The sequence below is a fragment of the Parasteatoda tepidariorum genome, chromosome 3 (genome assembly GCF_982258835.1).
Source record: "Parasteatoda tepidariorum strain Cologne lab strain chromosome 3, Ptep-v5.0, whole genome shotgun sequence".
Taxonomy (NCBI): Eukaryota; Metazoa; Arthropoda; class Arachnida; order Araneae; family Theridiidae; genus Parasteatoda; species Parasteatoda tepidariorum.
This window is the reverse complement of record NC_141757.1, coordinates 10589224-10650171: the sequence shown is the minus strand read 5'-3', so window position 1 is coordinate 10650171 and position 60948 is coordinate 10589224. Positions and strand designations below refer to the sequence as shown.

The window sequence follows — 60948 nt, the reverse complement described above, 5'->3', positions numbered from 1 at the left end:
AGTTAATTAGGCAATATTCATTTTCACCTTTCTATAAATAAGTTTTCAAGAGTGTCAATATGCAGAGAAACCTCATTGCTCTCCTAAGATGATGCTTTTTAAAATTTGCCATTAAAATAATTTACAATCCACTCTCATGATATATTACCATACCCATCGGAAACATCGAGCGTATATGTAATAATAAGCTGCCTTATTCGATAATAATCAGTTACTGTAATAATCTACATTGTTATAAGTTGATTATAGAGACTGTCATGCCACCAATCTTTTAAAACCAAAACTAATTACCAATCCTTTATATATTTTTTTCCTTATATTTAACTGTTCTGAAACCGAAATTAATTATGGTGCTACTGCATCACATATATCATTTTCTATCCAAACCATTTACTTGATTTGTTTGAAAAAAGTATTTAGTCATGAAAATATTTAGAGAAACATATAAGGGTTCAGTTAAGGGTTCAGTTCAAGGCAACGTTTTCACTCTTGAGATAAAGGGAGGATAATCGCAACGTCATTGCTTGCGTCATAACTTACCCTGTCTATTCCATCATTTTAATCTATGAAAGCTACAAGCGCATTTATGAAGCATGGATCTGCAAAACGGATCGTCAAAATAGTACTCCTTTCCTTAAATGAAAACAAATGATTAAATTTCTTTAATTAAAGACTCTTTTTAATAGTTAGTGCTAGTCATTTATGTTTTGTCATTTTATTTATGCGTATGATGAATCTATTAAAAGGAATCGCTCATGTTATACCTTTTAGAACAATATGTAAGTTTCAAAAGTAATCAAATAGATTTTGAACTCCAAACACTTATATGTTTTGTACTAAGGTTAAAATATTTGATGTACCATTTTGTTACTTACAAATGGGAATTTAGAGGTTAAGAATTTTTTTTAAAAAATATTCTTTCTAGAGATTAACCTCTCACCCCTCATATAAACATATTGTTCAAGAAGACAGAATAAAATTTTGTATAAAGATATTATAAATAAGGTTACAAATTTCTCGCAACGTCAATTTGCGCGCAACGATAATTTCCTCGAATTTTCATTTTTTCCCGAAAATTGGGATATTTTCGTTTTGTGATCTGTTGCTCCAACTACAATCGCCAAGGTGCCAAATAGATTTTAAACTTGCAAATTTACAAAAAGCATACATGTTTGCCCGGGGATGGGTACGAGTTATACCTTTTGAGTTGATCCCTTTCTGTGATATTTTATCTAAAATTTTCTTCCGAGCCACTGCCCGGAAGTTTCTGAGACTTGCTGATCATTCTGCCACAGATCACAATACGGAAATCTCCCCTCAAATTCACAAATATTTCAAATGCAAGAGAATCGTTAACAATTTAAGATTTATTTTATTATATAAAACGTGTTTTAGAAGAGTTAGTACTAAAAATGTGCTGTCAATTTACACTTAAGTTTCAAAATTGACTATATATGTTCAACGTATTTCTTAAACTTGTTGTTTCCTTTTCTGAATAATGAGTTGAACATTAATATTGATTTAAAATAGTGATTAAAAAAAACTGTCACACTATTAAGTTTGATCAATGACCATTGATGCAAGCAGTTGTATATTCCGATCATTTTATTTAAAAAGCCAACCTAATTTTATGTAAAATGCCAGAAATATCATTGAGATCAAAGATAATGAACGACGAATACATTTTATCATATGCATTATTAGTTGCATTGATTCTATATGTATGTTTGGGGTTGGCAAGTTTTTGACACATGATGGTTTATACCATGGTTTTTACCGTCATGTCAAAAACCCCTCTATCAAAAACCCATAGTTTTGGTAAAACTGTATTTTTATTTGAGTTTAACTGCTTATAATTTAAAATTAATTCATTTTTGGGCAATGAAATTAGAAAAAAAGTTGTTAAAAGATATTTAAGAACAGATTCTTGCATTTTCCCCACATGATTATATCAAAACATACTATTTGATGTAAAATATTAGGATACTAAACAAAATTTTCAACATTTCCAAGCATCATTTTGTTTGGCATATTACATTACTGAAGAATGTCAAGTCATTCTTGACTTAGAGTTTGTTAGTAGTTACAAGTTTTGAAAGTTTTGTTTAGCTTATTTCTAATATTTAAGAAATGCCAAATTTTAAATTCTTCTTTTTAGTTCTTGAATTTATTAATAGTTCCAAGCTTTTTTGCTTGCTTATTTCTAACAATTAAGAAGCGCAAAATTTTGAATCCTTTGCAAATCAAGCTATAATGATAAAAGTAAGTATTGCTATTTTTAAGAAGTATATTACAATATTTCTTTATGAATGTATATCCTTCTATAAGAATGCATGTATATAATTGCAAAATCAATAGCAATCATTTACAACATTCATTTATCAAGGCAATTATGTGAAAATAATATATTGTCCGTTATATGCCATAAATTAAAGAAAACAGTAGGTTTTTGACGGTTTTTGCCAGTAAAAACAATGTTTTTATCACTGTCATGTCAAAAACCCAACCCTTTCTATCTATGTATGTTTATACATATGCATGTATATCTCATTCTCAGATATCTGTACTGTGTCAAAAGGACGCCCTTCTGCAGAAGAGAATTGCTTAATCCTAAGTTATCTCATAATTTATTTTCATTTGTATATTTTAAAATTTTCTTTCAGTGTTTAAAATCTTATAGCTTCCTCTAGGTTTGTCTGAACTCATTTTTTCTACACTTTAAAATTTAAATTAGTAATAAAGGAGAAAGAAAAAAAATTTCTTCAGTGGTGAAGTGTTTCTACCACTATAAAAATACAATGCTAATTCACTGCCAATTCGTAGGACATGTTAACTCGATTTTTATGGTGGGGCAGAGCTCATTCTAGGCAGGAAGAAAAAAATGGGCATTATTATTCTAAAAAGGCAATAATTTCTTTCTATGGGCTTTACATGTTCTATTAAAAAAACATTGTAAATTAGTAAAAGAATTTTTTTTTTTACTTTACTAAAAATAGCAGAGCAATCATATTAATTACTAATTTTTATTAATAAATTAGCATATATATATATCGAGTTAATGAGCTAATTAGCTTATTAATTTATTTAAAATGCATGCATATATTAATAAAATAATAAATGTATGTTTTCAATTGTCTGTAGTCAGGGTTGGCAGGTTTTTGACATGTGACAGTTTTTGACAGTTTAAACCATGGTTTAAACCGTCACGTCAAAAACCTCACTGTCAAAAATGTCGAAAATGTCAAAAACCTATATTCATATGTGAAATTTAATTAATACATAAAATTTATATATTTTTTATAAAGGATAGTGTTTCTAAATATGTTCTAGAAAAAATAAATTTAAAATTTTGAAGAAACACTTATATTTTGAATAGTAACCAAAATCTTGTACTTTTGAAAGCTCACATCTTTTGTAATATTATGCATTCATTTTCATGTGTTATTGAAAATCTGCAGTGATATTATTAAGAAATTTATTTATAACCAAATTTAAGTGTATAGTATAGATTATACTAAAAATTAGACATTTTTAAAGATAAACATTAGCAGTTTTGTACATTAGACATCTTTTAAAGAAAAATCTTTTTAATATTCTTTTAAATCTTCTTAATAATCTTTTTAACATAAGGCAATACAAATTTAAGTGCTTTCTGTTAAATACACAGAGTAGTTAGTGTCGATTTACAGTATATTCAGCCTATTCATTTAGTATGCTGAAAATTTAGTTTATCCAAATACTTGTGAATTTCATTTTGCTGAATACTATATACATAGTTTTGTTGAATTTCTAAATATTCAGCTGTTGAATAATTACTTCTTGCTTTCAAGATATGCATTATTTGTATTCTTAATACAAGTGGGGGGAAAAATTAAGTGGTAAAAATTGTTTTAAAATGATAAGTGTAATAATTATAAATAAATATAATAAACAATATGAATTATATTTATCATTATTCACAAATATAACTACTTTTAAATTCAAATTAACATACTGGATAATAAAGATATTCGGTATAACATTAAAAATTTTTTTCATACACTTGTATCAAGTTTGTATTTATACAACATAACTTGTAAGTTCCTTATAAATATTAGTTATATGTTCCTTATATGTCAAAAATGCATAGTAATAAACTTTTAATTTTCTTAAGTATCAAAAAAAAAATTTTTTTTTCTTTCAAAATATAAATATTTAAAAAAATTTTGTGCAAAATTTTTCTGCACATGCATTTGAATATAAATTTCTGAGATTTTAAATCTGTTATTTTACCTTAATTTTAATTAAAAAATATTTTAAAACCTGCTGATTACCTATAGTATAATTAAATTTCAATATAATGCATGGCAACTGTTGGTAGTTTTGAAGTTTATATATTTTTTTGGCAAACTTTAGTTTTTGACATTTTTGACGGGTTTTTGACGGTTTAAACCAGTATTATACCCTTGTCATGTCAAAAACCACTTTTTGACGTCAAAAACCCAACCCTGTCTGTAGTTATGATTTAATAATTAAAATGATTAATAATAATTATGATTTAATGATAGTGGAAGTAACTGCAAACTTTCAAAGACAAGTGCAACAAGGGGGTTGGATGGTAATTTTTCCTTTCCCATATAAATCTATGTATTGACAGCAATGACAAACTAAATAAAAAGAGTTGAAAATAACAAAAGTTTAAGAAATCCACTGTAGAGTTTAGGGGAAAATAAAGAAGGGTTGAGGAAAGAAAGGGCAAAAAGGGTATGGAGTCTATTACATCAGGGCACTAATTTGCTTCAGGGGCAACAGGGTGGATTCTTTTGACTAAAAGGGCAACAGGGTGCTGCACCCTGTTTACCCTGCCTAGAATGAGCTCTGTGGGGAGGGGGGGGTACCTTTTCATAGATGAAGGTTGATATTGTCAGTAACTTCTCACCATTGGTGACCCGGATGTGATGTTGACACACCTACTTTGACAAAAATTCCCGCTTTGATTTGAATATGCCTACTTCGATGAATGGTCTACATTGAAAAGTTGACTTGCTATTTGTGACTGCAACATTATCCACCTCCTCGCACTGTTGCTACTCGGTCTCGATCACACACAATGTTGGTCTGCTCATACTCGACTACCGATGGCAACACAGGAGCAATCACGATACTGAACTTGATACAGCTCTCGCGATCAGCAAAAGTGGTTCAATGATCTTAATACAGCTCTCCCGGCTTTTCACAAAACAGCAATGAATCAACTAGTGGTATCCGTTCATCGAATTCTATCACAGATACAATTCTGGTGGGGGTGATTCTACCACTATTAGAATACAATGCCAATTCACTAGTATATAAGACACGCTAACTCGATTCTATTTTGGGGTACCTTTTCATAGATGAAAGTTGAGATTGCCTATAACTTCTCTTCCACACGTGGTATGGCGTCCTCTAAATCAGATTAGTACGCCCCCTGCTAGGAATGGAATAATTCCCAATAACTTTATCCGATTCTATCTGACAAATTTCATATATGAATATTGTTATCTGATTTAAGTCACTTTCTATGCTTGTAGGTTTATTGTTTATGATTTGGAACAACTCTAGTTATGCAATTCAAGGTAATGAGAAGAATGTAGGGTTCTATTGTGATGATGAAAGTATAAAGAAATCTTACCATGGGGACTCTATTAATATATACATGCTACTTTTTGTCCTCTTAGGAGTTTTTGGTTTCATTGTAAGTATAATTCAGTTAATCTGTTTTCTTCTCAAAGGCTATTTTATTTTTACCAACTTGCTTTGCTTATGAGAAATTATATATTAATCACCTTCTCAAGTTTCCTATTTAAAGTATGTCCTATTTAATCATAATTTAATACAATCAAATGTGTTTTATGTAACCAAATTTGTCTGTGACTCATACTTTAATAAGATTCCAAAGAATGACGTTTGAAGTTCTTGGATTTGCTTAATTTATGAAAATATGTATCTTAATGGCCATTTCAAATTTACTATTCAAAATATGTCACATTTATTTAATATTTAATACACTAAAATTTGCTTTATATAACGAAATTTGTCTGTGAGCCATATTTTGATAAGATTCCAAGAAAGTGAATGTTTAAAAAAAAGTAATTAAAAAATCATTTTCATTGTAAGATGTCTACCTTATTAAGATCTTCAAAAAATGCATTATACATCTGGAGTGTCATCTGTTGGACAATTTGTGTTCTTTATTTAATAAAATGAATTAGATTTTTTTTTTCACTTTTTATAAGTGCTATTAAGATTAAGTTTCTCCAGAATTTTATTTATTCGAGTAAAAAAAAAATTTTTTTTTTAATATGAGCTATGCAAGCATTTTGAAAACCAAGGGAGAAATAAAAATGGTTATTAATAATGTATACATAAAAAATTAAGATAAAGCTGACATATCTAAATTTTTTATCATTATCAAAACCTAAAACCAGATCACTGACAATATATCAATATAAATTTGCTTTATAATGTCTAAAAGTTAATTAAATATTTCTTAATATATTAAATATTTCTTGATATATTAAATGTTTCTAAAAATTAATTATATATTTCTTTTCTCAAAACGTTAACTTTTAAGTAAATTTGGGAAAATTCACCTCATAATTAACCTAATGTTTACAGTTTTTACATTAAAACTGTACATTTAAGCACGCAAATCATTAAAAGCATATATATATATATATATATATATATATATATATATATATATATATATATATATATATATATATATATATATATATATATAATCCAATCTGTCCAATATATATATGTCCAAAGGATAATAAAAATATCCTTTGTTGCGATTTTGATTATTGGGAAATTCTGATTAATTTTTGTCTTTTTAGTAATTATCTTTACAATGGAAGGGATATCTTTCTTCAAATTAATGGAATACCACAGGGTTCTAATTATTCATCTCTCTTAGCTAACTTATTTTTGCATTATTATGAAAAAAATTTTACTCTGAGTATTAAATTTGTTTTTAGATATATTGATGACTTAATTATCTTTAATTTCCAAGATTTTACTGTTTTATTGAGTGATATATACCCTGAGGAATTAATCTTACTTCGTAATCATGATGATAATATTAATTTCAATTTTTTGGATTTGGGTATTATGAAAGTTGAAAATATCTGCTTTGTTGATTTATACGATAAAAGAAATGATTTTAATTTTAATATTACTAAACTAGTTACTTGGAATTCTAATGTTTCTAGGAGCATCTATTTAAATACTACTTTTAATGAAATGAACAGAATTAAAAGAATATGTAGTAATATTTATTTATCCAAAATACAAATCGATAAACTCTTTCAAAATCTGATAAAAAACAATGAATACCCAACTAATGTAATAAAATTTTATATAAAATCATTGAATTAATCGTATATTTTGGTGGATATATTTTCTAAACATTTTTTTTTTTTTTTTTGTTAATTTTTATGATTTTCCCATGTGCAAATCCATTTCAGGCCAAAATTATTTACTAAATAATTTCTTTGTTAATTTATGTAATTTTTCCATGTGCAAATCCATTTCGGGCAAATCCGTGGCTAAAATTATGTACTAAAATTTTTTCTTTGTTAATCTTTCCATGTGCAAATCCATTTCGGGCAAATCCGTGGTTAGAATTATTTACTAAAAATTCCTTTGCTAAATAATTTCCCTTGTTAATCTATACAGTTTTTCCATGTGCAAATCCATTCCGGGCAAATCCGTGGATAAACTGTTTGTTAAAAATTTCTTTATTAATTTATACAATTTTCCATGTGCAAATCCATTTCGGGCAAATCCGTGGTTAAAATTATCTGCTAAAATTTTTTCTTTGTTAATTTTTTCATGTGCAAATCCATTTCGGGCAAATCCGTGTTAAAAGTTATCTATTAAAATTTTTTCTTTGATAATTTAAATAATTTTTCTATGTGCTAATCCATATCGTGCGAATCCGCGGCTAAAATTATTTGCAAAGCAGGCAATTTATGTTTCTCTTTTCTATTTTATATTTTTTCTTAAATAAACATCTATCTTCTAAAACTATTTATGATCAATTTTAAAATTATCCAGTATAATATTACCTTGTGCACATCCATTTCGGGCCCATCCTTGGTAACTAACAAATCAAAACTCAGAATAACAAATCACTTCAGCAGTGCAGTAAGAACGACACTTAGAAACCCTTTCGTTACACTCAATTTGCGCTTTTGTTTTCATCTTTTGTTTTCATATTTTGTAATCTGGCAATCTTTCTGCGAAAACATTTTTAAATCATTCTTGAAAAATAACCGTCCGTGTAAGTTGTTATGATTTTGCTACTCGCTTTATAGTCCCCCCTTTTTAATGTTTTTTCTTTTTATTTTATTTTATTATCTGTTTTTACATGTTATATTTACTTTTTATGATCTATTTTTATGTTGTTATTTTATAAAATTTTTTTTTTTTTTTTTTTTGAGTGCTCCTCACACTATTGTATTAATATATTTTGCTTTGGCTTTATTGATACAATATCAGAAAGCACTCTGTTTTGCGGATATAATCGTGTGGGCTGAAGAAAAGATTATATCTTTTTTTTCCCGGTTTTTTAATTAACATTTCACTTTTTTTTTTTTTTTGTTTTTTTTTTTTTAATAAAATGTTGTTTGTTATTTTTTTTACTTTTTATTTCCCACCCCCTTTTTTTTTTTTTTTTTCATATGTCTATTATTTTTCTTTGTTTTATTCTTCATTTTGAACTTATATATATATATATATATATATTATGAAATGTTCATTTATTTATTGCCAAAAACATGAAGAAAAAAATTTTTTAAACAGATTACTTTTTAAAAATATACACAAATTGACTTGAAAAAAAAATTTATTTTTTATTTTTAATTATTTTCCTTCTCAGAAGATGAAAAACTATTTTCATCAGTATTCCATCATGTATTGAAGTTCTGCATCAGAAACAGATGTACTTATAAGCTCAGCCATTCCATTTTTGTTTCATGACTTTAATAGTTCAATATTGCTAACTTCATAGCTGCCAACTCTACTGGATTTTCCAGTAGACTGCTGGATTTTGCCAGTATCTCTTGGTCTACTGGTTTAATTCTCCTGGTTTTTGTACATTTTTGAAAATTCCCTAAAATTGAGTAAGTTTCTTAAAGAAGTCCCTATTGAAATAGAATTTTTGTATAGATTATTGTTTGCTTGCTTGAATATTTAAATAAGTATTATGCTAATACATAATGAAGTGAATCTAATTTATAGAAATCCGTTCAAGGCTTTTCTTTTTCTAAAAAAAAATTTTTTTTTTCAGAACTCTTTTTAAATTAATTAAAAAAAATCTTTTAACTGTCTTTTTGATAAATTAAATGCCTATTAATATTCGAAATTATAAGTAAACATAATACATAACATTTCAAGTATGTTTAATGTCAATCATAACTGGAAAATATGGCATTTTTTCTATTTTGATGACTATAAAAATTCCTAAAATTCCCTATGTGTAAAATATTTAGTACATCATGCAACAATTATCATGAAATTTATATTTTTTAAGATCTGCTGGATATTTTCCGATCAATGTTGGCAGCTATGTAACTTTTCACTTTAATCTGTTTCTTTGTGTTGAATGTATTAAACCATAAGTACTAAAAATTTGTTCTGTTGCTCTCGTCATCTTGTCAGATATCTCGTCATCAGCTCACATGATTATATCTGCAAAAAAGAGTGCTTTCTAACATTGTATTAATATAGCCAAAGCAGAATGTATATCAAAACGAGGAGTGTTGTGAGGAGCACCCAAGAAAATTGTACCAAAAAAAAGTACATATTAAATAAAAAAATATGCAAATTTTTGTTATATTTTATTTAAAATTTAATTTAAAATATTTTATTTTTCTTCTCTTTTCGCAAATCTTTATTATATTTTTTCTGTGTTTCCTTTATATTTTTAACTTATTTTATGTGTTTTATATACTTGCTGCTTATGTGCTGTAAGTAAAACTTATTATTTTTCTTCATTTTTCTCTCTTTTCTTTTTGTCTTTTTTGTACTACATATATATAAAAGCCAAAACATTTTAGTGCATTAGTTCTTAAAATGTACTTCTAACTTTTGTATAAATAATATTATAACTATGTTCAAATTCTAATTTACACTTTTTTAAAACGCTCACAGAAATGGCAATTTTACAATTGTTCTATCTATTGACAAACAAAACAAAGAATTTCAAAACAATGAAAAACTTTTACTTGAACACTTAAGGATTTTATTTAGAAGATTTTATTTAGAGGTTTCATGAATGATGTCACACTTTTTTTTCTGAACACTTTGGCACTAAATCTCATGGCGTTCTCCTCCCAGTAAAGGGATCTAGATTAGAATCCCAGCAATGGCGTGTTGATATGAATTCTTCTCCCGACTTATAGCAACCACAGTGCTGGCGTAAAATATTCTCAGTGGTAGACGTATCGTGGCGTAAAATCCCCTTGTCCTAATACTTGATTCAGGAGTTTCCTTGTTTTCTGGGTTAAATTCAAAATTGCAAGTTGAACATTTATAGTTGTAAATACAGAATTTGGTTGGCTCTTCAACGTTGGTTGTAAAAAAATATAAGAGAAAGAAAAGGGATCACAATTACACCCATATCTTTGTCACATGTTACGCTATATTATGCAAACATATGCTAGCAGTTAAACAGCAAACACGTTATAGGCTTTGTGCTTAGCTTTTTTAAAAAGTGCTTAAAGGTGCTATTTTTGATTTGCATTTTTTAAAAGCCCTATAAGGTGCTTTTTGTATTTGGAGTTTGTAAAAAGTGCTTAATTTTCTATCTTTTGAAAAGAGATTTTTTCTTTGCCGTGTCAATTGTCATTCTAAATTACAAAAAATGCATGATTTTCACAATTACACATGCAATATTTATAAGAAACTAGTTATTTTATGATGATCAAATAAAGTTTTTGAAAATGTTTTTAAATTTTACTGACTTTAAGTTTATAAATTAAGAGCTCTAAGCGATAGAAAAAATAATTTTTATTGCTGCACAGATCCTAGTTATGATTTATGTTTTTTGGAAAGTGATGAAAAATATGTTTATGTGCTTAAAAAGTACTTAAAAAGTTGATTATTTTATGTTTAAAAATCTGGCTGCGCGCCCTGTATACATTGTATTTCAAGTTCATAATGAAAATAACTTTTAGTGCTAGTGCTGTTAAATACTTGTTTTTATTAAATTCAAGTTGAGATTTAACTATAGATTTTACAATAGCAATACCTACGATTTTACAATAGCAAAATTATCTTTTTTTATATGGGGAGAAATATCCAGAAATTTACTTGTCATAAATGATTTTTATTTGAAGTGACAATTTTTGAAAATATTTTCGTACAATACTTTGGTGTTGATTTTTTGATATAATTTTTACTTTTCACAAAATTAAAATAGGTACCTCTCAAAGAGAGCCAGACAGACCCCTTTATATATATATTTGCTAAATCAATTATTGATAAAAGGGAAAAAGTGTTTTTTTTTTTGTCACAACCCTGTGATTGGGTACCTCCTGTTAATTATTTTAATTCTTTTCAGGTTAACCAATGTGTGCCTATTTTAGAGGAAGAGAAGAAAAAGAAAAGCAATTGTTTTTCTAACTATCACTTAAGAGATTATTATACTGGATTTCTTTTTGTGATAACCATTACAGAGGTTTTTAAATTTATATTTACTGAATTACGTCCTCATTTCTTTTATACTTGCATGCCTGATATGACTAAAATAGATTGCTCAAAAGGGTAAGGCTCTGACCACACATTATATATTTTTTCTTCTCAATTTTCTGGCTAGAGAGCGTTCGCCTCCGAATGAAGTTCGAATCCCAACGCTGACTGATCGATACGAATTCCGCATCCGACTTGCACCGACCACAGTGCTGACTTAAAATATCCTCAGTGGTAGACGAATTACAGGTTAGAGTCCCTTTGCCGTCAGGCTAACTGTGAGTGGCTTGTGTGGCTTTCATCTACATGTTATGAAAATTCAGGTTAGTTCCAGCAAAATTTTGCTTATTATATGATCCAGGAGTTCCCTTGTCTTCTGGATTGGGTTCAAAATTACAAGGGTATGGAGTTGAACATTGGTAGTCGTAAACCCAAAATTGGGTTGACTGTTTAACAATAGTTATGAAATTAAATAAAAAATAAAATATCCTGGCTACAACACTGCACGATAACATCAATAAGTCACATAGAATCAATCAGAGGTGATTGTATACCGGGTTTTTTGTATCATTCCTCCAGGTCTAAAAACTGGGAGCCTGAGATTTCTTCGTCGAATCCCGCGTATCTCAAGACCATCAATTTGTCCACGAATCAAAATTTATGTTCCAAAGAAATTTTCAAGGCAATCTAAAATTTAAAGTAAGAATTAAGTTCTACAATCTAAAATTTGAATTTTGAAACATTTGCTAAATTGTGTTAATGAGTCGTTTTCGTACACGTGACTCTTCCGCAATTTTTATTTTTTATTTGTCCAATTTTTATTGTTTTTATATTTGAAACTATGCTAAAATCTGCTAATATCGTGATTCATATTCTCTCGATTTTAATATCAAACATCGATTTTCTTATCTACCTGATTTAAAAGTTACTCATTGTGAATCATATTCACGCAATTTAAAAATTGTACATTGCAATTCGTATTTATGCGACTTAAGAATCCAATACCTCAATTTGTTTTTACAGGTTTTTGAAATCAATGTTGCTATTTGTATTCACAGAATCTAAAAATCATACATAGCGGTTTTTATTTATGGGATTCAGAAATCCAATATTGCTATTTGTATTTTCACATTCTTTAAGAACAAAGTTTTTTCTAATTTAGTTACTAAAAAAGTGATATTTTTTATTGGTAGGTAATTTATTTATAAATCTTAGTTCAAAAAATTATATTAAATATGAATAGTATGTAAATTGATATCTTGTTATCGAGTCTTTGCACACTGTTCAATTGTTTGAACTTTCAGGGTTTCTCACTTTGTATCACAATCCCCCAATGTAATGTTAAATTCTCAATTCAGTATGCCACAATAGGCATTACATATTTCCTAGTCCTATTACATCCTTCTTTTCACTCTCATGTGCAACTCTGCTGCATTTTGCAAGATATTCTCAATTTCAGGCTTCATTTTCCACGCTCTGAAATCAAACCGAAAAATATCTCGATCATTTTATAATGACTAATATAATCAAGAAAAAAGTTCTTTGTCAGAAACTAGTTATTTCAACATGATCATGTAAAGTTTTTTAAAATTATTTTGCATTCTTTGATGTATATAGTGGTTTAAAATATTTTTTGAATGCTTAGAAAGTACTTAAAAAGTGCTTATTTTTTGATGAAAGATTTGGATACACACCCTGATTACCCAAAATTGTATTCATATGCTTAATAATTGATTCGCTTAATGTTCTACAAATTCTTAATTACTTATGTTCCTGAGTTAAAATTATTAAGATCTTTGTTCAACTGGTGTGTTTTATTTTCTAGATTAGTTACAAGTTTTAATTGTACTGGAACTGGACCCAGATGGCTTGTAGATCGAGATATTTATAAATCTTTTCCATCAGGACACTCATCTACCTCAGTATATGCTTTTGTTTTCATAACTGTAAGTATTATACTTACACACAAACTAATGTTTTTTATAGAATAGAATTGCATATTAAGGAACAGTATAATTCTGTGTATTACAGATTTACCTTTTGATCGATGTTCAATTTCCAATTTTACTTTTATACCGTTCTTTTTTTAAATTGTGTATTACATTTAATAACTGTTGTGATTTAGAGACAGGCACTTAATTTTTGCATATAGCACATACATGTTGTATTAATAACACCAAACCTTGCAAGGCCAGACTCATAACTACACGGCAGCGGTATACGGTATAATACGTATTTAATTTTTTACAAAATGATTTCAAAATTAGGCATAAACTTGATTAAGATAATTTTAGCGGGGGTAATTGTTTATCAGGTTTAACATATCCTTCTTCTGGGTCTAATAACTAGCAGGGGATTTTTTCCGCCAATATTTTTTGTAGAATTCATTCGCAAATCTCAAGACAATTGATTTGTAGACTACCACGAATCAAAAACTTATAATTGGATGAAATTTTTAACTTTTGTTTAATCCCGTTAACACAAGATGTTTGCATACATACATGTGATTCTTCCGTCAATTATAATATTTGGAACTGCTTCAGAATCTGCTAATTTAATGATTTGTATTCACACGAGTTTAAAATCCAATGGCAGGATTCGTTCTCACATTTTTTTAAAATTCCAATATTGTGATTCCTATTGGTGCGGTTGTAATGTGAAACATTGATTTTCGTATGTATATGTGGTTTAAAAACTATGCATTGCTACCTGCGATTCGTATTCGTGTGATCTAAAAATTATGCATCAAGATTCATATTTTTGCGATTTAAAAATTCAATATCGCAACTGATATTTTCTTTTTTTTTAAAATACAATATCTCAATTCATATTAATACGATTTTAAAGTTGTGTTGTAATTCTTGTAAGAAGTAATTTTTTTTCTTGAATTACTATAAAGGTGTGATATTTTTCATTAGTTGGTCATTTAGCAGGGGTCTGTATAGGTTTTTCTGAGAGGTACCTATTTTGTGAAAATGTAGACATTATTTGTGAAAAATTAAAAATTATTTTAAAAGATCAACACAAAAATATTGATTTATCGTTTCTTAAGGGATACAAAAATAAAATTTTACTAAAAAATATTTTGTGAAACTACCATTTTTCCTAAAGTTGAATTTATGAAGATACCACTAAACGGTAGTAAGTTCGACCCGGACAGACCCCTTTTTAGTTATAAATGTAAATTCAAAAAATTATGTTAAATAGGAAACATATGGTATATAAATTGATATGGACTTTTTGCACAAATTTTTTTTAGGTTTTTTTTTCTGTATGTCATAATTACTCTAATTTAGTTTAAAAGTAAGTAGTAAATTAATTACAACTTTTGTTGAATGATATAGACATAAATTAACAATTTCATAATTTAGTATTTTTAATTTTTTTATTATTATTTTGTATATTATTTGTTTAAAATGTTTTAAAGGATAAAAAATAAATTGGTAAAAATCAGATAAGTGAATGGTATTATTGTTTGGTTTATAAAATTTAATAATTAATATGGTAGTTTTCTGTAAATTCTTAAAATGTTTGTATCCTTATGGCAGAATTGCAGCCATTCGGATGCGTTGTCGCAGAACATTACTAAGCGCTTGCAGAAAAAATTTTCTTTTGAAAAGTAAAAAAAATTTGTTTTTTTTTTCTTCTGCAGAAATTTACGCATAAAATATGATTTATGCGTTTAGATAATCACTTTTTTACGTAAATCGATGTAATGTTTTGATTGTATTTTCGGCAGTTATTGATATTTATTTTCTCCTGGTTTTTAAATCATCCCGATATATTTCAAACAATATGAAAAATTCGAATTGTGCATTTCAGTATTTATTTTTTAAGGCAATGGTTCTATCGATTTTTTGGCAGTTATTGCTATTGATTTCTCCATAGTTTTTAAATCTGTTACTTTTTTATAGGGTATTATTTATTACAACAGCCGAATCCCGAAACGAAACACGCATTTGGGTAACCCCTTTTAGAGGAGTCCAATTTGCATCATTTTGTTGTCCATCTTTTTTTTCGGCAAATAGTACTGCGGATTTCATGATTTTTAATTAGTTTTTTTTTCTTCCACTGATGATTATTTACGAAATGCGAAGATTGAAATAATTAGCGCGTTTCTCCCCCATCAAAATACGAGAATATCACCCATAATGTTAGAATGAAATATTATATGTTCAATTAAAAAAAATTATATGCAGTTTTTTTTTTTTTTTTTTTGTAAACACACTGTTTTTATTATTTTAAATTAGTAACATATATGTTTTTTAGTATTAAAAGTATCTTGCAGAAAGATATTAATGCTAGAATTCTGTCGCAGATAGCTTGAAAAAATTCTGTTTGTATAATATTAACTGTCAACATATCGTTAGAAAAAAATTCATTGTTTTGTAAAATCTGATGAATATTTTTTTCTGCATTCTGATGTATATTATTAATAGTTTATGGATATTCATTTTGCAGCTTTTATTATGTAAGAAGAGGAAATCTTCTAAAAGTGTGTGGTGTCGCAGATTTGTTCCTATTTTATTTTTTATCTGGGCAGTAATGTGCTGCATGTCAAGAATACTTGATAACAGGCATTTTTGGTGGGATGTTCTATTTGGTGTTTCCATAGGCATTATTGGTGGTTATATAATGGTAAGTTTAATTTTTCTCAAAATATTTTATATAGCAGTTATTCAGAGATGATTGTGCTGTGGAAAAAAATCCTGATTCCCGGATTTTTTGCAAACCGCAATCCGGAAGTTTCCAGAAATCCAAGGATCAGCAGTTTCAAGAAATCATCTATCACATTCATGTATAAAAATTTATACATAAAAATTCTTATTTTATTTAAAAAATATTAGAACAATAATTTATATTTGGCATCTCTTTTATTTGTTAATATTTTTTCTGGTAGAATAATAAATGTGATTAGAGATAAAAGTAAACTTATAAATAATTATTTGTTTAAATTATGCTGCATATAATTTATTTAGAATTTCATGAATAATTTATTTAGAATTTCATCATTGTGAAAATATCAATGATTTAAATTTATGAAGACATAAATTTTTTGAAATGTGTCATTAATGATTTTATTCAAAGAATTTTCAGGATTTTCGAATTGGGCTCACAATTACCCCTGAGTTATTGAAATTCATAAATTTAACAGAGAGATGCAAATGAATCATTTTCAAATTTTTTGTTATGCAGTATACTCTCGATATCTCAAAGTTGAAGGGACACTAAAAAAGTTTCGAAATAGCACGTTTTCGAGATGACCAGTTCAAAACTAAATATGTTCTAAAAAGTAAAAAAATATTGATTTTAAAATATTACTAGTAATAATAATTTTATTTTTAAAAGTAAGACAAGAGCAATAATTAATTAAATGGAAAAGAATTGGTTTACAATGAATTTACACGATGATTTTTCTGAAAAAATTCATTTTATATTTCGAAAAAAAAAAATTTGGCATAGCAAAGTTCTGAGAAGAAATTTTTTGACATAAAAATTCAAATTAATATTAAGTGGATACATAGTGCCCTAGGAGAAAAATTTTTTCTTTTCTTTTGACATAACAATGTTTTTGAGATATTGAAGTTTCAGATATTGAAACTATACTGTATTTCTGTATGTGTTCAAAATTTTCACATTGCAAAAAGTTTTTTTTTATCGTGCACTTTTAAAAATTTATGAAAAACTAATCCATATCAATTTCAAAAGCATAAATGCTGAAAATGGATCTTCTAATGTAGTCCATTCGAGAGTCGATTGTTAATTCATTTTTGTTAAGTTGTATGCTATGTCAATTGAAATTGCCATCTAAGTCTTTAATACATAATAATTTATTTTTTATAGGAATATTATAAAACAATAAAATATTTTTGTGTTTTTTATTTTTAACTAATAATAAATAGTTACGTGAAACAATGAGTTAACCATAGAATGTTTAGTCTTCAGTTTATTGCTGATTTTTTTTTGTTGAAATTAATAAAATAAGCAGTTCCATGTTTAATGCTTCCACATTTTAAATTAAAACATGCATATTTAATAATGAATTTCAATTAAAAAGCTACATTACAAAACTATATGTATATATAGTGAAACCTCACGTTACGGACACTCCTACAAAATGGACACCTTTCACTATGAACATATTTTCAATTCCCTTTGCATCTTTTGTGAATAAACCATTAAGTACCCTCTCTGAAAAGCGTACACTCCCATGACCAGACAGTCAGTTATTCCTTGAAACGATTTCTATATCTTCAAACCATACATCAAGTCTTCTAAATTTGAAAAAAAAAAAAAATTCTGCTTTTAATTCCTAGAAGAAAAAAAACTATGCAACTTTCCATTTTTAAAGCATATAAAATTGGTGTGTTATCCATAACTAAAAATATTGTCTAGCTATTTCACCACCAATGAATCAATCATTCTCCTGTCTCTTTTCTTCATCTTTGCAAAGAAAGGATAGGGGTTAGGATGGCCTGGTTGGTAGAGCACTGTGCCCATGTCCAAGAGGTTGTGAGTTCGATTCCCGCCAGCCGATGACTCCTTGTGTTGTAAAGGGTGTCACGTTAAAAATGCCATGTCACAAAGTCCTTCATGTTCCCATAACAAGTCATACCTCTGTGTGTACTGATTCAGGAGTTTCTTTGTCTTCTGGATTGGTTCAAAATTACAAGGTTGCGGAGTTGAACATCAGCAGTCGTAAACCCCAAATTGGGTCTGCTGTTCAACCACGGTTATAAAATAAAATTATGAAAAAGGGAAGGATAGAAAATTATACTGCACATTGGAAATATTTCGAATTCCTGCATCTTTTGATATCTTCACCTGGAGAACACAGGTTATAAGATTCCACAAGTGGAAATGGCGCTCATAATTCCTCTTCCCCGCTGAAAATTTCTTTCTTCTGCTAATCAATTTAACCTCCATATTTATAGAGCAAAAATCTAGTCTTTGAGGTATTCATATAAACCAAACACATTTATTCAGATACTTGATAGATGATGGATATTGAATGTAACAACGCCGTAGGGCTTCATGCCTCACATATATTTTCTGCTGCTTTTTTTTCTCTGAGCACTGTAGGAGGTTTGCCTTCAAAAGTTTTACGACGTTTCTATCAAGTGATGTCAAATTAAAAGTGTCTATTCTTTATTATATGACTAATTTGAATATGGGTGTAAATAGGAAAAACATATTATTTTCTTTGCAGCTACACCTAAAATTCTATGTCTGCAGGGTACGTTGCATTTTTAAAAAGTGCTTAAAGGTGCTTATTTTTGATTTATGTTTTTTAAAAGCCCCTTAAAGGTGTTTTTTTTTATTCGGTGTTTGTATTAAGTGCTTAATTTTCTATATTTTAAAAAGAGATTTTTTCTTTGACATATTGATTGTCGTTTTAAATTACAAAAAATGCATGATTTTCTAGATTTTCTCTGCAATGTTAATCAGAAACGAGTTACAATTTTATTGATTTTATGTTTATAAATTAAGAACTTTAAACGATAATAATACAGTAGGGAACCGATTGTCCGGAACGATCGGGACCATCGCTATTCCGGATAACTGATTTTTCCGGTTTTCTGAATCGCTACAAAAAGCCGTTTTTTTATAGTTAAATCCAACTAAAAAAAATAATATTTGGAAATAATCTTAAAAAGAAGAAAAAACGAAGTATCCAAAATGATAGTTAGGTAAACATCTTTCCAAAAAGAAAGAATCTTAAGAGGGAAAAAAAAAACATTTTTAAAAATGGCGGGAAAATTTATCGAATTTCGTTCCGGTTTTTCGGTTTTCCGGTTTTCTGATTTCCGGATAACGGGTTCTGTACTGTACTATAAAAAAATAATTTTTATTACTGCACAGATCCTAATTATGATTTCTTTCTTCTTCTTTTTTTTTTTTTTTTTTTTTTTTGGAAGAGGATTAAAAATATTTTTTTCAATGCCTAAAAAGTACTTACAAAGTGCTTATTTTTTGTTGAAAAATCTATCTACGCACCCTGATATATCTATCAAACTTTTTGTATTGAAAAATATTTTTTTAAGGTTTCGATGTAATCAATGTAAAAATTATTTTAGATTTTATAATTATTTCTATAATATTGCAATAATTCTAAAAACAATTTATGTCATTAAACTTCATTAGTGTAGCCTTAATCATACATGGACATCTTTCGTAAGTGGACAGTTTTTTTTATCCCAAGCATGTCCGCTGAACCGACCAAGGTTTCACTGCATATCTATCTATATATCATTGTGCAAATTGGCATATTCTGTTTTAAATTGATGAACACAACATCATATTTGAGTGAAATATTTGTTTTTCAGGCTGTGAAAGTAATATATTGTTTTAAACTTTTGTTCTTGCGTCATGTAAACAACACTGAAAATATTTCCTTTCATTATAAAGGTTAAATTTTCCTTGATACGATACGACTGCCATTAAAGAAATTCATATTCTGAATTTATGCTTCTTTGCTTTTCAGGCTCTCTTTTTTAAAATTCCTACTATTAGTTCACACTCTCTAATATATCTTGTTCAAATTTTCAATCTTAAATTTTCAATTACTATCAAATTTTCTTCAATTACTTCAAATATAATAAAATTTTCAAAATACTTTTTATTCATCCACTCAACTTCAAATACATATTTTTAAACTTGTAGTGGAATGACACTTGATGTTAATACAGTTTTTTCAAATTTTTAATTCATTAATTAAATTTTAGTTTTGTATGGGAGAAATTTTTTTTAATTATTTAATAAAAAGTAGCTAAAATAAAATGTGTCTTTGTTGACTTAAATAGGAATTGACTTTAAAAATAATTTTTTATATCACTTGTTCTATTTTTCTTTTGCTTTTTCAATCTCTGAAATAAATGCATTGTTTTTAATTTATGTTCTTGTGCTATGTAAACAATGTTGACAATATTTTTCTTCAATTTAAAGGCCAGATATTCCTTGAGAAGAGCTCGCTCGCATCGCAAAACAACATGATGCTGCTTTTTATATTTGTTACAAATTTATGGATTCATTCATGAAAATTTTTTCCTTCCTTCAAAGATTTATAGAAGATGTTATTTAGCTTTATTGTTGTTAAATATTTATATTGTTATTTATCAAACTGTTCATCTATTGAGTCAGAAAATTTTACAAAATTTTTTTATATTATTAATTTTGGAAGTTTCACTTATGAGCTGGAAAATGATGCAACATGATTCTTATAATTGTTTGTGATATTTTAGTGTTTGCTTGTTTTGAAATTAATGCTTGGATAAATTATATTTTGTTATTACACAATTTATTTTGTTTTAGTTTGTATAAATGATCTTATTTTGATAAGAATTGTAAAAAAAAAAAAAAAAAAAAGATAAGAAAATGTTGCAATATTTAAATTGACATTGATGGAGAAAGGGGTGTAGAGATCATCAGAGGAACGAACAAATTTGTGTTTATTTATTTATTTAATTTTTTTGTAACCATTCTTCGTATTATTCACATTTCTTAAATTTAGAAGTTTGCTTTGAGCATAACCACTTGCTTAAACAACGAAAATTGAGTAAAAGTAGAACTATCAATTACATCAAACTTTTCGTAATTTCTGTGAATTTTAATTTTGACTGTAGAATTAAGTAAAATGTAGTTTAATATTTTGTTTAATTAATACTTTTAGTGTATTTTTTTGTCCAATTTTTAAGCATTGCCTTATTTTTAAAAAAAAATTTAGGTCTAAGATTCTTTCTCTAATTTGCAATATTCTTTTCTCTTTTTCTCACCAATTATTTTCCTATTTTTTATATAATTAAATCACCATTTTTTATAAATAAATCACCAGCTCATATTTATCGAATTATCACAAATTAGGAATGACCTACTAAAAATTTGGTTAAAAACAATAAAAAAATCTTCTGTAATGATGGCAAAAAAAGGTAGGAAGCCCTTCCTTCTCGCATTTTCTTCATTCTTGTCGAAAATAAATACTTATGTGTAAAGATTCTCTGCTATAAGTTACAGGAATTACCCTGTACAAAATATGAAAACTGCTTGTTTTTACCCTATTTTATTTGTATAATAATACCTAGGAATACTATTCTGAATTTTTTTTCCTTTACTGTTACAGTTGAAACTTTCTAAAAATTATTTAGTCCTAAAATCTGCACCTTTTTAAATTTTCTTTGTAACAGTTTTTAAATATTTGTGTGTTCTATTTTGTTGATATTTTAGTTTTTACTAATGTTTTGTTTAAAGAAATGTATTAAAATATTATATAACGCTTAATACATGTAACTAACAGGGGTGATTGTGCTCCGGAAAAAATCCGGATTTCCGGAATTTTCGCTAACAGTGATCTGGAAGTTTCCGGAGATCGAAGGTCCAGACGTTTCAAAATATCATTTATCACAGAAGTTTCCGGAAATCAAAATTTCAAAGGTGGAACTTAAAAACACAGTTTATTTTATTTGTTTGTAAGGGAGAGCCAGAGAGATACTTTATAAGCTTATATTCATGATTAATATTCATTTTTTATCAGTAAATAGTTGTTATAATCATAAACTCAAGAAAGAAAGACATATTTGTAAATTTTAATTACTTCTCCAGGTCATCATAGCTATGAGTAAATGGTGTAGGTATGTGTAAAATTTTAAATATATTTTAAATAAACTAAGAAACATAGGAAAAAAACCTTGTTTAAATTTTTTTCAATTTAAATTGTTTTTTGTTTTTTTTAACTCAAGAAATTTTCCGGAATTTTGACTTGGGCTCACAATCACCCCTGAACTAAGCACTAAGTATACTTTGTGCAGAAAATGTCTCTCAATATCATACCTTTTTCTGTTATTTACAAACAAACATTCATGTGTGGATGAAATTTGCTTTGTAATGAATGCGAAAGTAAACCTTCTTATACGTAATCTAGATGTTAATCTTTCTATGCAGCTAAATAAAATTAAAGTTTAATTTATTGTTAGGAATTTTAAGATTAAGTAAGAGGAAACAAAATTTTAAAAAATAAAAAGCCTTTTATTCAAGATTCAATTTAGTCCTTTTTCGGGATGTAAATTACTTAGGCAAAAGCAAGTTCCTATTTTGTTGTTTTTCCACCTTGAAATCTGTATAGAGTTTAAGAAAAATGTAACTTTAACAGAAGATTTCTCTTTTCTAGAAATATTCTAATTTTACTTTGAAACTGGAATTAAGTGAAAATAAAAAACTGAATTTGGGGAGAAACTCAGATAAATTAGGTTTCATTTAATTTGTTTAACATATTTATGTTGAAAAGTAAACTACTCCTTTATTAAATGATGAAATTTGCATTAAATTCTTAAAATTGATATTATTTGTTATAATTTTTCACCCTTGTTAGAATTGTATAAATGTATTGTTTTTTTTAAAAATTTTATTAATATATGTTATTTGTTTGATTTGCAAATTTAAACAGGGTATCTGCGAACCTGGAAAGTCATGAATTTCGTTATTGAACAAAATTTGTCATGAAATGTCATGATTTTAACTATTTTTTTAAAAAAAAATTGGAAAGTCATGATTTTAGGTTTCCGAAAAATCTAATTTTTAAAATGGAATTTACTCTCCCTTCTGATTTCATGGTGTTCAGAATATCTGAATTTAGAAAAATCCCCACTCATAGTCATATTCTATTAAAATATAAAATTGTTTTATCTTGTTCTTAAAAAATTATGGTGTTCTTAAAAAATTATGGTGTTCTTTCAAAAAAACGAAAGAAAAAACATTTTTAGAGATCATATCTTTTAAACTTCTGTTATTTCAAAATTTTAATTATTATTTTTTTTAACTTTATTTTATCAATTTAAAATTCTAGCTGAAGCAAGCCAGTCGAATTCTCGAATTCCGAAAATTCGACTTTTTAAATTCCGAAATGAGAATTATTTTTTTAAATTCCGAAATGAGAACAGAAAAATCAGGAGTATTTCTTTCCTTTCGGATGAGCAAGTAAAGTATCTTTAGAATATAATTCCGCAGAATAAAAAGAAGAAAGAAATTATTTGCTTTTGTTTTTTCCCCCAGCTATTTTATTGCTTCAACTCTTTCGTTACTCTGTTTTTTTAAATTTAAAATCTCTAAATATGAAGATGCAGAGTGTAATAATTTAGGTTATACCCATAATTTCAATTCATGTTATTATAGTGCTTTTTTAAATTTGTTGTGTTTTTGTTGAAGAAAATAGTAACTTCATTAAGTCATGAAAAATTCTTGGAATTAGTCATGAAAAGTCATGGATTTGGAAATTTAAAATGTAGCACGTACCCTGTTTAGATTTTGTTTAACCTTGAAAACTTTTTAATCAGATTTTTTTCCTTCCTTGTTATGGTTATATAAAATTTTCCCATAAATGTGTCATAAATTTATTATATGTTCATAATTGATTGTTTATAATCAAGTACTTTTAGATTATTTCATGTCAAAACAGAACAAATTTTGCTTGTGTATAATTTTTTTAGCACATTTCTGACGTTGTTATTGAGTACAAAGTTTCAACTTCATGTTTAATGCTACTGTGAAATTTCAGACTAATAATGAACTATTTGTTTGTTAGTTTATCAGAGCTCATGCATTATTTTTATCACTCAATTGAAGGATTATCAGTATTACTTCTTATCTTTTAATAATCTTATTTTTTTAATGACATTATTCCTGTTTATATATATACAATGAACTCTCGCTACTACGATATCCAATACAACAATAACTCCCCTCATTACGATAATGTTTCGTGGTCCCGACAAACTTGTATATAAATTAATGTCATGCTCCTCTCAATATTACAATATTCTCTGAAGCAATAAATCCCTGTAAAACGATTTTTTTTCTCCATTTATTATTGGTTTTAAATTATTGTAAAAAATCTTATTTTATCATCTTTTCTTATTTTTTCCATCTTTTCTGACAAGAGAAGACTCATTGCTGACCACCCCCAAGAGCTTCCTTACTTAGAATCGCCTTCCTCATCTCTTAAGAAGTCACAGTCTTCTCTGATTTCATTTCCATCATGTTAAAAACTGATCATGAGTCACAAATGACCACAAGCATCCCACCTGAAAGAGAATTTTTTCTGTAGAGGGTGGGTGATGCACCAACACAAACCAACATCATTTTCATGCCTTGGACTCGATTCATATTTTGTTGGTTGACTTGGCAGTCAAAAAAATTAATTAACGAACAAAAATATCAGATTATTTTCAATAAAAACGGTTTTCAGGTATGCTTACTATCTTATTTTCTGAATTTATTTCAATTGCTTATAACATTAACACTTTCCAAATTAATTTTTTGCTTAATATAGAAAAACATTTATAGTTAAAACATATATAACATTAAAATAAAAATAAAAAATCTTATTGCGTCCCCCAAAGTATGTAGACCTTCAATATAACAATATATCTCTATACAACAATGTATTTATTTAGTCCCCAAAATATTGTTGTAGCGAGGTTTTACTGTATAAAATATTTGAATATATCAGTAACTTTGCATAACTGGTTTACTGACCTGCTTACTTTATTAATAGATTTGAGTTCAATAATTTGTAGTATTTAAATATGCTGTATGTTAGGAATATACTAAAATTGAAAGTGCAATTATCTAAAATCATATTATGATTTTAGTTTCTGGTGATTTTATATATTTTTGTGCGTGTACCTCCTGTGTAATTAATAAATATTATTTTTGAGAATTTGATTTAAGAGAGAGAATTCTTAAGAATTCATATTTTTTTTTATAAAATTCTCTGAGGCAATAAAATATTTTTTTTACTAAAGCATATTTTTTGAGTAGTTTTTTATAATAAATAACACATTATTTTCAAATAATGAATACAGTCCCCGGCCATATTATGAGACGCATAGTACGATTCTTTGTTAAATCTTAATTATCAGGTGTTACTACACAGCTATATTGTTTTTAAGTGACTGAAGCCGGTTTGCACTTGTTTACGTTCGTGTATCAGTTGGTTAAATGAGGCGATATATTATATAAATTCGGTGATTGAATAAATTAGACGATATATTATATAAATATAGAATACTTATTATATCAGGTATTATATAAGTATATTATAATAATTGGACCAAATTATTAGAAACCCTGTAGTGTTTTAATAATTGCATGCTTTGCAAGAGTTTATAGGCAATACTTTTATATTTAAACATACACGTAATGGGCTTTTTTAGAAGTGGTTTTTTTTATATACTTACTATTTGTATTTATTTTAACTTATTGCATTACAATGCTAACCAATTGATGCATGAACATAAAGAAGTGTAATCCGGTTTCAGTCGCGTAAAAACAATAAAGCTGTAGAGCAGTGCTTCTTAACCACTGTGCCGTGGCACTTTTGTGTGCCGCTAAATTCTTAAAATATTAGAAGTGATACAATAAAAATTATAATGCTTTTTTTTATTACGAGTAAAGTTTAAATTAAAGAAAAGTGTATATATATATACATAATACTATATATACATACATAATATTTTATATATATATATACACACACTTTTTATAATTTTTCCAGGCTTTAACCACATGAACATCTTTGTCGGCGATTGTCTTGTCTCTGACAATCTTGAAATAAGTTAATATAAGAAGCGTTTAAATTGTTTTTGGCAATTTTAAAAAATGTTGAAATAGGTGGAAAATTTAATGACTATTAAAATTATTACTTAACAAAAGAAAGAAAGTTAAATATTAACTTTCAAACGGAAATAAAAGCTCATCATTAAAGTAAGCTATGCAATTAATAGTTATAAAAGCAAATTAGCAAAGGATAACTAACAAAAAATAAGCTAACAATCAATAATTAGCTAAAAAAACTAGTTTACAAGAAATCACAAAAAATTTACAATTTAAAAAAACTAACAGTTAATAACTACAGAAAACAAGCTAACAATTAATAACTAGCAAAAAAATAAATAACTGTTACTAACTAATAAAAAGTTAGTCGAGAGAAATAATTAATCTCTTAATAAACGTGCTTTTGTAATACATATTATTTTATTTTACATTCAAAATTATTCTCACAAACTATTTAACACAGTGTATTATAGGTAAGTAAACAACTTTTAAAATAAATTTTTTTTCATTGTGTGCCGTCAAATTTCGAAATCGTTAAAAGTGTGCAGGCACAAAAAAAAAGGTTCAGAATCACTGCTGTAGAGTATGACCTGATAATTAAAATTTTACATAGAATCTTACAGTGCGTCTAATAATCTGACCAGGGCTGTTTATGTAATACTATTAGGAATGTAAAGTATGGTTAGGTGTGTATAACTATTTTGTGGAAAATTTGTTGAAAAAAATTACGCAACTTTAAATTTACATATTATACTGTTGAAATCTTGAAGAGTTAAAAATTTGAGCAATCCTAGGTTTGAACCCTTTAATGTTACCCAAAAAGGATCAGGTGTACTTTGTGCTATGTAGACTAAGGCAAAAAATAAATAAATAAATAAAAATCGGGAATAAAGCACAAAGGATAGTATACACATAGACATCCTATATTTTTGGTTCTGTTAGCAATAACCTTCCTTACTGTCCAAACACCTAATGATGGTATCTTATCACAGCAAAGAGACAAACACGTGTTAGGGTTTAACCAATAGAGACAGAGAAACAAGTTTGGGCAAAATAATTAAAAGAGAGATTTTAAAAAAAACATGTGAGGGTATTTGGCAGGAACCTCAGGGTGCTGCATCAGATTAAATTAGAATATTCTTCCAAACTCCAAGAAATATTTGTGATGTTAGAAAGAGCATTCATTAGAATTTTTCAAAATAAAAATTAATTTCAGTAAATGAAGAGCGGTGTTGAATGATTTTAGCAGAAGAGAACTCAAACCTGTGTTTAGAATTCCAACTATGTAGAGTAAATGAAGATCGATTAATGTCCTTATTTTCTACGAAACTGTCATGTTTCTTAAAACATTTAGTTTGTCCAATACATGCGAGACCACATTGACATGGAATTTGATAAATGCCTCGGCTATTAATGTCCACAAATGGTTTCCTATTCTCGCCACTACTTGTCAGAAACAATTTTTGGTGCCCCCAATCCCATGTCTTCAATGAAAAGATGGCTGCCTTATGTGCACTTCACCACCATGCTTCTAAAATTAGTTGTTGTCGTTTCTAATGCCACTTTTATTTTATATCTCGTTGAACAGCCGACCCAGTTTTTGGATTTACGACTACTAATGCTCAACCTTGCCTTGTAATTTTGAACCAATCCAGAAGAAAACGAAACTCCTGAATCAGTACCCCCAGAGGTTTGATTTGTTATGGAAACATGGAGGACTTTGTGACTCGACAGATTTAATCTGCATCAGTCACAGTTTTCTATATAGGGAGTCTTCCGTCGACCTGGGATCGAACCCACGACCTCTTGGGTAATGGGCCCAGTGCCCTACCAACCAAGGCTATCCTGACTTCTTCTATTTGCATAGAAGTATTTTTCTATCCTTTTTCCCCCTTTTGGGGCCCTTTTTTGTACACCTCAAAAAAGCTTGCTAACTCAGAATTTAATGCCCCATTATTAAGTATGTTTTTTGTTTCATAATTTATTATTGCAAAGGTGAAGTATCATTTTGGGGCGAAGTGTTCCGTTTTTAGATGAAGAGGAGCAAATTTTTATAAACCGATTAGTTCCAAGCATTTTGAAGGTGTGGCCTGATTTTTGCAATTAAAAGTTTGTTGACTCAGAATTTAATACACATTTTGCTGCAATATTAAGTATGTTTTAAAATTTATATTACGAAATTGAAATATCATTTCGCATAGAAGTATTTTTTTTCGTTTGTTTTCCCTTCCATTTTTAGAGGGAAGGAGGTCGTAAGGGCATACTTGCTAAGTCTCCTGTTTTTTAACGAAGACTCTTGTATTTTACGACTATCTCCTGTTTACCTGTATATTCTAAAAATTTTCTGTATTTGTGGAAGAAATTTTTTTAAAAAAAATTTGGCGATTTAATATTTGCTAATGGCAAAAATATTTCTCTTATTCCTCAACATATGGTGCTATTGCCGGTTCTGCAGTATGTTGAGTGTTTATAGTTTGAGTAAGGCCGGGATAGCCTGGTTGGTAGGGCATTGGACTCATGTCCAAGAGTTCGTGGGATCAATCATAGCCGGTCGAAGACTCCCTGTGTTGTAAATGGTGACTGATGCACGTTAAATCTGTCAAGTCCCATTACTAATCGATACCTCTGGTGGTACTGATCCATGAGTTTCCTTGTCTTCTGGATTGGTTCAAAATTACAAGGCTACGGAGTTGAACATTAGTAGCCGTAAACCCAAAATTGGGTTGGCTGTTCAACGACTGATGTAAAATATAGTTTGAGTAATTATAAATAATCATTATAATAAACAATCATAATTTTAAAAATATTCTTTAGATTAAGATTTATATACATATTCTTTACTTCGCTAAATGTAAGTGCTTATATTATTTCCTATGTTGAATTTCTCTTTTTGGCATACATAATTATGCATGATGTATCAAAAATTTACCTGTAGCCCAAAAAATGTCGCTAGTAAAATTTATGTTATTTTATTTCTCCAATGTTAGCAGGTTTGTAAGGGTTGTTTAAAATATTTTGCAGATGGGGCCCGGGATTGTGTAATCAAAAGTATGTTAACTCATACTTTAATGCATATTCTGCTGCAATTGTACGCATCTTTTTTGTTTCATAATTGCGAAGATGAAGTATATTACATAAAAATATTTTCCCTTCCTTTTGTTTTTCCTATTTTTAGAGGGGGGGAGTGCTGATTTGTAAGGGTGATGTGTTTAGAGATACCCAGATAGCGCACACTGTCACAGTGACGTCATAAGAAGTCAAAAATGGTCACAGATTTGACCGTTTTAAACTGTTCCATAAAGGTCATAATGTGATTTTGATATTTCTTTATTATATATCGCATAAAATATTTATATCACATAAATTTTATATATTTATATCACATAAAAGTTTCCCTGACTATTTGTTGTAACTTTAGTCTGTTGATAGTCGCACCTATACTTTACTGGGAATAAAGTCACTGAGAATCTTTGTTGCAACTTTGAAAGCCGCGTAAGAACTATTTCACGACTTCTTTTTCTAAAGTTAAAAGGATTATTTTTTTCGATTTGTCTGACATAAGTTTGACCAGTCACTTAAAATTAAACAGATGAATCACAAAAGAGTCACGTGTGATCCTTTTTAAATGGCTCCAAGAGCCTCTCAATGTAATTTTTAAAAAAATAATAATATCCGAATATTAATATAAAGAAAAATATAATAATATGTTAATATTTTTTTTCTTTTTTTTTACATTCAATATTTCTCTATTCTCTAACGCTCACAGTGTTAGAAAAGAGATTTTCAATGTAAATATGTCCTTTGTCCAAATTACCGAACAATATTTAAATCTATTTGAATATAATCTTTTTAAAGAAAGAATTCGTATACCTTTTTCTTCTGTTTTTAAAATAGATAAATATGCTACACTTCCTTTTAAGATTCATGTTAAAAATTTCAAATTTTACACCACTGTTATAGCCACAAACCGTCTTGATAAGATTAACTTCATTCAAAAATATTATTGCGCATGTTGAAAAACAAAGTTTTTGGGTGAACAATCTCATAAACTAAGCATTTTTGTAAAATTCAAATTTGAATAAAAGGTGATTTATTCTATTTTGGACCAATATTGATTATGTTTGCTCTACAAAGATTTATTTTCAGAAAGAAATGTAGACAAATTTTCAAAAGAGCATGAAGCACTTTGCATTGGAGTATATATAGTTTAGACACTTTTAAGTCATCCGTAATTTAAAATATGAATAATAATTTTTTAAATTTAATTTTACAACTTATAAAAATGTAAATTGAGAGATTGTTGATAGGTAAAAATCATTCAAAAGACTAAATATTTAATGAAAAGTTGTTCGCAAAAAACAAACGATTTTAAATCAAACGCGATTTTATACGCAAACGATTTTGAACATAGTACTTTTTATTTATTTATTTTTTCCTAAAGGAGTAGCTGAAACGTAGACAGTCCATGCGTTGTTGCCTTCACTTAAAATTGAACCTATAGTCGCCCGTAAAAGATTTGTTGCTACATTAAAATTCATTGATTTGTGTTGAATCCATTGAAAATGATTATAAACGCACATCTTGCTTCATAAAAGCTTTGTTCTACTTTCATTAAATATTCTTTTGTTTGGTGTTGAATTTTGATGATGTTTAGCTGGGTTGCCATACGTAATATTTTCAATACTACAGTAGTATTTTTTAAAAAAGTGCTATGTTTATATTTTTTTTTCTTTTATCAATTTTTGAATCAAAGAGAAGAAGTGTCATTCTAATTTTTTGAAGTAAAAAGCGATTTTTGAAATAAGTTAACTAGATGCATCTTGATTCCCAAAGTAGACCGCGATAAATTGCCAGATATGGAAGCTACAAACTAAATACAAATTTTTCTAACTTGGCTTTATTCTTGTCGTCGTTTTAAATAGCGATATGTGATTTTTTACTTTTAAAGTCTGGCAACCATGTTGTTTAGTTACTTAGTTATAATCTATTATTTGGTATAAAATGACGAACAACAGAATACGCTATGAAATATCTTCAAAAATTGTAGCCCATTGTGACATTGAATTTACGAAAAAAACTGATATGATATTCTACCAAAAATTGAATACTTTAAGAAAGTGACTTTTCAGGGATGTTGTACTCGAAAATCTTTTATAGTTTGGTTAACAGCCATTTTCTCTTTTCTTTCAAAAAGTGTTGCGTATTCCAAGCCTGTGATTTTAAGAAACTTTCATAGAGGTTATCTCAAAAGCAGGATGAAATTGGTGAGTCTTTCTTATGTTGTTGTCTTGCATACTCGAAAGGAATTTCTTATATTATTCATATATGCATTTTGTATATTCGAAAATAAATTAGAAGTTTGGGATTTAAAGTTTATTAGAATAAGTTAGTGTTTTAATATTGATGATGAAAGGAAAATTGATATGTTTTGAGTTCACTTTTATTGATTACTTTCGATGTTTCTTAAGTCTTTAATTCCATCGTTTAAAGCTTCTTTTGTAGTAACGTAGTCAGCTTAATTTATCGTGTTATAAATACGCAACTTTACAATCACATAAATTAGCGAATAAGAAAAGCGCTTTTACAACTGATGGTTTCGGGTAATTCTTTTTTTTTTCTCGAGTGGTCGGACAGAATTCTAATTTTTCGTTGGGGATACTTTTTGTGTTTGTATATGTATATATATATTTGGTGGAGATTATTCTTTTTAGCCAAGTTATTTTATCTCAAATTTATGTCTTCACCGAAAAATTTGTTATAAGAGTATCTAAAACATTTTCAGGGAAGTTAATTTATCACTTTTTGGAATTACAACTGTTTTATTTATTATATAAATAAACTTTTGGACCGTTTTTTTATTATAACATAGTATTAATTACGATAATTCCATTTTGTTCTTTCTGAAATCCTTATTTATTTTTAAATCTATCTTACCAGTAAATTTAAACAAATTTGAATCCAACTTAACCATTAAGTAATGATTATATAGAATTATTCCTTATCAATGCATAATTCTTTTTAGTTTTAGTGCTAAAATGTAGTAGGTGAAGTTATGGGCGACATTCTGTTTCTTTCTTTCTTCGTTTATTTAATGTTGTAAATTTTTACTCTCGTTAATATTTTCCAAAAAAATCTAACTATTTTTTATAATAATAGTTGCTTCAGTTCATTTTGTTCATAACATACATTTTACTCAGGCAAAAGAGTAGTCATGAAAAATTTATTTTAAATTATTCGATAACCAAATTCCAAAGAGAATTATTAGTTCTTTAATCTAATTAGACAATCAGAAGTATCCTAGCTGTTTAACCTTTTCATAGCAGGCATAAAGTTAGAATAAAATTCGAGAGCTTTAAATTTGTGAAGCGTTTTTATGCGCGTGCAGGTCGTTGGGCTACCGAAGCAGGGGTGCCATCCCCTCTGCAGAGGATCAAAATTGTGATGGCATGTCTTTGGATCATCCTCAGGGATGTTTCCCAGACCGTCGCCAATAGCCCATTGTGCAGCTCTAGTGCGACGTAAATGAACAACAACAACAGCAAAATATTTTATTTTATAATCATCTTTGAACAGCTGTCCCAAATTTTTGGCTTTACGTCGGTTAATGCTAACTCCGTAGCCTTGTAATTTTCATCTTAATTCAGAAGACAAGGGAACTCCTGGATCAAGTATTGGGAGAAATTTGCCTTCGCGGAGGACTTTTTTGATGGAACTAACCCGTATTTGCGTTACATGGAAAATCACGAACACCTCCCACGGTTAGCTTGACGGCAACTGGACTCTAACCCAAGATCCGTCTACCACTGAGGATATTTTACGTCATCACTGTGGTCGGTGCAAGCCGGATGCGGAATTCGTATCAACCAGTTATCGGTGGGATTCGAACCTCAATGGAAAGCGAACGCTCTATAGGGGAGAGTGGGGTCAATTGTAACAGGGTACGATTGTAACAAAGCAAAAATTTCGAGTGTCGGGTTCTAGATTTGGTTACTAGGTGGCGCACAAGGTGCATTTAACAAATCTACATGTACACCCCTGATGGCAACCATTTTTATGTACTTTTGAAAGAGTTACATCGCAAAAGATATTTTCACGCCACGCAAGTACTTTTTTTGGTTTTAGAATACTATATTGTAACAAAATAATTTTGTTTAAGCAAATAAAAATTAGTAACCGAATATGTAAGTGGACACCTTAATTAACATTTCAATAAAAAAAGATTAATTTTGCTAATTAATTAGCATTGTTTTTAACAAATGAAGCTGAAATGGCGTCTTGGGGACAATTGTAACAATAAGTAAAGGGACGATTGTAACAGTTGAAAATAAATAATCTTATGTTTACAAACCATTACTTAACTCTTTAAGAACCACCAATAGTTTCCTATAGCATTTATATTACGTTGCATGAGCATTATTTTATTTGTCACCTTTCGCAGCATAAATTAAAATTTTTAACCCCTTAAAGTTAAAAGTTTAACCCTTTAGGTCTCTGTTCATTATTATTTTTACTCCTAAAATATCACTACTATTTTGATCAATAAAAAAATATATCACAACTATGATAATATGTATAATTAACTATGTTTTAGTTGAATTTATGAACTGTTACAATTGACCCCGTAAGTAGGGACAATTGTAACAAGTGCACGACTGTCAAAAATTGTTAATAACTAATATAATAATATTTAAAATCAGGTATTTATTTTTCTTCTAGTAGAGGATAGTCTACTTTACACGTCTGTCAATAAATACTAATAATATATTGGATTTTTTGTTAGTTAAAAATAGTTAAGTAAAAAATGTTACAATTGACCCCACTCTCCCCTACCCTGAGCCATCACGGCTTTCCAAAATATTATAATATTGCTTGACCTTACTAGGAAGTATATTTTTTTGACAGGTTTAACCCTTTGCACTCCGATGCTGCATCTCAGCAACCATCAACCGTCACTCTTAAATTAAAAATGTGCATACATTGATAATTAGTCATCATCATAGTTGGCCAGACTGCTCAATGTGGGCCAATGCCTTCCTCTGAATATTTCTCCACAACTACTTCCGATTTATCTTTGATCGCCATCTCTTTTCATTAATTGCTACAAAATCTGACTCCACTGAATCAGCTCAACTCTACCACGGCCTGCCCCACTATCTTGTTCCGGAGGATCTCAAATGCAATATATTTTCTATTGTATTGTCAACACTCTTTTGAATCACGTGGGCCATTAAATTCATTCTATTTATTTTTATGTATTTAATAATATCAGGTTGCTTATTAATCTTGTACAGTTCAAAGTTATATTTCCTTCTCCAGTTATTGTTTTTATTTACACCACCAAGTACTTTTTTTTTAATGGCGGGCACTTGGTGGTTGTCTCATTGGCCACAAAAATGCCAGAACTGCTACTCTCTTCTCGTTACCCAGTGGGCACTTGTGGTGAAGCCACGGCGGTGGAGCAGCGTCGCCCACATCACACAACCACAAACCCGTTTTATAGGGTGGGTCACAATCACACACAAAGGAGAAAGGACACAGAACAAAGAGAGAAAGAAACATCCATGCCCTGAGCAGGATTCGAACCCGCGACCAGCGACTCCGCAGTCAGGCACGCTAACCACTCGGCCACCAGGTCGGCACCCCTCAAATATAGTGTAATTGGTAACTACAAGTAGTATTAGTGGGTACTTTATTTTAAGAATTTTGAAAATTATCTAAAAGTACTGTTCGATGTAAATCAAATTATTTAACGTTTATATTTAGCTCAAACAGTATTTGAAAGTAAGCTGTACTTTATAATGCATTTTCAACTTTAATATGTCCCGCAGTGGATTGATCGTAAAGACACGGTTCCCAGTAGAACACCGAAATCAAACATCACTGGCTGCGGTGTGGGTGACCACTTAAATCAGCCTGCGTCGGGACCGCGGGTGCCCGGTATCGGCCCTCGTTAAACTGTTTTACTGTAAAGTGCTCAACTTCACTCGCAGGTCGACGGGCTACAAAAGCAGGGGAGCCATCCCCTCTCCAAAGGATCAAAATTGCGATGACACATCTTCGGATCATCCTCAGGGACGTTTCCCAGACCGTCGCCAATAGCCCATTGTGCAGCTCTAGTGCGATGTAAATAAAGCACCTATCTGAATTCTTAACTTTCCAATTTTCCACCATTTGCCTGTATAAGTTTAAAACGCGAATCTACTAGAAAAGAAAACTCATCTGAACTTTCACGCGACTGTTGAAACTGGTGTTTGGTACGAAAAGAGATGGGTAAATATAACAGCAGGCTTGCTCTATTTGTATTTCAGCTCTACAAAATAAATCCGATTCATGTCCTTTTATTTTCTATTCTTATAAGAAGCTTTAAAATTTTTCTAAATTACATTTATCGTAATGTGATAGGATCATTGTATAAAGATAACAAACAAGTAATTTAAAAAGTGTTGCATAATATTTTTAAGTAATTTTTAAGCTTTTAAGTGTTAGAATGTTTTTGCAAATATTCTTAACTTATCATAAGATTAACACCCCGAAAGAGTATTGCTAATTGATACATTATGTGTGATAATCTAACTCTAGTGACTGCGACTTGACAGCTTGTCTGGGAAGTAAAGGCTGCCTGTACGCAATGCTGACCCCCATTGGTCATGGCCGTTGGTCATGAAATTGTGGACCCTTAACTTCCACGACCCCACCCGGCTTAAAAAATGCAGAATAAATACTGATACAAATGTGTTCTTTAACAATAGCACAGTTTTAAATCTCGTATCTGTGCCTGATTTATGCCATTGTGTGTTCCCGTGATTTAATAATAAAAACTCTCTATCCATATTTCGTGTAACACAATCTATCTTTTTCCTCAATCACTTAACTTCGTTTAAAATTGGCGTGTTTAAAATGTATTTATCAAAAAGTCCTACAAAATAAAGAACATTAATAATCCATCATTTTCGGTAAAATTATCATAACTACATCAACTAGAATATACCTCTTCTAAAATAAAAAATTGCCTTGGGGCACGACATTTGTTATTTTAATGATGACATTTTCACCGATAACATTCAAATGAAGGTCTGAATATTGAATGCTGTGCTTTCAAAACATTTATTTCAATTATAACTGATTAATGTTCCTCTGTAGTTTCTGCTCATTTAATACGCTTGTTGAGACCGGTTAATTATAAACATTAATAAAAACTTAACTCATTGTTAATCATCAATTACCCATTTTAATTTCGGAAAGACAATAGTGTCACGTGTACAGATGCTTCCTTTGCCAAATATAAAATAAAAGTATGAAGAAAAAAAAAAGATTGTCATTTATAGTCAATAAAATTAACTGCTTAATGATTTTTTTTAAAGCAAAAATGTCTTACTGCGTTTTTATATTTACTTGCTCTCTTCATGTTTGAGAAAGTGCCTTTTAGCAGAATTTGCGGAGTGATTTTTGCAGCACTCTTTTCATATTTGCTTGCGTAATCAGATAGAAAACATCATTGTAAAAATTATGCTTAATGTAACATAACAAGCACATACTTTTTTAAAAATCTAATTTTTGTTTTTAATAGTTTTTTGAAGTTGAACTAATAAAAAAGAATTAAATCTCTGTACAGTTACGATTAATCAAGTATCAGAAAAAAATTCTTTAATTTCTGCGATGTTCTTTCAAATTGAACTATTCAATTTTTATCAGAAATAAGTTTAGAACTGGTTTTAAAAGGAGTCTCAGCATTTCCTCCCATGTATTTGTTAACTTGGAAAAAAAAGGGGAACATTTAGATGAAAAGTAATTTTTTGCATTTGCTGTAATAATTCCCAGGGCCCGCATTGATTCCCTGCTGAGACTGCAAGTTCAGTCGTTTACTTTTCACTACAAATACAATTTATCGTTATTTTAATGTTTAATAAAATTTATCGTCAATCTAAATTTCAATATATACTTTTTTGTGCTCAAACAGAGCTATCAGCTAGAAACTATTTCTGATGTTATCTCTAAAATATGTGATAAATTGAATCGTCTATAGTTAAATTTAAAACAATGTTTAGTAAAATTCGTCTGTCAAAATTTTTGCCTCCCCCCCCCCTTTTTTTGTTTACTTAGGGGATTAAAAAGAGGAAAATTTAGATGAGAAGTAATTTACAACTGCTTTAGTAATTCCCAGCGACCGCTTCCTTCCCTGCTGAGACTGCAAGTTCAGTCGTTTCCTTATAACTACAACTAAAACTTTTCGTTATTTTAATGTTTAATAAAATTCCTCGTCATAAAAAACTACATTTTTTTCCCTTCCTTCTGTGTGACTAGAACCTCACCTAGAGCTATCGTGGTGGCAATACATATTACAATCGGCCCCTATCCGACGTAAGACCGCAGAATTTTTTGTCATTTTCTGGTTCAAATTCCTTGGTAATCAAAACTCCGATTTTTTTTTTGGGTGCAATTTGGTAGGTCAAATCTTATATGGGACTCTGTGCTTGATAACCATGTCCACCATGTTACCATGAAAAACCATACCTCTGGAGGTACTGATCCAGGAGTTTCCTTGTCTTCTGGTTTGGTTCAAAATTGCAAAGCTACATAGTTGAACATTAGCAGTCGTAAACCTAAAATTGGGTTGGCTGTTCAACGAATATAAAATAAAACAGAACACTGACAGAAAATAGTTTTCTTTTTACCTTTCTCAAAAAGCTGTTCTCAAGACTTTTCTGCAATATTATAAGCATGGTTATAAAAAATGGCATATTATGCTCAAAAAAGTGTATTTTCATGTCACGAAGAGCCTCCGAAACACAGCTTCAACTGTGTGTCACCGAAAAAAGAGGTTAAATTCGAACTACTGTACGAGGCCTAATATAGAATTTTTTTTTCTTCCCTTCTTTTGACAAACTATGCCCACGAGAAACACATTTCAATACCTTATGGAGGATGGTTGCCAACTGACAAAGATAAAACGATTTTAATAACCCTCATCACTACCTTAAAGACAGCAAAACATGCTAGTGGGATGGGAGAGTGGGGAGGGGAAATTCTTGCAATTGAAATGAAATAAATAAAAAGGGAGATGAATTAGTTCGAACGCGCCCATTAAAGCTCCATCTTGCAGAAGGTCAATATGGAACACTGGGAAGATAGATATGTTTCCATTAGGACCACACACTGGTCTATTTTTCCGAGAAATGTAAATGTGAAACAATATTTAAGTATATTTTCTCTTGTCGCTCTAAATCATTTTTCTATTTCGCTCATTTGAATGGAGTCAGAAATTGATACAGATCGCCCAATGCCTGTTCGAATTGAAACGATAAATAGTTTATAGTAAATGACTATTTTTTCTTCTCTCTGGAGACCACCACGTTAGTTTAAAATGCTATTCATTTTAAGAAATTTACATGTGAATGCCTTGCGTGTGTTGAATTATTAAAACAAAACTATCATGCTTGAGGAATTGGAAATGGAAAATATTGATGTATTTGGAGAATTTAATTTGCTGTAACTGGCCACGTTTTTTGGTATTATATATTAATGAATTTAAGAAAGGAAAAAAAATATATCGAAAGTACTCTTGCTGTTAAGGATGATTTTTAAAAAAAAAATGTTTAAAGGACATTAAACATTTTTAACAAAAATTTATTTATTTTTAATATTTTGTTTTGTAAGCCTCATTTAGCTTGCAAAACTACCAGTAAATAGAACTGTTAATGCCCGAACTCATATAGCAAAATAAGGTTTATTTTCACTCAGCAAAAACCTTTTAATGTAAACCTAGAATGTTTTTATGTGGTTTAAGTGTAAACCTACTAATCTTAAAACAAGATCTGTGACAATCTGTTCTTTTCTACCCTAATCCAAAACCTTAGAGAACAACCTTCTATATAAAAACCTTAAATCGAGGTTGTCTTAGGGTTTTCAAGCTCTTAAAAATCCTTGAATAAAGCTAGTCTTAAGTTGAAAATAATCTTAGATCTAGGTAATTATAAGGTTTCCGTTTGCAGCGTTTTCGTATGCTCAGCTAAAATCCACCTAGTCACGAAATTTTAATGGACAATGCAATTTGATCCGATCTCTAGTGTGACATCAGCTAAAACCTAAGTGACCATTTTACCTAAATGACAATAGTTTTCAAAAAAGCTTTACAAAACAATTCTTAATAATTTTGGGATGAAAGGTTTGAAACTGCAATATTTTTGTTTTATTGAAAAAAGGCAGATCAAGTATTGGGAGAAATTTACCATCGTGGAGGACTTATGGATGGAACTAACCCGCATTTGCGTTACATGGAGAGGAAAAACCACGAAAACCTTCCACGGTTAGCCTGACAGCAAGGGAATTCTAACCCATGATCCGTCTACCTCTGAGGATATTTCACGTCAGCACTGCGGTCGGGACAAGCCGGATGTGGAATTCGTATCGACTAGCCATAGTCGGGATTCGAAACCGGTTCACCACATTGGAAGGCGAAAGCTCTGTCCCTTGAACCTTCACGGCTCAATTTCTGAGTGTTAACACGTTTTTAAGGAAATAGTTTAGATTTTTTTCTTCTTTAAAGTTAAAAGCTGCTTATGGGCATAGACATAGACGTGCGATGCTCTTGTGAATAATGCTACATCTTTACTAACCTTGTGAGTACTAGTTCCAAAATGCTAGATTTGACACGGAGGATGGAGGACAAGAAAATGCGAAGAAAGGCCAAACAGAGACGTTTGAGAATTCGAATCATTTGCAGAATCTTTTTGAGTGATTCGTCTATTACCTTAATGGTGCCTCAAAATTAAGTAGATGATCCGAGAGCAGTGATGTCTGATTTCATACGAATTAAAACCAAGAGAGAATTTCATACGAATTAAAACCAAAGATGCTGATGATTCAATGAATGTGTCCATGATTTAACCCCTTAATGATCGGTTAATGTTCAAGAAAACGGTCATAAAAGTGCCTATTTTGCGAAATACCCGTATTTGATTAGTGCTGACATCTAGTTTAAAATAACCTAACTATCTACAATTACCTTAAAAATATCCTGGTACTGTCGTCTGGTGAGTAAAATAAGAAGTTAAAAGTTTTCCGGGCAAAAGAAATGAATTAGTTTTATTCTTATTAGAGCTTTACTACTGAACACTCCAGCCCGGAAATTTCCCGGGAGTGAGAAATAGAGGGCGAAAGCTCACCCCGTCATTTTCACGGGAGCGAGAAGGAAGAGGTTAAAGCCAAGTATCAATTGCATAAAATGATTTCGAAAAAACATTACATAAGTATTCTACTTTAAATTATAGGGTATTAATGATTTAACGCAGTGTTCGGAGCAGAGTTGGCCAAAAATGTAATCGATTACATTTTTTGATTACAGTAATCAATTACTTGTAATCATGATTACAATTTTCAAAAATTTTGATTACAGCTGTAATCATGATTACAATATTGATTACAGTAATCAATTACTTGCAATCATGATTACAAAGTTTGATTACAGCTGTAATCATGATTACATAGTCGATTACAGTAATCAATTACTTGTAATCATGATTACAATTTTCAAAAATTTTTGATTACAGCTGTAATCATGATTACAATTTTGATTACAGTAATCAATTACTTGTAATCATGATTCCAAGTAATTGCGATTACAAGTAATCAGAACAAAAACGATTACAAGTAATTATGATTACAAGTAATCAAAATATATGATTACATGTAATCATGATTACATGTAATTTGATTACATGTAATTTGATTACATGTAATTTGATTACATGTAATTTGATTACATGTAATTTGATTACATGTAATTATGATTACATGTAATCTAAATAAACGATTACAAGACTATTGTATTCTTATAAATGATTATATTTCACAGTAGATAGTAGAATGTATTTTATAATGATACATTTTGCACGTATTAACATGTACTGCATTTTGTACGCATTTGTATACGTACAAATGAATGTAACTAAAATGTATGTACATATGATTTTATCTAGTGCATATGTTCAGGCATTTTAGTTTCACACACATGTACATACACTTATATTGTAGGTATAAAATATATGTACGTATGTATATAGATAATAATTACGTATGTATGTGCAAACAATGTAGACATGTACATTTATACACAATGAATATATGCATTTTATGCAAATATTTGTGTATGTAAAATGCATATCTATGTTCATGTACGCATGTATATACAAGTACTTGTGTTTGTACGAACATACATACATTGTCTGTACAATGTATGTCCCATGCAAGCATGTGCAATTTATTTATGAACAGTATAATATATGTATGCATGTACAATATAGGTATATCTGTAGGATTTACAATATATGTATGTATACACGTACATGATATGCATGTCCAGTGTATTTATGTACATATACATAATATGTTCATGCTCAATGCATGTTTCCAAATATGCATAATACATTTGTGTACGATTGTACGTACATTGGGCGTATTTATATTTTACATATATTCATACATACATTCGACATGCATAACGTACATACACACATTTGAGATGCATATATTGTACAGATGTATATACATATAGCGTACAGATGTATATTCATATAATGTACATATGATGAAATGAACATATAATGTTCATATAATGTACATATGTGTGTACATATACAGTACATATGTGCATAAATATATTGGCCATAATTCTTTCGTACAAATTTTACATGTGTACATGCATGCGATCCCTATCTATGCATATGGTGCAATGTATATAGGTCCAATGAATGTATCCACACATGTACAATATACGTATGTTCCATGTATGCATATCCATATGTACTATATATGCACGTACAATACATGAATGTATGTACATGCATTGTACATGCGTACATACATTACACGTATACATATGTACATTACATTTATGTCTAAATATGTTTACAATTCAATAAATAAAATGGATGTAAGTTAACTTTTAATGACTCAAGCAAGTTAAATGACAAAATCAAACGATATTTAAATTTAGTTTTCAGCTTTAATTGTTCTATGTCATTTTGAAATTCTTTGAATAAAGAGTTATTTTCAGGTATTTTCATGAAATGCTTGACAATACAGATTTATTTTTTTTATAACATAATGCATGATTTATAGAAATTTTTTAAATGGTAAGAAGAACGTTAAATTTTTTGTGTGGAATTAATATTTAGAAATTCAAAATAAAATTATCGTTTGCTTTCTAAAAAATATGAGGTCGAGTTTCATATGCCTTAGAACAAATTTTAAAGCAAATTTCAACTTTACTCATATAAATTTTTTTAATGTATGCACAATGTATGTGTGTATTGTAATTACATATATTTAAATGTACGCATGTATTTGTACATTACTTGTAATTATGTACATGTATACGTTGTATGTACATGCGTACATTGTGCATATAACTATTTTTTTGTACATCCATGCATTACATGCGCATAAGTATTAACAAAGTATGTAGTTATACAAGTACATACGTAAGTTGTACATAAGTACATACTTTGCGTGCACATATATCGATGTACATAGAAATATGCATGTATACCTGTACGCATTTTATTTACGCAACTATGTGCATATGTTGCACCTTTAAATAACATTCTTACATATTGTACGTAAATACGTACAATTTTATATACATACGTACATTGTATATACGTGCTATTATCGTAAATTTATACAATATATGTACTTAAGTACATAAAAGCATGTAAACGCATAAACATTATTTTCATATACGTTCATACATACATTGTTTATGTATACAAAGATACAAAACATTGCCTTTTTGTACAAACTAACATACATGCGTACATGTATCATAAATGCATAATTATATGTACTAAGCATATGCGCATTGCTTTAAGTATATTACAATATAATTATGAATATTGTACGTACAAGCAACGTTTGTGCATACATTGTATGTATAGGAATTGCAAATAGTACGTTCATGCGTGCGTACATTCTATGTACATAAAAATATGTAAACACATGAATACTTACATAAAAAATTTGACTATAGTATACAATCGTAATAACTTGTAATCGTATAGTTTGATTACAAGTAATTACAATTACATGTAATCAAATTACATGTAATCAAATTACATGTAATCATATATTTTGATTACTTGTAATCATAATTACTTGTAATCGTTTTTGTTGTGATTACTTGTAATCGCAATTACTTGGAATCATGATTACAAGTAATTGATTACTGTAATCAAAATTGTAATCATGATTACAGCTGTAATCAAAATTTTTTGAAAGTTGTAATCACGATTACAAGTAATTGATTACTTGTAATCGTGATTACAAGTAATTGATTACTGTAATCAAAATTGTAATCATGATTACAGCTGTAATCAAAATTTTTTGAAAGTTGTAATCACGATTACAAGTAATTGATTACATAGCTGTAATTATCTGTAATCAATTACAGTTGTAATCGATTACTGTAATCAACGGCCAACTCTGGTTCGGAGGAGATGAGCAGAACCAGATCATTCAAATATATTGTACTACTACACCTACTGTGTTCTATTGATATTACCATGAATAAGCGAAATCAAGAGAATTTTGACTTTCACCGATGAATCATATAGTCGCTTTGGTGAATGTCCGAAATATTTATGTCCGATTTAATCTTAATTCATTCGTTGATATTGTTATAATTATTCGATATTTTAGTGCCCGCTAAGGATAGATTACACTGACACTGTTAGAAATTGCTTGGAAAAAATTGTTAAATAACGATTTATTTAATTGTTATTTTACCATATTCAAACAAAACAGTCAAATAACCATAAATAGGATAGTAATCAAACTGTGAGAAAAACCGTTTATGAACTGCTTTCAACTAATATGGTTAATCAACCAGAATTTTTTCTCACCAATTTAGCCCACCTAATGAAGCCGCTCAGTTCCTTGCAACTGCGTGAGTATTATAGCCGAGAAGGCTAATCTGTCAGATCGACAGAACTGGGGTTCAAGTCCCAGCGTTGACACCACAATATTTCCTCCATTCCCTTCCACACAGAGTTTCCCAAATTTATGACTTTTGTGTACCCTTTCTAAATTTTTCGTAATGCTGTGTACCACTAATAAAAAAAAATAGTGCGTAGAGTCCCTCCGCGAGGAAGAAGTTAAACTTCGCAACCTGCGACGTTAACTGTAGAAGAATCAGCAGTCGTAGAAGGATCACTAGTTCTATTCAACGACTCTTTTTCCTGCTCCGCTCGCTTCCGTGCTCTGTAATCACGGTAATATTGTGCATTTTTCCCTCTTGAACCAGTGGCAGTGCTTATGGTTGCCTCATGGTCTCGCCATGGAAAATGTATTTGTATTAATAATGTATGTGAATGCGTCATAATGTAATTTCAAAAGAGAAAACCTAACAATCAATTGATATTCACAAGAGTTGTACCTTGACATAACCTTAAATCCGTCGCATTGTCCGTGGGATTGTTTTCACTCATTTTTTACAATTGTTATCCACTAAATTTGAAAATAAAAAATACTATCCTATTAAATTATATGTGTATCAAAACAAACTAAAAAAATATTTATAGGAAAACAATACTTTTATGACTTTTATTATTTTTATGCTAATGGGAACCAAAACAATATGGAAATGAATGAGGGAAAACTGGATCCTAGCACGTGATTTCCTGGCCAATGAAAATCTAGCGTTAAACGTTTAACGCAACCTTGCTGGAAGTCGGATAAGAAGTATAACTTCAAAATGTACTTTTTTACTATAAAAAATTGCACAAAAGTTAAAAATCACAACTGGCTGCTGACACCACTAATTATTAACTGTTAACTCTGCAAAAAATAGCTAATTAAAAAATACGTAATCGTAAATTTTCATGGCTAGCTTTGTTTTTAAATAAAATTTTTTGAAATTTTCGTTTGCTGCAAGATATTTCGCATAAGAACTCGTAGCCCCGCTGAACTGTTCTTACTCCTGGGGGTACGCGTACCTCACTTTAGGAAACACTGCCTTAACACATGAAGAGCCTCCGGCGTCCTGCACTTGCCAATGCCCATAAGCTAATAAAAGACTAGCACTTCTGTCCAGTTAAAATCACGGTTTTGAAACTATGGTTAAAAAAACGTATAGTTTTGTATTCATTGTTTAAAAACCAAACTAGCTGTAAACGGTTTCAAAACCGTAACGGTAAAATATGCTATTTGCTGTAAACTTTACGGTTAATAGGGTGGACAAACTGCTTCCGGTTATTTTACCATAGTTTTAGAATGAAAATTCAAACAGTGTAGGAGAAACATCAGTGTCCGTAGTACCGCTTAAATGCATATTGGGCAGTTTCAATTAGCCTTAAAAAAACATCAGTGTAGGGTATACCGGCACTTAACTAGACCTAGTTTCGACATGTACCAAAGCAACTATGTGATTTTCAACATTCTCCGGTGAAAGTCCGCAACCACCAATTTCTGTCATTCGCAGTAACATAGACATCCGACTATAACGTGTTTTCGATCAGGGTCTTATTGTTTGTCCAAAGTAAGAACTCCCCCAGCTATTCGTCTGAATCCGTGGCGGTGACTGTGGTAACGAGGTATAACTATTTCAAGTAGGGGTTATTTTATATTATAACAGTCGTTGAACAGCCAACCCAATTTTTGGATTTGCGAGTACTAATGTTTAACCATGTAGCCTTCTAATTTTGAACCCAGTCCAGAAGACAAGGGAACTCCTTGATCAAGTATTGGAACAAATTTGAATTCGTGGAGGAGTTTTTGATGGAGTTAACCCACATTTGCGTTACATGGAAAGGAAGACCACGAGAACCTCTCATTGTTAGCCTGACGACAAAGGAACTCTAACCCATGATCCGTCTACCACTGAGGGTATTTTACGGCGGCACTGTGGTCGGTGCAAGCCAGATGCAGAATTCATATCGACTGGCCACAGCCAGGATTCGAACCTGGTTCACCTCATTGGAAGGCGAACGCTCTATCCCCTGAGCCATAGCGGCTCAAGTAGAAGTTACTGTTTTGGACGGTTTTCGGCTCGGGTCCGGAAGAGAATGGGAATCATTTTCTTCGATCTATTGTGTTAGCTCTAAAGTAGTGTTCCTCAAACTTATGACTCTTGTGTACCTTTTCCAAATTTTTCGTAACGCTGTGCAGCACTAATAAAAAAAATGAATGTATTTTTTTTAAAAACTTGTTTTTTTTTTTACAAAGCTTTGTAGATATTAACCAGCAATCCATATTCTTTGTTAGGGATAAAAATTATATTTTATAAAAATAATCAAAATAAGTGGAATTTATTACAAACCTTTGCTATAAAAAAGTTTTAAAAATCACAACTGGCTGTTGACATCACTAGTTTATTAACTGTTAACTCTGAAAAAATAGCCAACACAAAAATACGTAATCGTAAACGTTCATGGCTAGCTTTGTTCTTAAATAGAAAATTTTGAAAGTTTCGTTTGTTACAAGATATTTCGCATAGGAACGAGTACCCCCGCTTAACCGTTCCCGTACCCCTGGGTGTACGCGTATCACACTTTGGGAAACACTACCCTAGAGCAGTGTTTCCCAAACCTATGACTTTTGTGTACCCTTTCTAAATTTCTCGTAACGCTGTGTATCACTAATAAAGAAATGAATGTATTTTTTACTATAAAAAAGTTGCACAAAAGTAAAAAATCGCAACTGGCTGTTAACACCAATAATTATTAAATGTTAACTCTGCAAAAAATAGCTAATAGAAAAATACGTAATCTTAAATTTTCATGGCTGGCTTTATTTTTAAATAAAATGTTTTGAAATTTTCGTTTGTTGCAAGATATTTCGCATAGGAGCGCGTACCCCCGCTGAACTGTTCCCGTACCCCTGGGTATACGCGCACCACACTCTTTGGGAAACACTACCCTAGAGGGAAGAGGGCTCACTCTTCCTGAAATGTGCTATTCGTGCTTCAATAGCATCAGGCGGCCTCAGAATTTGTGGCGGGGGGGGGAGTTCTTACCATAGACAAACTATACTTGAATATCCCTTTCTTTCATTCTAAGAATGCAAAAAATAAGTTCATTCTTAGATACGTTCCTTTGAAGTTGAGTTCGTATCCTACCAAATAAAGTTGCGACTAGCGACGGAAACTACGATGCAGGATTAATTAGTTACCATTTTTGAACCACTAAGCATCAATTTGCACAGAGACGTCCTTTAAAGCTTTATCCCACATTTACTAACCTTATAACTTAATTTAAATAATAATGCTATAGTACTTAAAAAAAGTTGTTGATGTTTATGTTATGCTATGTTATGTTGCATTATTTGATCAATGATTGTTTTTAAATTTAAAAATCATGCGTTAAAATTCTTGAATTAAATCATCATCGTTGTCAGCCAGACAGCCCATTGTGTGCCAATGCCTTCCTCTGAAGATTTCTCCATAACGACTTCCGATTTATCTTTGATCTCCAGTTCTTTTCATTAATTTCAAGAAAATCAGACTCCACCGAGTCAGCGCATCTCAACCGCTGCCTTCCCCGCTTTCTTGTTCCGGCGAGTCTAAGAAACAGCATCTTTTTTATTGTGTTGGCATCACTCATTCGAATCGCGTGGGCCATCCTATTCATTCTATTTGTTTTTATGTATTTAATAATATCAGGTTGTTTATAAACCTTGTACAGCTCAATGTTAAATCTCCTTCTTCAGTTATTGTTTTGAATTAAAAAATTGATTTTAAAAACACACTTCACATGTGAATTGATGTCTTGTATAAAATTATTGACACTCTGCATTAAATCAGTGAAACCCTGCATTTAATTATTGATCCTTGCATTAAACTATTGCTACACACTGCGTTAAACTTAGTAAAATATTTTTGTGTACTTTTAACTTCATCTATGATTTAACTTGGGCAGTCTGCTGCGTGACAGAAAATAAGTTAAACAAACATTTTTGTTTTAGAAGGCAAAGAAAATATATATGACGCCAATAATTGTCTTTTCTTATAATTCGGATGAACGACTATTAGCATAAATCAAACATCATTTTACATTTATGATTTATTCATTATCCCTTCTTTCAATTATTTTATGGCGTGCATGTAATATCAGTATTGTTTCGTTCTTTGAAATTCTTAAATTAGAATAATTAGAAAACTTACAATAGCTCATTTTTCATAGTTCATCCTAATAACTGCTAATATTTGTAATAATTTTTGCTCATGACAAGTCAAATTATGATTGTTTATATGGATATAATACGTTAATAAGAATAAACGTCTAGAATTTAATTTTCATTTCATTTTTAAAAAATTTAATGTATTGTTTTTCTCCCCTCTATAAGTATAATTCAGAAATTAGTAGTTAATTAGATAAACCTATCGTCGTTACCGTTTAAGTAATTTTATCTTCTTTCGGTCAATATTTGAATATATTTAAAGCTCATTTCGTTTCATTTTACGAACTCGCTTTCGTGTTTATTGAGGGTGGAACCCTGCAACCGAAATTTTGACCACTTTCTGACAAGCTAGAGCTCAATGACCACTGCCCTGTCTGATGACGGTGCAAGTTTCAACAAGAATTTTGAAAATTGTATCGTTTTAGGTAGATTGAAATGGGAAAAAATTATGTGTTTATGAGGGTTTAATCCTGCAACCGAAATTTTGACCACTTTCTGATTAGCTATAGCTCAATGACCACTGCCCTGTCTGATGACGGTGCAAGTTTCAACAAGAATTTTGAAAATTGTATCGTTTTAGGTAGATTGAAATGGGAAAAAATGATGTGTTTATGAGGATGGAATCCTGCAACCGAAATTTTGACCACTTTCTGATTAGCTAGAGCTATATGACTACTGCCCTGTCTGATGACGGTGCAAGTTTCAACAAGAATTTTGAAAATTGTATCGTTTTAGGTAGATTGAAATGGGGAAAAATTATGTGTTTATGAGGGTGGAATCCTGCAACCGAAATTTTGACCACTTTCTGATTAGCTATAGCTCAATGACCACTGCCCTGTCTGATGACGGTGCAAGTTTCAACAAGAATTTTGAAAATTGTATCGTTTTAGGTAGATTGAAATGGGAAAAAATTATGTGTTTATGAGGGTGGAATCCTGCAACCGAAATTTTGACCACTTTCTGATTAGCTATAGCTCAACGACCACTGCCCTGTCTGATGACAGTGCAAGTTTCAACAAGAATTTTGAAAATTGTATCGTTTTAGGTAGATTGAAATGGGAAAAAATTAGGTGTTTATGAGGGTGGAATCCTGCAACCGAAATTTTGACCACTTTCTGATTAGCTAGAGCTACATGACTACTGCCCTGTCTGATGACGGTGCAAGTTTCAATAAGAGTTTTAAAAACCATATCGTTTTATGTAAATGGAAAAGGAAAAAAAAAATCAATTTTTTCCGACTTAAAACGGAAACTGCAGAAAGTGTAATACAATCACAATTCATAGAGGTAAATTAACATTGACAATACAAGCTGTAAATTAAAACAACGTGTGCAAATCTCAAATACAGTAATAGAAATGAACAGACTATAAATTTTGGTCTATAAACAAGGACTTTCTTCGGTGTCTACACCCATTCAATAAGACGTTGAGGACAGTTCCAAAATTTGATCTAAGTTTTTTTTCTTCTTTTTAATCTTTAATTTCAAGTATTATCAAGTAATTTTTAATTTCAAAAAATATAACGTTAATTTGTTTACCCTTAAAAAACCTTCAGGCATTTTAGCTGTTTGCAACGGCTCCGAGTATCATTTCAAATCATACCTTTCCAGTTCGACCATCATTAAAAATTTAGTCTTCGATTCAAAGTCCCTCCCATGTTGTCCCCCTGCTGGTTTCGACTTTCTTATTTTGGGGGGGGGGGGCAGATCGTAAGTGGAATCCAAGATGGCAACAATCACTTCAGTATAATTATTGACGGAATAATTTCCGACGTGTTCCAAAACCCGAGATTCTGAATGTGAAGTTTTTTTTTTCTTTTCTTCCTCCAAATATTCCATTCGAAAAAGTTTTCGGAAAACTTTTCGGAGGAGTAGTCTGTAATCGCGCGAAATTCAACAGTGTTCTAAGAAGAAGCCTTCCCAAAATAAGCGCTCCTAGACTAATCAATCATATTCTGAGTGTGGTTTAGGAGGAAAAGAAGAAAATCGTTTTAAACGGGGGGAAATATCGATTAAAAAAAATAAATAAAATAAATAAATTCGAGAGGGGAATATATTCTATAAGGTGATTGATTTCACCGCAGTTGTTGTGGGGACAATTCCAAAGTAACTACTAACCTCCCCCAAAACTTGTTAACGAGTTGATCAAGAGAGAATAATTAGGGGGGAGAGATGAAAATGTTCTATTATGATGCGCATTGTATCAGATTGCGTTAATGAAGCGATTGTGGTCTCTCCCCACCCCCCATTGGTGTAAGAGGGAGGGGGGGATAAAGATGGATGCGGACTACAGCGTGGGTGGGCGTCGCCGTTATCCACACGCAAAGAGATGCAGCGTAATTATGTAAATTTTACGTGAAGGAACGGTATCAATAGATAAACTGAGAAGTTTGAATCTCGATATGGGCGTGGTACCATAACGCGTTACTGCTGTTCGTTTCACGGCAGGGTTACCAAGGTACTACTTTTATCCTTAAATTTTAGGATTGAATATACATTGTATAGTTTGTCCATGAGCCCATCCATGGGGTGTAAGCACAATTTACTATTTGGGTGAATATCTCTTTCGCCCAAATGAGCCAAAACAAAATAAGTGGTAGCAGAATAAATAAAAAACCCAGACAAAAGTGCAATGACGTCAAAAAAGTTTCCCCTTCTTGCAAGAACTTGTTATGATCGGGAATCTTAGGGTTAAAACATCCCTGTTGTTCATAGGCATTTCATAAAGTACACGTGATATTTAGTTATATACCCAGATAGCAAAATAAGGTTTATTTTCACTCAGCAAAAACCTTTTAATGTAAACCTAAAAAGGTTTGTAATACGGCTTACGTGTAAACCTTCTAACCTCAAAACGAGACAATCTGCTCCACGCACATTACCTTAATCCAAAACCTTGGAGAACAACCTTCGATATAAAAACCTTAAATCGTGGTTGACTTTAGGTTTTCAACCGTGAAAAAATCCTTTAATAAAACTGGTCTGAAGGTGAAAATAATCTTAAATCAAGGTAATTACAAGGTTTCTTTTTCACAAAATTCTGTATGCTCAGATAAAATCTAACTTGTCATGAAATTTTAGTGGACAATGTAATTTGATCCTATCGATAGTGTGACGTCATCTAAAACGTCACCTAGGTGACAATACTTTTTAAAAAAGTTTTAAAAAATAATTTTGAATCCTTTTAGGATGAAAGGTTTGAAACTGCAATATTTTTGCTTTATTGAAAAAAGGTTTTTAGTGCAAACATTTTCGCGACAGTAAAAAGAAAATTCCGACACATGCTTGCTGTAAGGTTACATGCTTTCTGGGATATACAGTTGGACCCCGATTTAACGAACCCCTATTTAACGAATTTCGTGATTTAACGAATTTTTTTTCAACCCCAGCAAAAACAGAGTCAAAAACTCCTAATTAACGAATAATTAACCTCGAATTAACGAATTATTTCAGCATCCGGAAAAAATATTTTTCATTAATTTTGATCAGAAAAATATTGCATTTTTTTTGTAATTGGCAGATTCTAAAGGGAAAAAAATCTTTCCTGGGAGGCATAAAATAGAAAAAGTGCATATTCGTCTCAAACAAAAGAAATGACCGCAACAGTGAAAAACAAAATTCGTCTTGGGGAGGTGGGCAGAGTTAATAAGACATATTACACTTGCAAGGTCATTTTCCGGGGGTTTGTCACGTGGGCTATGAGTCAAACAGGAAATTCCTTTCTTATCTTTGATAGTCGTTTATAACTAGTAATTTTTAATAATACATATGTACAAAAAAACAATTTTTTTTGAACCCCGATTTTACGAATGACGCCGATTTAACGAATAAAATTTCCGGTCCCGATGAATTCGTTAAATCGGGGTCCGACTGTATTACATTTTGAGGCTGTCAACTCTATGCTGTTGTTTTTTTAATCAAAATAGCTGTTCCCAGCTAAAAATATCAATGAGAATTTGTCATAAAAGGTTTCTTAAGACTGTAAAAAATGTGTCCGATTCTTCTGAGATCTTGTTAGTATTAAGAGAGTATTAAATTTGGCCGGACCACCATAGGAAGAAAATGCAGACTTTTCTTAAAAACCAGAAAAATGAATTTTATAAATTTCTTATTTTTCTTTCTAAACTTTAATGCCTCTTCCTTAAAATAAGTAAATAAATAAAATCTATTGTGGGGGCGGGAGTGAGTTGTTATCTACAATGTCAACCTTCGTCTATGTTAAGGTACCCCGACATAGAATCGAGTTAACACGTTTTATATACTAGTGAATTGGGAATGTATTTTTGTAGTGGTAGAAACACTACAGTACTCCCCCACCAGAATTATATCTGTGATCGAATTCAATGAATGGATGCCACTAGTTGATTCATTGCTGTTTTGTGAGAAGCCGGGAGAGCTGTATTAAGATCTCCGCAGTTTTTGAGTGCTGCTTGTGAGAGCAGTATTAAGTTCACGGTCATGGTCGCTCCTGTATTGCCGTTAGCAGTCGAGTGAATATGTTATACATAGCGTTTAATCGAAACTGAGTAGCACAAGGAGGTGGATAATGTTGCAGTCACAAATAGTAAGTCAACTGTTCAATATGCACCTTCCATCGAAGTAGGCATGTACAAATAGTAGTGAGCGTTTCTGTCAAGGTTGGCGTGTTCACATCACGTCCGGATCACCAATGTGAAGATAGTTGTTATTGACAATGTCAACCTTAAAAAAAGCCAATTCCTTCGAAAGTTATTGCAATTTTAAGTGCTTTTTCGTGAATAATATTTCTGCTTTAAATATTGACTCCATGCATTGTTGTAGAAAAGTTTACTTTTCTCTACGCGCTTCAGTCGATGTCATGAATAACAAGAAGAAGTTAAAAAAGAAATTAGGCGTTTCCAAGTATAACATTTATATTGAAATTTTTAAATATAAGGAATTTGATCTTTGGTGGCTTAGGGGATGGAGCGTTTGCCTTCTAATGAAGTGAACCAGGTTCGTATCGCAGCGAGGGCTGGTTGATACGAACTCCGCCCCCGGCTTGCACCGACCACAGTGCTGACGTAAAAATAACCCCAGTGGTCGACGGATCATGGGTTAGAGTCCCCTTGCCGTCAGACTAACTGTGGGTGTTTTCGTGATTTTCCTCCCCATGTATCGCAAATGCAGGTTAGTGTCATCAAAAAATCTTCCACGAAGGCAAAATGTCTCCCAATACTCGATCCAGGAGTTGCCTTGTCTTCTGGATTGGGTTCGTAATTACAAGGTAACAGAGTTGAACATTAGTAGTCGTAAACCCAATATTGGATAGGCTATTCAACGACGGTGATGAAATAAAATAAAGTGTTATCGCACAATATACTGTCAACAAAATATACCATTATTATATATTTTGTTAAAATGACATTCTTTGTTTTTGAGAAACATAGTGACTTTTAAGAAGAAGAAAAAAAAGCAATGATAAGTATGAAGCAGTAAAGGTGGTCGGTGAGTGGAGCGAGCCGGGGTAGGATCCATTTGAAACACTACTAAAATGATCAAACGTTCGAGATCCGATTTAGAAAGGCTTTGTGAAATACATAACGAAGTTTACCAAGCACCCAACAACATAAAACCTGCGCAATATTTGCTCCATGTATCAGCAGATCAAAACTTCATTCCCAAAAGGTGAGAATCGAATTGCGCATTCGATTAAAGTGTTGGGTGACAAGTTGATATTCACGTATATCGAGATCTATGGTGTTTGCCCATACTTTAAATGTGCATTCTTTCGAGTTTTGGTCTCAAACTCCCATTTGCATTGATTACTCCCGGAACACAGAGGAAAAGCGAAGTTTTGGAGGAGGAGGAGGAACCGGCACACTTTACAATTCAAAACAGTTCTCAGATGTGCCACCTGCTCTGAAAATTTTAAGGGGGGAGATGGATACCTTTTACAGTTATAGTTTGAGACGATTCCAAATGACTACTTGTAAATGAGGACTTCGGGTCACTTCATTTATGAATAATCTATTCATAAAAGTAAAATAATGTTTGCTCGTATCATAAATGCACTTTCTAGGTATTAAGACTGACCAACAGATCTTTTATCGAGACCAGTTACAATGAAGGTTCTCATACATCTGCATAAAAATTAGATTTTGATAAGCTTATTAAGCTAATGTTTTTTAAAGCCTGAGACGATAATTTACTTTTTGCCAAGAAAAATGGAAAACCACAATTTAAGTGCCCCAACTTGAAGCAAAGTTATAACTTTTAAATTCTATAGGTGTCGTATGCTAATTGGAAAATCCATTTTTTTTTCTTTTGCAAAGTGACGACGTCAATAATTTGTCTATTGCATGCAATAGTTTGTCTACTGCAATAACGTCTGCTTCTATGGAAACAAGAATAACGCATTTCAGGGAGGGTAACTTCTTTTCACTCTGGGGCAAAAAAATAGACCGATGAAAATGATTTACTTTCTCCCGCCGACAAGAGCCAAAACCTGTCCTAAACAATGACCCCACATCCCTACTTGAAATAGTTATACGTCAACCATATATAGTTATAGTCGAATAGTTATACGATACTAGACGAATGGATAGGGGAGTTCTTGCTTTAGACAAACTATAGTAGCGTTAGCTGAAGTTCTGAGAGTGAAATAAACAATACAAAGAAGGAGGAAAATATATTTAGTATCATTTTATTGCTTATGAACGATTGGCTCTCTCTCTCTCTCTCTCTCTCTCTCTCTCTCTCTCTATATATATATATATATATATATATATATATATATATATATATATATATATATATATATATAAATACAAGAAAACGCGAAGAAAGTTGAGAAAAACAATAAGTTTCATTTATTACGCTTAAGCTGCAAGTAAACACAACACATTATATAAGTTCAAAATGAAGAATAGAACAAAGAAAAATTATAGACATATGGAAAAAAAAGGGGGGGAAATAATAAGTAAAAAAATAACTAACAACAGCTTAAAAAAAGAAGAAAAAAGGATGAAATATTATTTAAAAAACCGGAAAAAAAAAGATATAATCTTCTCATCAGCCCACACTATTATATCCGCAAAACAGAGTGCTTTCTGATATTGTATCAATAAAGCCAAAGCAAAATATATTAATACAATAGTGTGAGGAGCACTCAGAAAATTTTTTTATAAAAATTACAACAAATAAAATAGAACACAAATAGTAAAAATAACATGTAAAAACAGAAAATTACATAAAATAAAAAGAAAAAAACAGTATAAAAATGGACTATAAAGCGAGTAGCGAAATCAGATTAACTTACATGGACGGGAAATATTTCAAGAAGGATTTAAAAATGTTTTCGCAGAAAGATTCTTTATATATATATATATATATATATATATATATATATATATATATATATATATATATATATATATATATATATATATATATATATATATATATATATATATATATATATAAATATTGTGCGTGATTCCACGCACTGATTTATTGATAATTTTTTTATTTACCCGTACGAAGAACGTGTATTCAGCTAATATTTCAAATAATTCAATAATGTATTCAATTAAATATTCATTTTAAGCAAATACTGTAGTTTGGACACAGCTTTATATCTCGGAATTATAATACTCTTTTCCCACATTAAACAGAATCTGCGTTTTTTTTCTTTCTTTTTTTTTAAGTTAAACACATTGTTACCTACTACCAAATATAAAATTCTGCATAATTGCACATCTTTAGTTGTTTAGTTGCATACGACGTTATAACTCAATAATTATTTACGATTTGATTTACAAACTAATAATACGAATATCGTAAATAAATTATTAATGAATCTTAGTTTTTTTCTGCTATTAGAATTTGTAAATAACTGTTAGTTCATTACTTATAAATGGAAAACAAAATCTTTTTTTGGAGAATTATAAATTTTTTAATTGCTTTTTTTTAATAAATCCAAATATTTATCTTCGAAATCTCTTACATATCACAAATAAGGAATTTGTGTGTATGTATACCGGAAATTCCAAAAATGCGATATTCAACATGAAGTTACATAAGTACAATTGTAAACAAATTTCGAAGCCCGATTTTTGAATCTTTAATTATATTTTAAATGCATACACATTTGAAAATGGGAATATTTTCATTGGCTAAACAGAAGACATTGCTTTAAAATAAACAACTATTTAAAATATTTGACAACTTTTCACATGTGCCGGGATAATAGAAAATAACCGAAGCTTTTCAAATATTAGAGAGTTAGATCTCTAGCACTTCTTTTTTGTAAAAGACTGTGGCTTTTTCTCATATTGATATTTTTTCTGCTCGAAGAATAGGCAATACCTAACCATTAGTTAATGAATAACTGTTACGAACTCACATAACAGCTTTGAAAACAGCATATTATACATCAAAAATTCGTCCGTTCATGTGAGAACAGAGTCTTCGAAAAACAGCCTTAATAATAAGTAAATTTCACAGATGTTACTTATTTTCGGATGTATCTATAATATTACACAGTAATATATACAAAAGAGTTGTTAAAACATTTTTTCGGCTGTAAAATCATTAATCATTACAAACTTCTTTCTTTCTTTGAAAAGAAATGAGGATCTCTAATTGGGAAAAAAAAAAGAAGAAACTGTTACATCATTGATATAACTTCTAACGACGGCTATTACAGAAGTCAATATTATATAAAAAGAAGAAATGATAAAATAATTTTCACTTCATGTTTAACTTGACTGTGGGCCCGCCACCTGGTGCAAGTTTGGTTCAATTTGGCTAATTATAGAGTAGATCTTCTATTGAGTCCCTGACAATCAATCACGTGATAGTTCATTGATACTGTATTCAATTTCTGTCACTGATACTTTCATCACGTCCGACAAATCAAACCACTGAATTTCATTTCTTTATTTTTTTTTATCTTTTTTTCTTCCTTTAATTTTGTGCGAGGCGAGAAGAGTTTTGCCTGAGGGCGGCCCATCATAGGAATAGAACATCGAGTATTCGTGTTCGGGAAAAATAATGATTAATATAGATCGAATTGCTAAGTGGATTAGTTCATTTTTTTTTTTTTAATTAAGATAGTCACTGCGGAGATGACCTTACAGGTCGCAATGTGGGGGGGGGGTGCATTAGTTTTAAATAAAAAAACAAAATAAAAAATTTAACTTGTACCACGAATCATTTTAGAGCATTTATTTCGAACTCAGCTTAAAATGTGCTTTCAAGAAAATGGATGTAGCATGAAAAGTGAGTTTGAAAAAAAAAAAAAAGGGGGATCTAGTTCAAACAGCTGTAGATAAAATTTAAAGAGTGTCTCTGAAAAAAATGCATGTAGTTCATAACACACAAAGCGTGATTTTTGAATATTAAACACTGAAATCAATCTTTTTAACATCTGTCACTCTTGAAATATGCACGTTTCTTAACTGAAAAATCATTATATATATATATATATATATATATATATATATATTTATATATATATATATATATATATATATATATATATATATATATATATATATATATATATATATATATATATATATATATATATACGTGTGCTCACTCTCTCCCTTATAGAATGAAACGAAATACAGTGTTGATATGATTAAACTTTCCATTCCAAGTGATCTCAGATATACTGGTTCGGTGACAAACTTGGAAATCGAGCGCAGACTAGGTAGGGAGGGTATTGCTACGGAACCCTCCTGCTTTGTGACCGAGCATTGCCCAGTTGAAATATGGGGTTTCTGGGGAGCCTCACATTGAGTGGTAAAACTTGTATGTGAAGAATGTCACGAAGTTACGGCTGGGCTTTCATGGTACTATGGTTCAACATTAAGAACGATCGTATGTCATATGCAATGGTATTTCATACTTTCACATCAGCTGTAAAAGAGCTGTGTGCTGGTGTAAAGCGTAGGCATAATTGAGGCTTTCACTATGGTACTCACGTACGGAATTGCCATCATTGTCCATATTGAATCTGGATTGGGAGCTAAAGACCACCTGATTCCATTTTGTCGTTGTCCAATCCCTAGAGCACATTACTCTAATCAAAGACAATGGTGGGTAGGTATCAATCCTACCTGCACTGCACAGTGGCACATCGCTCTTATAGCTGGTGGGAAGCTAATAGGTGCCATCGCATGCAACACACAATCACCTCTAATATTGATCCACTGTGCCATGAGAGCCCACCGGTACTTTCGTGACATCTTTCAATTTCATGTGTTGCCATTCACGTCAGGTCATCCATAAATTACATTTCAATGCTCCATAGGATTGCCTCCGCAACAATACTACCATTGCCTGGCCTTTTCGATCCACAGATTTGTCACCGATCGAACATATCCGTGATCACTTGGAACTGCAACTTGGACAACCTCACCTTTTAGGCGATTTAGAGGCGAATTTACAGTAAATGTGGAATGATATGCCGTAAAAATCTAATAAGTGACTTGTATGTATCAATTACATACTGTATCACATTGTAGCAACCACACCCTCTCTTGTACTAAAGCACCCTTCAGTTCTTCAGTGGCCGTTGGAGCTGGTCTTCGTGCTGTAATAGAGCTGCAAAACGTGTTCGATGAGCTTAAGGTCAGGAGACATTGCAGGCCACTTCAATAGTTGAATATTTTCCGATTGTAGGTATTTGCTAACCTAGTAAGCCCTGTGTAGAAGGCTGGTTTTTGCCAATGCTTGATCTAAGAGTTCTTCTGGATAGAGTTCAAAATTATATGGCTACGAGGTTGAACATTGATAGTCATAAACTCAGAATTGGGTCGGCGGTTCAACGCCGGTAATAAAATAAAATAAAATAGTGTTAGAACCACCTAATGGATTCGAAAATAGAGTTTTAACAAGTAAAAATCTCGGTGACCAGGCTTTCTCAAATTTTGATGACGGTCCTCCATAATTTCAATAGTTTTCCTCAAAAACTTTTTAATTTTTTAATGGCAGAAAATGCCCTCAAGTTTTAACAAATTATCTTGAATTTCCTCGAAAATTTTTTGTATATTTTTATAAGCAGTAAAGTAATAAAATAAATTAATAAATAAAAATAAAACAATAATAAAAGGTGCATGTTTTTAACACTAGCTAAATTTGTCTCAGAGAGAAAAAAAGGCAGAAAGTAAAAATGCACCAAAAATTAAAACTCAATATCAGCAAAAAATGAACTCTCTCCCTACATATCTTGTTCAAATTTTCAATCGTTAATAAAATACTTTTTATTCATACACTCAACTTCAAATACATTTCTTCTTTAAACTTGTAGTGGATGACACTTGATATTATTACAGTTTTTTCAAACATTAATTAAGTTTAATTAATTAATTTTAATTTTATATGGGAGTAAAAATTTTAATTATTTAATGAAAAGTAACTGAAATAAAATTTTTCTTTGTTGACCTAAGTAGGAATTGATTTTAAATTTTTTTATATTTCCTGTTTATGTGCGATTCTACTAATGTAGAATATCGGAATTGCTTAGTAATGAAATCAAGTTCGATTAAGATGTTTCTACACCTAAAATTAGTAATCAATTTTTTTCTTCCAAAAAGGTATCTTAGTAGCAGATATAAAATAATTTTTTCTCTCTCTATATATATAGATGTTCTCAAAACGTGAATTTTTTTTTTTTTTTTTTTTTTTTGAGGACGCTCCCCAAATTATGGCTGAGACATCTGGTCACTTTAAATCGTGAAATATATTTCTAAGGCTAGTTCAAATTCAAGTAAGTATTCTTTGAATAACAATCGCTAACATATGGTTCGATAGGTACTAAATAACTTGTATGTTTTTTAAGTACCGATTTTTAAATTTGGGAATTTTAGAGTTTCAAAATTGTTTAAGAATCGATCTAGGCAGAATCCCAGGAATTTTTGGTTTTTCTTCCTGAAATTTTGTTTTAAAGTATTTTATCCAAATAATTCTTTACCTAGATCATTATTTTCCAAAAATTTCGCTTCCTAGAGTTTTTTACTTAGTGGAATCTCCGACTGCTTTTTTCTGACTAGCTAGGGAACTAAAATCTTAATTGGAGTTCAGTGACACTGAAAGTGTTAATAGTCGTTTCAATCGTTAAAGGCAGAAATTATAACTAAAGAAAACTTAAACTGTATCTATAGAATTATTATTACATCCTTCAAATGGGCTAAAAAGTAGAAAATATATTCTTTTTTCAGAAAAAAATTTACAAATGAAAAAAAATTGAATAAAAAAAGTCAGAATGTTTCACGAATCTAATTCAGGCTCTTTTTTATCTATGATCTAAGGTATCTATATAATATCTAATGATAGTACAGCATGATCCGGTATCATAGAATCAAAGTTTCTAATCGCCTCAATTTTCGCAAAATAAATTATCCACTCTCCCTAAAGAAGTAGCTAAAGAACCGTGAGAGATCATGTAAACAAATTTGGATTCATATTGACCTTTTACGCGAGA

General features: G+C 30.3%; 1 protein-coding gene across 2 annotated transcripts; it reads left to right on the top strand.

The window, feature by feature from the left end:
- Positions 1-593: 593 nt before the first annotated feature.
- On the top strand, positions 594-21097 carry LOC107449937 (putative phosphatidate phosphatase). 2 transcript variants are annotated; one of them, XM_087158769.1, is made up of 6 exons: positions 594-779; positions 5550-5713; positions 11594-11796; positions 13547-13667; positions 16183-16359; positions 20668-21097. In XM_087158769.1, the coding sequence occupies exons 1-6, from the start codon at positions 722-724 to the stop codon at positions 20713-20715; spliced, it is 771 nt and encodes a 256-aa protein (XP_087014895.1). In that variant the 5' UTR covers positions 594-721; the 3' UTR covers positions 20716-21097. The 2 variants fall into 2 exon arrangements, with proteins under 2 accessions (XP_087014895.1, XP_087014896.1); XM_087158770.1 differs by lacking the exon at positions 594-779 and adding an exon at positions 2156-2262.
- Positions 21098-60948: the final 39851 nt, after the last annotated feature.

Bases quoted from the DNA above. Each gene is read 5' to 3' on its own strand.
- LOC107449937 (XM_087158769.1), top strand. From the start codon at position 722: ATGCGTATGATGAATCTATTAAAAGGAATCGCTCATGTTATACCTTTT. The intron at 5,714-11,593 runs GTAAGTATAATT...AATTCTTTTCAG, and splicing joins TAGGAGTTTTTGGTTTCATT to GTTAACCAATGTGTGCCTAT. The intron at 16,360-20,667 runs GTAAGTTTAATT...TTCAATTTAAAG, and splicing joins TTATTGGTGGTTATATAATG to GCCAGATATTCCTTGAGAAG.